Source organism: Electrona antarctica, assembly GCF_951216825.1.
Source record: "Electrona antarctica genome assembly, chromosome: 21".
In the NCBI taxonomy this organism is placed as follows: Eukaryota; Metazoa; Chordata; class Actinopteri; order Myctophiformes; family Myctophidae; genus Electrona; species Electrona antarctica.
The window spans coordinates 37,992,980-38,065,068 of NC_136802.1; the positions used below are offsets into that span (position 1 = coordinate 37,992,980).

Genomic DNA, 72,089 nt, shown 5'->3' on the forward strand with positions numbered 1-72,089 from the left:
AAAACATTCTGCGGCACTGGCACCCTTTGAGAACCACTGCACTAGAGGAAAGGTCATGGGATCAGTCTTCTACAGAACAGTGAACATCCAATCTTTATTTCAGACTAATAGGTCCATAACAGCTAAAAACAATACAGGGGACAATTCAACAGGAATTAAAACATACAAAAATCTAAAATCAAAAACATACAGACACTCTCCAATGTCTCCAGAAATAGGAAGAGTACCTGATGCTGCTCTTCTTAGGCATGGTCAAAGTCATTATGATTTCATTTTTTGAGACATTCAACCTCATCATAAAACATTAGATTGAACAGCATCCAGAGTGGGAACACCACTGTTTACAGGCAGTTGGCTGGCACTTGTCGGGGAGCAGCCTAACTTTATGGGAGCAGCGGCGATAGTGCTGACGGTGAGCTGAACGCACACGTGTTCATTCACTGGGCACGCAAACACAAAAAAAGTGCCGTTCTTGATTGAGTTATGCGCACGCGAAACACGCATGGGGCCTTTTGATTGGTGTAGCTCCAGGGCCCTCGGAGGGGTTGATTCGGCACTGTAACCAGGTCATCGGCATACATTTGATTGTTAAGGAATAAGGACCATCATACAACCACATTTTAAGATTTGTTGAGTAGTGAGAGCAGTGAGCAGGTGGGGGGAAATCTAGAGAGGTCTACAGTAGATATGCCCTGGAAAGGAAAGGAATGAAGGTTAGCTGCAGCAAGACAGAATACATGTGTGTGAATGAGAGGAACCCAAGTGGAACAGTGAGGTCACAGGGAGTAGACATGAAGAAGGTGGAGGACTTTAAGTACTTAGGGGCAACATTTCAGAGCAATGGAGAGTGTGGAAAAGAGGTGAAGAAACGAGTGCAAGCAGGTTGGAATGCAGGGTGGAGAAAAGTGTCAGGTGTGATTTCAATAATGAAATGGAAGGTGTACAAGATAGTGGTGAGACCGGCTATGTTGTATCGTTTAGAGACAGTCGCACTGAGGAAAAGACATGTAGCAGAGCTGGAGGTAGCAGAGAGTAAAATGTTGAGGTTCTTGCTGGGATTAACAAGGATGGGCTAAGATTAGGAATGAGTACATCAGAGGGACAGCGCATGTCAGATGTTTTGGAGATAAAGCCAGAGAGGACTGAGATGGTTTGGACACGTACACAGGGGAGGGTTAGTGATGTCGGTAGAAGGATGTTGAGGTTGGAACTGCCTGACAGGAGGCCTAGAGGAAGAAGGAAGTTAGTTGGTGTGAGAGAAGAGGAGGCAGAGCACAGGGTGAGATGGAGGCAGATGATTAGCTCCGGCGACCCCTGAAGGGAAAAGCCGAAAGGAAAAGAAAAGAGTTCGTCCATATACAGATTAAAAAGCACAGGTGATAAATCCCACCATGTTTGACCCCGTTAGTTATTAAAAAGGGCCCCGATATAGTATCACCCCATCTGAGCTCCATAATAGCAACTCCTACTCTTGACACGAGACAGAATATTTGACCTTGCAACCCAGATAGCATTGTATTAGAAGTTTCGGCATCCCGGTTAAGTTCGTATCGGACACCACTGCAGCGGGTCTTAATGAGACAACCAGCACTGGTTCGAGTCTTATACCATCTGACTTGCATGGTTTTGATGGGAGTACCAGAAATGTAAAACACGTATTAAGTGGGAAGGAACCCCTCTCTCTCGTAGCTTAGCACAGGGGTTCTCAACCCGTGGGTCGCGACCCCTCGGGGGGTCGCTAAATTATTTTAGGGGGTCCCCAAATTATTATTATTATTTTTTTTAAATGTCAGGATTTTTCAAAAATAGCAGACCTACAAGCTCATAGCGCGCCACTCGGTGGCGCGCTATGAGCTTGTAGATCTGCTATTTTTCAATAGCTAAATTATAACAATGCTTAAAACACCAAAAGGGGTTCCCGCCCAAAATGGTTTAAGGTTATTGTAGCAGTCAATTTATATTGGGGGTCGGGAGGGGGCGGGGCGGGGGTCCCGAGACATTGCCAAAGCATTTCCGGGGGTCCCCGGACAAAAACATTGAGAACCCCTGGCTTAGCAAACTGTTTACCATGGATAATGCGGTCGAAGGCTCGATAGGCATTCAGTATAGTAACTAGTAAGCATGTGAACTTGGTGGAGTTATGCTTGCTTTACTTGCTAGCCTCTTTTAGAGCATATATATCACATGTCTGTGTCATGCACGCATGTTTGTGTACAGTATGTTATTCTTTTTGCAATTAATGAACAGGTTTTCTGCACATTTAGGGATGAACGCAGTGCTCTTTACATTGTATGAGCACTGGGCCTTTAGTCAGGGTTCTGTGGGTGTGTCTGGGTGTGTGCCATTCCTGCCCATCAACAGCCATTCCTGGGAGAAATGATCTTGCAGTGTACTTTCGTGTACAGTATGTTACCATTGGAATTAATAAACGGGTTGCTGCACATTAAAGCAGTGCTCTTTACATTATCTGGAATGCATCCTTCTAACAATTCAGGTCTTACCGGTAACGGTAAAAGGGCTCAAAGGGCACCTACGGACGGCTGCAATTCGAAACTGGCCCCCGTAAAAAATCTGAATCCCCCACCAACCCCCCCCCCCCCCCCCTTTTTTCCCCTCACTGTATATGTCTCTTTTCCCTTTTTACCTCTATGATGAATTCCTGTTCTGTTCTTTGACTATATAGAAGTGTCTATTTGTACGTCTCTAAATGTTTTGATGAATTGAACATGGTGGACCCTCTTGTAAACAAGTGTAATGCTTAATTGGGTCGTCCACTCACAGTTAACAGTCTTTGTATTGAGTTTGTGCTTGAAATGTACTGTAATTCTGCAAACTGTTAATAAATATTTCCATCAATCAATCAATCAATGCATGTTTCAAGGTATTGCATGACAATGAGAATGCTCTAACTGTTAGAGCATTTTCATTGTCATGCAATACCTTGAGAGTATACTTGTTAGTGTCTAACAAGTACCGTCATTGAGGAAAACTGAAGGCTACATTCGCCTTGGTTAATTATAATCGTCGTTTATAAAAGAGGACTTTGGCTTGCCCAGTTGTGGTGGTCCTTGTCTGAAAATAAACCCAAAAGGAACTTTATTTGGATGAGTTTCAAAGATGAATAGGCTGTGTTAAGGACAAAAAGCATCACAGAATAAGCGTGTAATGGAGCCGTGATTTGCACACAAACTCATTCGAGATGAGTATTATGATGAGAGGTGATCTTATTAATATCTTATATAAAAGTATACTTTATAGAATGTGTCATTAGAGCCTATTTGCATCATCTGCTATTTGAAATGTGGGTTATTCGATCGGAAAATCCACCCCTTCATGCGCTATTATCTCTCTCTCTCTCTTTCCACCTGCGCTGTGCTGACATATGACATACTGGTAATCAGATAGACAACTTGTGACTTTGACAGACACACACACACACACACACACACACACACACACACACACACACACACACACACACACACACACACACACACACACACACACACACACACACACACACACACACACACACACACACACACACACACACACACACACACACACACACACACACACACACACACACACACACACACACACACACACACACACAATGCTGTGCGTATCATTTGTTATGCATTCTGCCTTCTGTGCGCCCTTGCCTGTGCATATCAGAGCGGCCTCCTGCTGCCATTTGTCCCAAAGTGACAAATAATTGCTGCTATTTGTTTCAAGAAAAGCTTTATACCCTGTTATAACATACAGTATATATATAACGATGTAACGTGACATAGCTCTGTTTAGAAAATGCTGTACCCCCTCCAACTGTATACTTTCCCCATTTGCAACTGTTTTTATTGTATTGTACTTTGCTTTGGCAATGTAAACGTTTGTTTTCTCATGCTCCTTTGAATTGAACTGAATTGAATTGAATTGAATTGAATTGAATTGAATTGAATTGAATTGAATTGAACTGGCCATTATTGGTAGAGTTTATAAATTACTTCAATACCATTTATGGGGCTTGCCTTTCAATACAATAACCGTTCGACCCAAAAGCCTGCATCGCATGTCTGCGTTTAATTTTCAATGCTAAACACCCAATCTATACATAGCTATAACATCTGATAACTCACTTTCTGATAATGTCACACAACAGACAACACAATACAACACAACTCACAAATACTTACATTTAAAACACACAAAGATGCATGGCGGAAGTGACCAGGCCAATGTTGTCCACATCAAATCTCAAACTGAACTATCTATTCAATAGAGTAGCTCTGACAATAGATCCTATATTGTCTATTCGGCAGCACAGGAAGCTAATCTTACCCAGTATATTTGAATGAGTGGATATCAATCAGTCCCTGAAGTCAACTTGTAGTGGAAAGCTGCAGCTCAACTTTCTGCTCTGGATAACAAGATCCAGAGCACACTTCTCTCCATCTCTCTCTCTCTCTCTCTCTCTCCCCATGAATATTTCATTGTATTAAGGCCACACACGTGGGTGTGTGTATTATTCAGCGGCGGTGGTATGGCTGTCTGGATGAAAGCAGAGAAGGAGGCACGTGTCTCGCGAGCTTAAACGCCTGATTTATGCTCTGTTGTGCCGACCTGCAAGCTCCCGACCCCGTCGCAGCCCGCCGTGTTGGGAGCCTGTACTGTAGATGGGCTATTTTTGGTGGCGCAACACAGGCAGTCCGGCACTCGACTCCTGTTTGGAAAGGAGTTGTGTGAACAGGTTCAACAAGAGTTGAACTGTGGTGGGTGTTTGCTGCTAAATATTTAATTTGATGTGATTCCGCTAAGTGTATCTTTGGATGATCAAATCTGTCCCTCATTCAGGCTTGGAACATGGAATCACGAGTCCTGATTGTGAGGACAAAATGACAAGTCTAAAAGCGGCAAATCCGTAAACGTTATATCCTCGATCCCCTGGTCTCATGCAGGAGAGCAAATGTTAATGTTTACACCTCATTCAACCCAGATCTGATTTTTGAGTGGCACTCCCTTACGGAGCTATGTGTGTGGGTGGGTGGGTGGCTGGGTGCGTCCGAGCACGAAAACAGCATGGTTGTTTTTCAACACCTGTGCGCAACCTAACACACACACACAAACACACACGCACATATTAACTGTATATATATGGTGATTTCAGGTGTGCCAGTACAGTACAGTGACAGTACAGTACAGTAGAGGGTACAGTAGAGGGACCCTCACACGGTCATTTCTTAACCGTTTCGGACGCGGGGCGGCTCGCCGGAATCGGGCCGGCACCCTGGGTGCGTTCCTGTGGGTCAGTACAGTGACAGTACAGTACAGTAGAGGGTACAGTAGAGGGACCCCCACAAGGTAACTGTCATTTCTCAACCGTTTCGGACGCGGGGTGGCTCGCCGGAATCGGGCCGGCACCCTGGGTGCGTTCCTGTGGGTCAGTACAGTGACAGTACAGTACAGTAGAGGGTACAGTAGAGGGACCCCCACAAGGTAACTGTCATTTCTCAACCGTTTCGGACGCGGGGTGGCTCGCCGGAATCGGGCCCCCCCCCCACACACACATGTAGTTGCACCACTCACTTCACACGGGTGTGATTTTAAACACACACACACACACACACACACACACACACACACACACACACACACACACACACACACACACACACACACACACACACACACACACACACACACACACACACACACACACACACACACACACACACACACACACACACACACACAGCTGATCAGCAAAGTATTCACAATATTAGCTGCAGACGGACGAACAGATGGACAGACATGGCTGAAATCATAATTTCCCTCTTGCCTTCAGCCTGGCTGTCTGCTGCTGTAGCTTGAGTGGCTAGGGTTGCTATGGTAATTAATTACAGTAGTACTGGGAGGTGGAGGTCTGGAGCCACACACACGCACGCACACGCACACACAGAGTTATGGAAGATACTAGAAATCAACAGGCATCTGGTTCCCTAATCGGTTCCTTGATCTGCTTGACGGATTGGCCAATCACCATCTTTTGTCATCCTGTTACTACGGATTGGCCTATCACCATCTTTGTTTATCCTGTTACTATGCTGCTGCACTGTACGTAACGATGAAAATCCAAATTCCTTTTGGGAAATGTAGAATGTCTGATGTTAATGATAATATCACAACTAACATTTTCCAGAAAACTCTTAGGATTTAGAACAGTGGTTCTCAAAAATAGCAGCTACAATCTCCCAGTGCGTCACTTCGTGCTGCACTGCAAGCTTGTACAACTGCTGTTTTTGACAATTTTTCAAAAATCTTGAAAGTCTTTGAAAATGTCACTTTATTCAAACATTTATAATAACTTTTTAACACAAATATTTTCTTCTGGGGGTCCCTGGCACAAAACATTTTCCGATGGTGGTTTGCAGCCAAATGCATATCATTTTGGGCACTACTATAGGCTGCGGCTGGCTGATTTATTTCCAAGGGGCAGTAACAGGAAAAAAGTCACACTTTGATTGGTGGGCTCTGATTGGTCACCCACAACTCTGGGGTGAGCTAAATGTAATTAAAATGTAGGAGTACCAGACCAATCTAATCTCACCGGAGATTTCTTTGAGTGGTGCAACCACTCCCTTACGGAGCTATGTGTGTGGCTGGGTGGGTGGGTAGCTGGCTGGCTGGCTGGGTGGGTGGGTGCGTCTGAGCACGAAAACAGCATGGTTGTTTTTCACCACCTGTGCAACCTAACACACACACAAACACACACGCACATATTAACTGTATATAATATGTATAGATTTCGGGTGTACCAGTACAGTACAGTGACAGTACAGTACAGTAGAGGGTACAGTAGAGGGACCCTCACACGGTAACTGCTTTAGCATAACATAATAAAGCTCATAGCGTGCCACCGAGTGGCGCGCTACGAGCTTGTAGGTCTGCTATTTTTGAAAAATCGAAGAACGACTGACATAGAAACATAGCTTTTTCAGAAAACTGTCAGGATGTAGAAGACATTTTTAGAATCTGATCTCAGGTCAAAATGGGTTAAAGGACAACAACCTGATCCTGTGTTTATATTAGCTGTATTAACGTTGATCCCAGGTTTGTCTATTGGTTTTCATGCACAGATTAAATTCCATTCTAATCTCCTGCGAATGCCACGGCACATTACCAACCACACAGAGCATTTCTCAAGCAGTTGGTGCCGGGCCAAAACGAATATATGTTTGAGCACAACACAGCTATGTACTAAGTATGAAATAATTGGTTAATCGACTCATCAAAAAACTGCTTCACGATTATTCCTATAATCAAGATCAATAGAATAAATCGCTAAATTAACAATCCATAGTTGCAGCTAAACCTAAGCCACAGTGTAAAGTATTTTTCCATCAATTAGGCCTACACACATCCCATGAACATGAAGCCTTGAATTCATAGAGATTTCTTTGTTTTAGTCACATTCCTAAGCCAATAAATTGATGACGGGCAGAGTGACTCAAAGAGTCTCCTACTGAGACTGCTATTAACCCATGACCCAATTATCACCTTATTGGCTTAGGAATGCAAAAAGAATAATGTAATTGATAGAAAATAAGTCCTTTTTTGGAGGGTGAACTACTCCTTTAAAGGGACACTTCACCCTTTTTGCAAAAATATATATGTTAATGATGTTTAGAAGATTTAGAACACTTTCCTGGGGGTCTTTATGTGTGTAATATGTGGTTTTAGATATTTTAGATTTTAGCAGTGAGCCTAGTGTCTCTGATGTCATCGAAAGTGGGCTCACTTCCTTCCTGGACTAGAATTCCCATAATGCTTTGGTGCACTGCTCCTCCTTGTGGATAGGGGGCTGTCTTACTGAGACAACATGTAGTCCAGGAAGTAAGTGAGCCCAGTGTCCATGACATCAGAGACACTGGGTTCACTGCTAACATCTAAAATATCTAAAACCACATATTACACACAAAAAGACACCCAGGAAAGTGTTCTAAATCTTCTAAACGTCTTTAACATAAATATTTTTGCAAAAAGGGTGAAGTTTCCCTTTAAGTGTTTAATAACCTACCAGCTGCGATCCTCCACAGACACATAACAAATCTAAAGAGGTTTGATTCATTGTCCGTAATACCACGCCGTCAGCATCAATATGCCCCGACTAGCTCATTAAACAAAAGGCAATATATTTACGGGGACATTAAAGTGTTGCCTGTGTGCACAGGGGATGCCTCATAACACGGTTATCATGGAGGGATGTGCTGTTTAGACGCATCTTCATAACATCCGATCAAACTTTATGCCTCCCTGAAGCCATGTCGGTTTCAGAACAGCGGTGGAAAGTAACTAAGTATATGTAGCCTACTCAAGTGCTGTACTTAACCCATTTAGGCCTGACGTCGAAATACATAAAAAGTCCTCTGAAAGAATATATATATATATTCAAAGATTTGTGCCACATTTTCACGATTTTTCAAAAATAGCACACACACCTACAAGCTCGTAGCGCGCTATGAGCTTGTAGGTCTGCTATTTTTCAATAGCTAAATAATGCTTATAGTTAAAACACCAAAACGGGTTCTCGCCCAGAATGGGTTAAATACGATTGAGGAATTTGTACTTTACTTGAGTATTTCCAATTTCTACTCCACTACATCTCAGAGGCAAATGTTGTACTTTTACTCCACTATATTTATTTGAAAACTTTAGTGACTAATTACTTTGTTGATTTTGATTATTATTATGATTATGATTACATAACATACATTAGCCCTATATATATATATATACACATTTCGGCCATCTACAAGCTGACAATGCATTGTGAGTTTGTAGATCTTATATTTTCAAAATATTTTTTCATACATTTGAAAACTTGAAATGGGACATTCCGCATACTTTTACTTTTGGTACATTTTGATACTTTTGTACTTTTACTCAAGTATTGCGTTTACTTGTAACAGAGTATTTCTACATTGCAGTATTGGTACTTTCCCCACCACAGCTTTCATAACAGCAGCACAGACCGGCACGGGTCAAACGCAAGGGGCCAGTGAGGCTATTCAACGTTGAAGCTCTCCTCCCTAGTGGTAGGAGGAGGGACTACAGGCGGACCCGTGGATTCATGACCGGGAAACCCCGTGCAGCTGGGCTTTAACATTGAGCGCTCGGTTGCACTTCCGCATTTGACCACCAAAATGTGGTGGTCAAATGCGGAAGTAGACGTTCTGAGACGGTACTTCCGGCAGTCTTCCGGGTGCTTCAAAACGCCACTGAGCAACTTCCACTCACATGAATAGCTGGGGGGGCGGAGCTTCGCGCCAGATCAGTCTCTATCCTTTTATATACTCTATGGTCAAACGCTGATATATTTTGCAGTTGTGGGCAACATAACAGGACTCATGGCTACAGAGGTGTGTATTTATAAACCACTGCGGTTCCCAAACACTGGGTGCTGCTGGGTCCCTTTATCTTTTGGGGGTTTCAGTCTTGAAAAGGTAAGAACCCGAAAAGAAGTTCCCGTCCTTAATGGCTTTTATACTACCATTTAGCATTTTTCTTAAACAAATGTAGATTTTCATGTCTACATGGATGTAAATAAATATATAGAACAACTAGAACTGCACTCTGTCGAGTGCCTACTTGCTTGTTGCGCACTAGTAGGCCATAAATGGCCTACTAGTGCGCAAGCAGAGCGCGCAAGTACTGTCGTAGCTATTTGCTACGTACCTACTTTTTGCACGTAAAAGTAGTATTATGAAGTATATCGTAATAAAGATGTGGATTAAAGGACCCAATGCCTTCGATGGTGATGTATATCTCGATCAGTGTCGGGTGGATTAAAGGAAATGCCTCTATGTATATGTATATGTAATTTGTAAGTTGATTAGTGGTATACTGTGGTTACTTTTGATGCGTATGCACCGTCCCAGCATATGACGTCAGGGTATAACTAGCTCTCAATGATGACTAGCTCTCAATGATGACGTAATAAAGATGTGGATTAAAGGTCCCAATGCCAGACTATATGTCGATCAGTGTCGGGTGGATTAAAGGAAATGCCTCTATGTATATGTAATTTGTAAGTTGATTAGCGGTATACTGTGGTTACTTTGCGTATGCCCCGTTTGATGCGTATGTATCGTAGCAGCATATGACGTCAGGGTATAACTGGTACAACTAGCTCTCAATGATGACGTAATAAATATGTGGATTAAAGGACCCAATGCCAGGGTGTAATTGGGTTTTCGATGGTGACGTAATGACGATATGTTTTAGTGTCGGGAGGATTAAAGGTAATGCCCCTATGTATACATGTATGTAATCTGACACCACTGCCATATCAAGCACAAGTAGTCATTACGTCATACGCTGGCACGGCGCATACACATCAAACGGAGCACTGTGTGTGTGTGTGTGTGTGTGTGTGTGTGCGTGTGTCTGTGTGTCGTCTGCGCACAGTGCCGCGCACGTGCGTGCATGCATGTGTCTCTCTCTATTAATTGTGTCACAATAAAATACAAAGTAGACAACAGGCAGCAGGCTGGTAGATTAGGTTAGTTTAGTATAAAGAAACATGTCACTATAAAACACACATTTATATCAGTCTCCAATGCAAATAACACCGAGTTATTTGCGTTACACATTATGTTGTCTTTGGCCACTGCTCTGGCAGCCTGACTTGACCGTGTCAGTTTAATGGGTGTTAATGGGTCATCTATGTTCAGTGCACTAATGCAGATGAGGATCAAGCAAACGAGATTAGATTAGTTGGCCTATACGTCCCTGGCTGTATGGGCTACGGTGTGTGTGTGTGTGTGTGTGTGTGTGTGTGTGTGTGTGTGTGTGTGTGTGTGTGTGTGTGTGTGTGTGTGTGTGTGTGTGTGCCATAAGCTGCACTGTCTAGTGCGGAGCCGCGGATGAGAGCAACAGTTGGGTCACTTAACCAGGGCTGAATACTATAGTGTATTTTCTGTTTTGGGGTTATTGTGGGGAAGAAAAGCTTGTCGTTCTGCTATTTTCAGCTAAAGCTTTTGAACGCATGTACTACACCAATATTTTATATATATATATATATATATATATATATATCTTCAATATTTATTAAATATTTTCAACAATAGCAGATGTACAAGTCTGTAGATCTGCTACTGCTACTTTTGAATAGCCAACATATAAAAACAGAATAGATGCACAAGCCCCAAGCTTGTACTGTACTGTACATCTGCTATTGTATACTATAGCCAACATACAAGCCCCCAGATTGTATGTCTGCTATTTTCTCCACAGAAGAGGGGCGCCATGGTTCTTGTGATTATCCATCCATGACCATGATGATGCATGCATGGACAGAAACATAACATTACAGGGCAAAATGCAACAGAACATCTCAAATCACGTTACAAATAAGTCACAAAATAAGTGTAAAAAAACGAGAAACTACTGCAGACTGTGCATGTGTTGTGAATTGTGATACTTGTGCACAAATGCTTTAAAGTTTCCACACAGACACACACAATAATAATAATAATAATACTACAAATAATAATAATGGAACAGTTTTTACATTGAGAGGACTGCTGGACCGTATCACATGGTGAATGAATGATGTCTGTTTCCCTAAAACTGTGCCTTCTTTTTCCTTCTTTCTACCAAGTGTATTATTAGTCAGTGGCTTTGGCTTGCCATGGAGCCATGAATTACGACTCTGTTAGGAATCTGACGTGCGTCCCAGAGTGCTGCGGGCAGGACGCGTTCACTTCACGGCACCAAGGGCGGCAGCGTTCCTTCCCGGCCAACAACTCTCAACCACACCGCTCTTCATAAACAAAAACAACCTCACAGGACCCTTCTTTAAAAGCATACATATCGGACTCACCTCGTGGTTTTAGTTCAGAGATCGATCTTTGGAGAACTTCGTCTTGCAGCGCCGGCTGCAGCCAGAGAGTTGTTGTGTTTTTTGCTGGCTTTATAAGGAGCCAACACGCGTTTTTACCCATCCATCGTCTCGTGGTTCTTCGAGTCCCTCGATGCCGATAACAAGGTCCTAGTTGACCAAAAACGTGAAGGTCCAACCCGGCGGAGAATGTCTGTGAAAGTTTGTATATCCAGACGAAAGAAAAGCGTACATTCCTCGTAAACTTTAGACTGTCTGCTAGTTACTTATTAGGCCTACATTGTTATACATTAATTATTAGGCTACTATGGGGTAAGGTATTCAAGTGCAGAGCTGTCTATCTCTATCTGCTTGATAATACAATCCCTCATCCTCTCTCTCTCTCTCTCTCTCTCCCTCATATAAAGCCTACCTTCCCCCCCTTCTCTCTCTCTCTCTTTCTCTTCTCTGTCAAACACGCCAGACAGACAGACCATGGTTGGTCCATGTGATGATTTTGCAGTAAAAAAAAAAGTAACCTCTTCTAATTGTAATTAAAGCCCAGTTATGAATGCTTTAATTGTTATAAAATATTAGGCTATATTTAATATGAAAACAAAATACAACTCGGGTCAGAGTGGCAAGTTCAATTCCAAAGGCTAGTACAACAATTATAATTCATTGGAAGCTGAATTGATTTCTTTCTCAGATGCGTCTCCTCCCCCCATCCGTCCATCCATCCCTCCATCTGTTGTGTGCAGTGGTACAATATTCCTGCAGCCACATGGGGGACTTGGAACAAACGCTTTATTCATGGTAGCCTCCTCCCTCCCTTCCTCCCCTCAATCTGAGCCCCCAGTAGCAGACAGTCAGCAGCAGTGAAGAATGAACGCTCCACTCCCTCCAGGGACCTGCGGGAATCCAACAGAACTGCTGCTGCTGTTACACAGACATGTGTTACCCTATCGAATTCTGGGACCGCAAAGTTAAGTGTGTTATGTTTGACAACGGTAAAGGTCCTTAAAGGACCACTTAACCACTTTTTAACCTTAGCCTACCACCATTTTTTGAGGGGCGCACCGCTAGCCCCTCCTATGCCCAACTTTGTGTGTGCGCGTGTGCAGAGCCTGTCTAGGCTCTGCGCGTGTGTACCCCATAGCCATGATTTGACTGGGCCATGGAATTGAGGATAACAATCACTCCCATGTGAAGTGAGGGGCGCATCATCGTACATCATTACCGACTTCTTACTGACAGTTGAAAGCCTCACATCACACACACACAACATATCAATGTTTGTGTTACGCAATGTTTGCGTTTACACTATAACATTGTCCATTCATTGTCAATGTTTGTGTAGGACAAAGTTTATGGACCATATGCAGACCGTGGCCATCTTACCATATAAGTTAATGGCAAGGTGCTAACAAGGTGCAACTTCCCATTGACAGCCCATTCATCCACATAGAAAGGTCCTATAGCTGATTGTATTAAACAACGTCAAACTCACCAACATTGCAGCTGTACGAAAAGCTTGAATTATTCTCTTTCTATCCTCAAAGTGTTTGTTTCATAAAAATCCACTTTAGACATGTTATGAGTTACTTTCTGTCCGTGCAGGTGATTATTTTTCTAAGTGTTGCAGTTTGGAAGTGCTCGTTAGATGTCACTCAACAGCCCTGCGTACCACCTGTTTTGAATTTGCACATAATGCAGGAGGCAGCAGGACATTGCTTTACTGAAAACGAGTGCTTCCAAACTCTGATGGCAAGATGGCTGCAGTCTGCAAATGGTCAATGGAGGACACACACTAAAAGCTGGACATAGGAGGGCCCCTCAAAAATTGAGGACACGAAAAGTGATTGGCCGGAATGTGATGATGTATGTGCAGGGACGGATTAACCCCCACAAGGGCCCCTGGGCCAGTATTTTTTTGGGGGGCCACCCCATAGAAATTCAGTTTTTTTTTAAATCATCTTTTTTTTACCTAAATTGAATACAATCAACAGCGTGACGAAAAAGCGTGACAAAGATACAAAGATACAATCAACAGCCAATTAAGGTCCCCAGGGGCCCTTTGCAAGGCCTCAAACCCAGTACTGCACAGTCCAGTTTCCCTGAAGGGCCCCTGAGAGCCAAGGGCCCCTGGGCTGCGGCCCCAACAGCCCAATGGCTAATTTGGCCTTATCATCATACACTGTATGGCATACAGTGTATGCAATGATAATAGCACCCCTCACTTCACACAAGTGTGATTTTCTTTCGAATCAATTTTTTTTCCTAAAGTTCACAAACTCGCCCACCACTGACATCATCGTTAGGCAGATATCTTTAAAACAAGATTTTTTTTATTTTTTTAGATTTGTATTATCGTGAGAACGATGGCATCCATTATCGCATTGCAACTTCTCAGGAATGGAATATAGAAAGCCTGCAGTTAGCTTGGATTCCCCATCTAGGTGGACGGGTTTCTAAACTCCCCACAGCCCTCCCATGAGACACAGACTTTTTGATTGATTGATTGAAAAATGTATTAACAGTTTGCAGAATTACAGTACATTTCAAGCACAAACTCAATACAAAGGCTGTTAACTGTGAGTGGACGACCCAATTAAGCATTACACTTGTTTCCAATAGGGTCCACAATGTTCAATTCATCAAAAACATTTAGAGACAAATAGACACTTCTATATAGACAAAGGACAGAACAGGAATTCATCATAAAGGAGGTAAAAAGGGAAAAGAAACATATACAGTGAGGGAAAAAAAGGGGTGGGCGCGGTGGGGGGGGATTCACGTTCAGCTCCGTTAATTTGTTTGTTTTCCTTGGAGGAGCTGCGTTGGGTAGAAAACATTAGTGGGGACCAATTAATATGAAGATAGGTTGAAAACGAAAAGTGGTGTAGGCTAACACTTTTGACAGTATGAATTCAGGATGTATGTAACAGTTAATCAAACTAATCAATTCTCCATCAAAATCTTTTTTGTGTGCTTAATGGTACACCTCAGTAATGGCCGCACCCAGGCAACCCTCTGTGAATCTGTCTATAGGCCTACCTTCAGGATGCTCTGCATGATGCTCTGTCACGGATGCAGACAGAGTGGTTGAACCCAAGTGCAAAGTCACAACAAACACGAGTAGAATTAAAGTATTTAATAAAGAATTAGGCAGGTCTTACACAGAAGATGCAGGTCTGGAATATCAGGCAATTGCGAATGACATAAAAGTCAACACGTGGAACAAGCAGGACATCAATGACACCGAGTTATGAAGTGACAATGAGTGTTTGCACTGATGAGGGAGTTGAAGACAGGTGTGTAAGTGTGCTGGAATGGGATATGGGAGTGGCCAGGGTGGAGTCTGAGGGAGAGACAGACTGTGACATGCTCAGTGACATCATAGAAGGTATAGACTTAGACCATATACGTAAATGTATTTTGGTGACAACATTTAAATATAGTGAATGTAATAGTATTCCTGGCCAGGAGGCTTCTAGAGCTTTGTGAATAGAGCGTCACAGTCCCGCCCCCTTTCATGACGACGCCAGGCCCAGGAAATAATTCCCAATGCATTTTTTCCCATAGACATTTCAAAACATATTTAATTAAAGACCTTATAAGCGTCGTACAAACCCAACTCGAGTTGTGACAAATCATGACAACAAACACAATATTTTGGACCAAACAAATAATTACAAAGCAGAAAAACAACAAAAAAAGTGTAACCTGCCGTTTTCTTCTTCTTTCTAATTATTTGTTCGGCCCGATAAAATGTGTTTGTTGTCATGATTTGTCACGACAAGAGTTGGCTTTGTACGAGGCTTAAAAGGTCTTTAAATAAATACTTTTTGAAATGTCTATGAGGAAAATGAACGGATAATCATTTCCTGGGCCCTGGTAGGGGGCGGGACTGCGACGCTCTATAGTATCCATGAGAGGTCCCCTAGCAGTTAGGGCACCTCAAGGGTCAGTGATTGGTGTCCAATTCATACACTTTCTCAATGAACAGCAATTATCTCCACGGTCCACCAGCAAGAATCGGGTTCTTTGGAACCAGTCACCACGAGCCAATTGATAAGGGTTCTGTTTCCTTCGAACAGAAACGATAGTCATGCACATCCAATCCCATTTTAGTCCAGGTGCAAACAAATGACTCCGGTAGTTGAGAGAAAAGAGACAAGTAGAAAAGAAAAGAAAATAAGGGTGTGTGTGTGTGGACCCTTTTGAGTACTAAACAGTTTCCTGTCATTGTGGCCTCTAATTTGCATATTTAGGAGTAGGCTTTGCACTAATTACATCTAAAATAAACTAAAAACACATTGTCTGACCCTCAGAACATATAGACACTGTATTTGTCAGTTTGTATTTGTCATGTCATTACAGTTATTGAAGAAATAGTTAAAAATTGTCAAAAATTTTGTTAGGCAAATTAGATGCTCAAAACAAGAAATATTGCTTGGGAACCATGTTTTTCAGATTCAGCACCCTTGAATTATGTAAAACAGCCTGGTTCCCCACTTTTATCCCAAAATGCCTATAACCTCCTTATAGAAGGCCTGTATTCTGAATAATTGATATATGCAAATGCAAAAGTGGGCCTGGCAGTTTTTCCACTAAGGAGTGGTTGTAGTGAAACATGAATGCTATAGCAATCAACACAGAATCATGAAAAAAACCTATTTTGACCCCTCAAAAGTTACTCAAGTCCAATTTAAGCATATCGGTATCCCGAATTTGAGCTGTTTTTTATGAGGTTTCATAAATATGATAGGGCCTTAATATTAAAGAAGAGTAGGCCTATAGCCTACCTCAAATTGCCATGTATTGTTGTAGCCTACTTTAATATAATTTGATGAGACATATTTTTATGGAATGTATTATATTGGGTAAAATATACTGGGGGGGGGGGGGGTGTTCTAGGGTTAATGCTACAACTAACAATAACCTCACAACTAAGTGCATGGTTTCTGGAGTGGTGTTCAGTTTCTCCTCACTCCATAGTTGTGGTTTTGCCTGCAGATCCCGGCTCTGTTTTGTTTGGATTCCTCCCATTATTTTGATACCACACACACACACGCACGCACGCGCACACACACACACACACACACACACACACACACACACACACACACACACACACACACACACACACACACACACACACACACACACACACACACACACACACACACACACACACACACACACACACACACGGTCAGTCGGTCATCGGAAACACCTTCATTCAACCGTGTGACCTATAAACAATTCCAATATTATTCTGCTATACAGGCTGTTGACTAGTAACCTTACACCATTAGGCTACAGTTTGACCTTCAGGGGCTTTGTTTTGTTAGATTCTTTCTATTCTTGGTAGTGATTTTAGACTGTCTCTAATAAGACTGAACTACTGCTGCAAGCACCAAAATGTAAAAGCAAATAAGGCAGCTGAAGGAACGCTATAACGTGCCGATGAAGCGACAACTTTACGTGCTGGCTTAATATAATTGATGTAAATGTTTTTGTAAATCTCTATGGGAAAAATGAATGGCCGATTTTTCAGTGGGTCAGTGGGTTTTCAGTATGCTCTATACTAGCCTTATATGTTTGAAGGTACTAGTGCTTCCCAACCCTTTCTGGATCAGGGCCCACTTGGACGCGTCATGGTCACGTCATGGTCCAAACCATGACTTGTGTTTATATTCAAGGTGTTGTCTCTGCCGGGCCAAAGGTGTGGCCCAGGAGACTATGTTTTGCACTCTTTGCATCCGTCCGTCGGTCCATCCATCTGTCCAACACATAACATAATTGTATGACATACAGTATGTCTATTGAAATGACACCGTCAGTTATGTAACATAAGAGTATAAAATGACTGATTTCTGATTGTTGAATTGTTAACATAGGCACATTGTTTAGTCCACAAGACCAATGTGACTTTAGGCCAAAACATGGCCCAATTAAGTCACACTCTTGAGATTGGGAACATCATGATCCGTTTCAATTAGGACTAATGCCGTTTTACCAGGCATGGCCACTGGCCATTGGCCAGTGTCTTGAAGAGCTGACTTTAATAGTCAAAATATAATTTTCCTCAAAAAACGAGGCTTATTTTAAGAAGGTGACGACATGCAAAATACAATACAAATGCCATGCACCATAATGTCAGCAATATTATGAATAACAAAAACTATGTTAAAGTGTTTTTATGTATACAATGTATAATAATACCTTACAAGACCTTTAAAGGCTTCATCTAATTTATGGCACAGTGGTGACATCTTGTGTTGAATTCTCATCACTACATCTTCACATGACTAGTGTCTATGCTTTTAACTAGCACATTTGAAGCCATAAACCAGGTGGTCTGAATGTAAACAAACGTGTAGAACGGGCGGTATTTGCGGTCTGTATTTACACATCAAATAAAGCGACCAGAACATTAGGCTAAAACTCAATAACAATATAATATGAAGTGTTCTGTTCTTCCAGAAATAAGGTATGAACAATAGATTTTTGTCCAGTGTCCACTTTAGTCCACTGTAGTCTGGAAATGGCTTTTTGAAGTTTTTTGACCTCTGACCTGGTGCCAATTTTTGTTTTACACCTCTGCTGCTTAGCGGACAGTGTGGTGTTGTAGAGGAGGTCTCCCCGGACGCGTGCGTATGTCACACTAGTCGAAACATAGCAGGGATTTTTGTCCAGCGTCCACTTTATAAAATCCATGCTCTCCAGTGAATAGCATTTATCCATTTAGATAACTTTTTAATGACTTATCTTTACACAGAAACATTACTTATTACTTATTTTTACACAGAAACATAATTTGTGTCCTATAGCATCGTTTAAATGCTTAATTAATCGTTTTAATGTGCAAATTAATCTTTTTTTCAATACTCTAGAGGGTACTCTTATTTTGAAGAGATCGTCCACCGGAAGTCTTATATTTGCTAGCTTAGATTTGCCAAAAAAACAGTGCCTGAACAATACTGCTCCAATGAGTTTCACAATACTTTTAACCACTCTAACCATATTTTATACTTTGGCTATTGAAAAAAAAATTAATTCCCGCACATCGTCTTCACTTACAGCAGTATAGGCTAGTTTGTTTTGGTCTAAACAACCATCATCATCAGGTATCTATACTTTGGATATTCAAAAATAGCAGATATACAAGCTTGCAGCGTGGCACATAGGCCTACCTCTGCTATTGTTGATCATTTTGTTTTAATATATATACACGCACGCACCGACGCACGCACGCACGCACGCACGCACGCACGCACGCACACACACACACACACACACACACACACACACACACACACACACACACACACACACACACACACATACATACAGCCTTATCTATAGGGACATCATAGAGCATCATAAAATAGGTAAGGTTAAGCAATTAATATAGGAATGAGAACGAGTACACCAGAGCAGTTGGTGTCCTGAGAGACAACTATAGAGAAAGTTAGTACTTCCTGTGGGGGACTGCCCATAGATCCGAAGTCCCGTTAGTCCGAACATGCATGAAGGTTGGCGAACATGCACTGCTCCCGTGCTTGCGGTTATTGTTTAGATTAGGGTTAGAGATAGGGATAGTAATTTCGGTTCTGTGCACCCAATTCCCAGTACAGAGGCACATTCTATACCCTAAAAAATATATATTTTTCCACCCTTCATCCCTATTTTGGGGTTACACACGGCATTTCGAAGCCCGCTATTCCGACGCATCGCCATTCCAACTCGTCGCATTACTAACCATAACCCTAACCCTAACCGCATGCGGAAGCCAAATAGTTGGAAGGGCAGTGTGTCTGAATGCCACTCTGTCCCCCTGTTTAGGGCATGTCATTTTATGCAACACGTTGTATTGCAATTTGCTGTGAGCTTGTAGATCAACAATCCTTAAAACATTCATGAGAGTAGGAAATAGGGCTTTAGTGGTTACATTTTTATTCGGCATTAGTACATACAAATAGATTTACATAGTGATCACAGTGATAAAATGTGTTATATAGAGGCTATTTTGCACATACAGGTGTGGGTTTAGATTTTGTGCTGACATCACATTTGAGCAAGTTGCTATGGCAAAATCTAGCCCAATGAGTGTTTTTGTGCAAAACTAATGCTTGGAATGGCTTCAACATCATGAAAACCCCCTAGTTTGATATGTCACATGCTACTTAAAGCATAAGGAAATTTAGAATATATTGCCTTAAAATAGGATGTCAATGGTGGCCATACTGTACAGGCCATTTTCAACACTTTCCCCTCAGACAATTCCAGGCAACTTTTTTGAGTGGTGTAAACCACTCCTACAACTGGCTTTGTTAGTCTGTGCAGAAAAAATGAGCATGGTTGCTACGGTCACCCAGTTCACCCGGGTGTGATTTCATTACGTCAGACATTATTGAGTGGTGTAAACCACTCCTACAACTGGCTTTGTTAGTCTGTCTGTGCAGAAAAAATGAGCATGGTTGCTACGGTCACCCAGTTCACCCGGGTGTGATTTCATTACGTCAGACCACAGCTGATCAGGCTATATAAGACCTTACACCACTCAGTTCACACGGGTGTGATTTTTTTTGAGTTATTCAGGATATATTGAAGATGCAAAATCAGCAGAGTTTGTTTTTTTTGCAATTAGATTGAGGTTGACCCTGTATTTTCCATAGATGTCCTGTACTATGTGGACTCGTTCTCTGGTGTCCTCACCATGGTCTCCACATGGACGGGTCTTCCACCTGAGACGGTGCTGGTGCTACCGGAGAGCCAGGGGTGGAGGCACGGCGAGGAGGGCTGAAACAGGGGCTGTATGACGAGACGGGAGGCCCGAGCATGCTCCCATCTCCGACCCCACACACCTTCGCCTCCCCGGAGGACGGTCCCTCCGTCGCCGGGCCGGCATCGGGCAGCAACAGCGCCGGGCTTTGTGGGCAGCATCGGTCGTGCATCTCCAGGCGCCTGGGCCTGAAGGGGCTGCGGGTTTCAGGGGAGAGAGGAGAGCTGGGCGGGGAGGAGGAGGAGGAGGAGGAGGAGTAGGAGAGCTGCAGGCCCGGATGTGGGGGGCTCCCGCTGTGGTGGTGACGTCGGTCGCTGATCGTGCTACCGCTGCAATGTCCGTTCGGGCTCCAGTCGCTTCTCTGCCCACTGAGATGCTCGCGTTCCGGGCTGCTGCCTGGGCTAGCAGCGCCGGCCGCGCCGGCCGCACTGACGTGAGGCAGGGACTTGAGCAGGTGGTTGAGGAGGCCTGCTCCCAGGGTCTTGTCCATCCCCGGGCAGCTGAGCAGGAGGTTGTGCACCTCGTGCATGCACTGGATGTAGCCGGTGCCGTAGCGCTGGCGGGACTCGAAGCCAGCGGCGACGTTGGCGGTGGTGCCGTCAACACTGGCTGTGCCTGTGTCGAAGGATATACACAACAAAATCATATTGTTAATACAACATGACTCATGGTCAACATCGAGTACTACAATTATGCAAGTAAATGTCAGAAGATTAGGGGCTGTGTCCACAAATGCCTGAGCATAGTGCACTGCAACGCTCTCAACATCCGGTCATTTACAACCCAACGTTGAATGGTTACCACAATTAGAGATGTACCGGTCCGATACCATTACTCTCTGGGTTCCTTGAGGGCGTCCCAAATTGACCTTTACAGGTAAGTAACTCAAAGTACAGTACAGTACAACTAAAAATGTAGTGCAGCTACTGTACAAGTTAGTAAAATCATAATGTTTATACATTGTACAGTAAGAGCATAAAACAGTTGTCAACTGAAGCATTCAAATGACAAAATAATTGATGACTATTAATGACATCGTCATGTGATAAATTACATGGTATCGGATTGGCATAGAGTAGACTGACAAACTCGCCGATACCGATACCAGCATTTTAGGCAGTATCAACAGCTGTTCTGATACTGGTATTTGAACAACTCTAGTTCTAGGTCTGAACATTTGCAGACATCAATAAACGCTGCGTGTGTGAGCGCTCTGGACATGATATCCAAAGCGTTGCACTGAGCATAAAACACATTTTTTCCTTTTTATTATTAATGTCTTTACCCCACCCCTTTTTTCTACTCCTCTCATCATTATGATGTGATATTTCCCCACAATTGCCAAGTTCTTGTGATTATAAAATGTCCTAGTGAGCGCTTTACAACACTAAAGTGCTTTATATTAAGTGCTCTCTATGGCCCCTTAAGGATGGCAGGTTGCAGTGGGTCTTTTTGTGATGCAGAGTGCAGACCCCCTACAGGGTCCGCCATGACTCACTCATTAATGGACCCCCACTGGGTCTATCATGAGTCAATCATTGGCAAGTTGGCAACGCATGGAAGTCAGGTCTGCATCAAGGGGGATGGGGCGGTTAACTTAGCCCTCTCTCCAAAAGATATAATAATTTAAATGAATCACTATTGTGATTCATTACTAATTTGGGCACTATTGTGCCCAAATTTGGGGAATTTGGGCACATTTGGGCAAGTGGCTATGGCCGTTTTTATCCCAAGGAGTGTTTTTTGTGCAAAACTAATGCTTGAAATGGATTCAGAATCATGAAAACCCCCTAGTTTGACATGGCACATGCTACATAAAGCATAATGAAAATTTGAAAATCTTGCCTTATAGGATGTTAATGGTATGGCCACATATAAACCCCTATTAAAAAGTTGGTCAATGCCGACAGCCGGTCAGCAAGTGGATTCATGAATGTATGTATATAGGCTCTTATATTATAGACAATATTTTAGGCCAATAAAAAAGACTATATACCAAATTTCCCACTTTAAACAAAAGAAGCCTGTCGGCTGCCGGACTATACTATCTCTCTCCCTCTCTCTTTCTCCTTCTACAGGTTCCCACAAGGGGGTGAGTCCTTGAGTGCTGCGAGACGATCGGCATTCGGCACATGGCCTCCTCCCCAAAGACTCCAGGGGCGGCGACCAACAACCCCCCCCCCCCCCCCTCCCGGAACCTACGCCCCCATTCCATTTATCCCTTTATTGTCAATAAATCTCTTAAACTTCCTCAATGGTGTGTTTCTTCCGACTAGTAAAGCACACCCTCTTGTGTAACATTGCTTAAATAAAGTGTTGCAAACTGACCTGCACCAAGGCCCTTCTGTAGACCCTCCATGTGTTGAACAGTCACCTCCAGCACATCAGCCTTCTCCAGTTTAGATTGCTGCAAACGTCAAAAACAAAAAGAAAAGAAAAAAGGTCAACATACAGCAGACAGAACTGCAGAATGTCCACCTGTGGTGGTGGTGTTACAATTACTGAGTGTTGATTTATGAGTACTATGTGCTAATTATTTGAGTTAGTGGGGTCTGGGAACCCCCATGGGTCCTTTGGGGGGGGGGGGGGGGGGGTTCCAGGGGTCCCCAGCTAAAGTAGTTAACATAGAATCAACGATCATTTTAAACACTTTATCCATTTATATGTTGGCTATTCAAAAAGCTGTGCTGCGAGCACATCTTGGGCCCTATTTTTGCATTGCCACCTTAGCCCTTATGCCCCTATCATTTTGATCGTCTCTTCTGGGGATCCCTGGCACAAAACATTTTAAGGTGGGGGTCCGCGGCCAAATACATATACATTTGGGGGTCCTTGACATGAACATTTTGAGAAACACTGCACAGGTATTATTATGGAGGGGTGTGTGTGTGTGTGTGCGTGCGTGCGTGCACTCACATCCAAGTTGTATGCGTCCACCATGATGCCCTTCAGCTGTTCCAGGCTGCAGTTGATGCGCTCTCGCCTCCTCTTCTCTATCAGGGGCTTCCGCAGCTGTCAATCACAAGGTTTATAACGTATTATATAAGTGCTGGTTATAATGCATTAGAAGCTGAGTAGATCAGCACATTACTAACTTAGTTAGTTATAAAGTGTATTTGTTATAAGTGATGCATAATTATGAACATTTATAACAAGAGTTATGAAGTATGAGTTAAGTGCATTATACATCTGATTATAATGCACTATAGACACAACTTTTAGGAAAGTGTTCCACTGAGTTTATAATTCATTATAATTATATAGTAAGGTTAATGGGTTATAATAGGCCTACTTCATAAACCTTGTTATAAGTCGTTATGCATAATTATAAATATAAACATTAAAAACAAGTGTTATAATGCCTTAAGTGCATTATAACGCATTATAGATCTAACCCTATAAGTCTTGTCTACAATAAGTATTGAGTTACATTTTTTACTTGAATAACCTATTATGCAAGTTTGACAGTCAAGTATCTGCCTCAAAATACAGCACACACTACAACAACAACAACAACAGTAGGCTACACTAAACGTTTTTCTTTGGCTTGTAATGATAGAACCTCTACCACCACCATGATTTATAATATTATTAAGACTTATGGCACAAGATATTTCACAGCTCGATCAGTGTCCAAGAGAATAAACATGCACCCCCTTTTCCCTTGATAAACACAGACCCCAAACAACACAAATAGCCTACACAGTAGGCCTACACAGACAGAACACATTCAAAACACCGAAGCTAAAACAAAACATGTACCACCTATCTTAAAGGTCATATAGCTTTGTATACACTTGTCAAATGGTGCTAAATACAGTAATTAAGTATAGGCCTAGGACTACTTCAAACGTGTAGACATTAGACACTAAGGCTACTTATCATTATTATTACTTTTCACCACTGTGTGAAGAACTATTTGGCTGTCATTATGTTTGTCACTGTATTTAGCATACAGTGAAAACCCTGGAATTAGATTACATGGACCCCAAATCAGTTATTTCCCTCCCATTAAGTCTTTGTGCACCGCCACCTGTTGATGCAAGCCATCTAAGCCATCGTACATTGAAGTGATAAAACAATTGGGTGAGAAATCACTGGTCACTTGTAGATTATTATTAGTAGGCCTAATATGATTATTTTGCAAGTAACGCCGTACAATGAGGCTTAAATAAATCCTACCTTTCTGTCGTGCTTGGCATTGCTGGAGTATTCTTTCTCTGGGCAGTTGTTGTTGCTGGATGCCGTCATGTTTCAACCACCAAACGTGTGCTTCCCCTCAAAGACAGCCTTTATATTGCTCTGGCTTTCTGCAGCCTCGACTCCAGGTCGTAGGCTATTCACTATTCAGGGAACTTTGTGTTTAGTTAGTTGCTGACTGTGGTCAAGAAGAAGCATGCACTGTGTCTCTGTCTGTCTGCGCTTCTTGTTACGCATCGAGGCCTTGCCCCCCCGCCCCCCCCCCGGCCCCCCAGCCCGGATCATAGTGACATTCATTATAGGCTATTATTACCATGACAATATGTGGATGCTGTGACCGGTCCCACGTAGGCTACTGGCCATGGGTGAGGCGGCTCGGTGCTGCCAGATTGTGCGAGAGAAGCAAGCCTGATTCCTGAAGCGACTTGGCTATAATGAGCACTTTAAACCGGTAGCAGCTATTTGAAAATAGCCGACATATAAGCTCACAACGCATCAAAAAAAACAATCTTGAAGGAAAAAAAATAAACTATAGATAAAGTGCCCCTCTGGGCACAGGTCTCCACCAGGGCAGATCAGGTTGTGGCCTCCTGGTGGCGCTATAATAGACCATTGTGAAAATGGTGCCATTTATTGACATTTTAGAATCCCCCCCCAAAAAAACAAACCCCGCCGCAACTACCAATATCCTACAAGTATAGCCACAGAAAAACAAGCAAAGTCGCTTATAATATGCAGACATGGCAACACCGGTGAGGCTCGACCACAGGGTTCGACTCTGCAAATTACCAGCTAGCCTACTAAAGATTACAATTATAAGTGACCATAAATAAAAGAAAATCCGTTGGGAAAAATAGCTCATTCATATAGTCTTCATCAATGTATAACAAAATGATAGGACATTTAAACGAATTAGTATTAATAATTAATTACTAATCTGTCACATCATAGGGCCAACTTTGGGTGGCACAACCAATAGAGGGCACTAAAGCAATAATAGCGAGCATGCGTGCATCTAGGCTGCATGTCAAAGAAATAGCATCAGATAATAATGACCCAAGAGAAATATTTAGCCTACAATAAATTAAATTACATTAAAATCAAGAAAATACCCCACAACTAGCACTAAACTATAGCTAATAATACGAGTACAGATAGTCACCTAATTAAATATAGACCTAGAAACGGCAGAAAATCGATTATTTATTCCTGAAGTGGCACTGATCTGAAACGGTTACTCTATCCTTTAAGACAGTTGTCAAGGAAAAGGGGCTCCCATATATTAGTTAGTCTACTAATATCTACTGATAGCTGTGCATGCAACTAATAGCCTACTATTTTTTATTCTGATATGGGCCTGCCCTATATGTCGACTATGGATTCACATAAGAGGGTGTTTCTCTGCAGTTGTATATGCCTACTATGAAAAGGTCTAATATTAGCCGTTTAAAAGTGCTAGTAGGCGGTGGATGGTAGGGGGCTATTTGACGCGGTCAGTCGGGCTAATGTTAATGCCTTGTTGTTCAGAGTCAGACCATGATAAAAGTGACCACTCCCAGCGGACCCTCTCCCCAGCTCGACACAAAGGAGAGGCATTGGAGAGGAAGAGGCTCAACAATGGCTAAAAGAGAATCCCAAAACATTTTTCCCTTTCACCATCCCTGCGGGGGTCCATCCATGGAGCATTATCTCCATGCATCTATCTCCCTGCCCCCTTCCTTTCCTCCACCTCCCTGATTCACGTCTTTATCTTGGAAATGGGCAGTGGGCACACTTCACAGCTAGGGTCTCCTCTCCTGGGCTTTGTGTTGTTATAATAAATACGAATTAAATTAAGCTTAACAACTTTCACTCAATCACGCTGACATTGGGCATTATAGGCGAAATGTGTCAAACAAAAAAATAAAATAATCTGCAAGCCTAAAATGCAATCTTGATATGTCGTGGTAAGCTTGCAAGTTGGTTATTTTACATAGCCTAACCGTTGCATGACAAAGTAAATGGGGTTTAAATTTAATAATAATCAGTTGAGAAATGACACCATTAACACAATCTTTACACGGCCGGCACTGAGGGATAGGTAATGTTCTGTCGAGGAAAACCTTATCGTCACAAACTCCATACCCATTTTCTGTTGGTTTCTATCCAAACTAGTTAGGCCTATAACTATGAAAAACAAAAACACACGAACAGTAAGATTTGGATCACATAGGGTCTGGGTCCCTGGAATAGATAACCTAAATTAGCGTTTGGTTTCTACAATATCAGCGTAATGGGGTAGGCTATACATAATCAATTTAATAATAATTTTCTTTCAAAAACGTTTAAGGCTTAGAATGACAATTTGATTTATGATGTAGCCTATGCATAATAGCGCTATTTGTGCTATGCACACTCACTGGAGAACTCTTATGTAAACAAGTCTTAGTGCTTTTTCTGGCTTTATCCTCTTCAGATTTTATATTGACCTGCACTTTCCTTGAACTGTCTCTCGATCTGTACCCATTCTGAAAACTGTTAATACAATCAACCAACCAATCATTCCCTTGTTCTGCCAGAAGATGGTGCCAGATCATCTTTGACTTCATCATCTCATGAATTGGTTGTCAACTGTGAATTTGGATGTTAATAATTAACTTGCTGTTAAAATAAGTTATGATGAGAATGAAAGGGGCACCCATTTCAAACGAAGTCCGAACACCTAACCATCTATAACATAATGACTAAACTGAACCATCTCGAAACTGACCCCTAAACTGGGGATACATGATGGGGGTACACATCTTGACAACACCATAATTAGACCATTCATCAGACTAATTCATCTCATGCATGTAAATGTGATAAGCGTCAGTTATATTCATAACCTGCTAGTGAACTGTGAAGGCAGAACAATTAACCCTGGTCACCATGCAGAATCAGGACAGGAAAACCAAGCTGGACATCATTGGGGGTCCCCCACGAGTTTGTACTTGGCACACTCCTTTCCGCCCCTCCAAATCAAATCTCTTTGCCAAAAATAGCCAGTCAACAAGCTCCATAAGGATGCTAGGGTTCATGAAATATACAGATCAATGATAATGACATGGTAGAATTAAGCTATAACATATAATTGAGATTCTAGATCTGCTATTTTTGGAAAATCAATTTGTGGAGTAAGGGCGTACCAAATGTACTCTTTACAGATCAGTTTTATAGAGGCTTTAAGACAAGTGATACTGAATTTGCAGCTCAACAAAAACACATTCATCCTTGTGTATGACAGAGGACTATTTCACAGTAAATTAAAAATTCTGCAGAATATTGTTAATTCTTATCACATAAAAGGAGTAATAACTATTATCGTCCCTTCCCTAGAGAGGACACCAAGGCATCCCTGTTCAAGTAGAATCACAGCTTATAGCTGTGATTACAGCTTGATAATTGATCATGCTTCAGTAGGAGTTGCTCATGGACAAACACCTCCATGTTTGCCACAGACAGAGAATAGATGGGTGTAACACTGCCAGTTGCAGTAATCTTGGTCCAATGTTTTGACTTTATTTTAGCATAAAAATGAATTAAATGAATCACAAAACAAAAATAAAAAAGAGGGGGCTGCAGTATACAGTACACCACAACTAATGAAAATATATCATATAATTTGTATACAGAAATGTCATTATGTCCTGAATATCAGATGTTTTACAAACTTATTTTAAATACTGTACATTTCATGAAATAAGGCATAAGAGGAAATTAAAAGTTCTCTCAATGTCAAATTATTATTAATGAAGAACCAGGCATTTTTATGCATCAGCATTTTTAACAATTAAAACGTACTAAACTCCAAACTCAGCAGCTCTGACTGAAAACTTAAACTATAGTAAAAATAAGTAGAAAGATCATACAGCTTCTTCCTCCTTGATGTCCACACATCCAATGACTCCAAGCTGCTCATCGGAGCCTGTAAGAGAGTAGAACAAATTGAATGGCAAAGATAAGTGCCCCGCTGTTTATAAACCAACACGCAGTTTGGGCTTGTTTTTACAGGCTGCTGCTCTGTTGGGGTGCATACTTAGTTTAGACTAGTCATTGGTTAGACATGGGTTAAGGTTAGGTTTAGGTGTGCTGCCCCGTGGGAGGTTAGGTTTAGGGTGAGGGTTTGAGATAGGTTGTAGTTGTAGTTGTAGTTGCTGTCGGGGGCTCTCGCTGATCAGCCTGCGTCAGGGCCCAGTGACATCTAGTTACGCCCCTGGGTTTGGGCCTTAGCCATTCAGAATACAAATATACAATAATGGGCACAAGGCAATGGAGATAATGGAGACATGGCCAGAATTACGAGCACCTACATCATATGTCAAACTCAAGGCCCGGGGGCCAAATCAGGCCCGTGAATGAATTATCTCTGGCTCACGGGATGATATTTTATTACTATTAGAACTGGCCCGCTGGAAGTTACCACCATAGTACTACTACAAGTCTCAAAATGCACTGCGAGTACATTGGCGTATATCAAGGGCCCGCGAGTGCAAGTCTGCATCTTCACTATTCATCAGCAGCTACCCCTCTCCCCAAACATGGCTAAACAAAAGGTGTACTCTGAAAACAGGGGGTTTCAAGCCAGGTGGGAGGCAGAGTACATGTTCATGTTTCAGTTGAATGGACTCAGGAAAAGTTGCAGATAGAACCATAAGAAATTAATGCAACTGACTTGATTTACGTTCTCATTTTACTATATGCAAGCAGTGTGAGGATCATAGAGGAGAGCTTTAATAATGCATTTTCAATTTCCAATGAATGCAGTTTGATTTTTGCATTTGTCTTGCTATATTAGATTTTTTTAAGGAAAATTACATTTTTGCTGTTTGCAACAGATGTTTGCAAACAACTTAATTCATTTAATGATTAATGCAATGATGGGCTTTGTTAGGTCCAGGTCCAATATGTGCAATCATTTCAATGCGTTTAAAATAAACATTGAACCAGTCCGACCCCCGACTTAGAAAATTGTTCTTTTTAAGTCCTTTACAAAACAAGTCGTCAGAGATTAGAATCCAGGATCAAATTCTCTCCTCCCGTGCTCGGCTCGCCCTGTTCGCGTATGACTGCTGTCTTTGATCCGGTCGAAACACCGGAGCTCCGCTGCCTGGAGCACAACCTCGACCTCAACGTTTGATAGTTACTATAAAATAGTGGAAATAGTGGGGCAGAGTGCCGTGTTTGCTTCCGTTGTTACAATACTGTCCCGTTGTGGGTGGGTGTGTGTGTACACACGGACGGTGACGGTAACAAACACCACACACAAAGCTCCCCAGCGGCTCATGCTGCCCACAGAGAACGACAGGAAAATGATTACATGCTGGATAGAATCTGACGGCTTGTTTGTAAATGACACGTTCAGTTTTAGGGGTAAATGTGCCCTGAAGTTGCGAAATATGTATATTCTTTTTACACCTGTGACAGCTACTTACTTTAAATTTTTGTTTTCGGAAGTCGCATTGTTGATGCAGTCAGCTTTCTGTGGTTGTTTCAGAAAACAATGATATGCAAGCTCGACTCCACCCCTCCCCGCACCATGCCCCCGTAATACAAATAAATATATATGAAACAATATAAATATGAATTAGAAATGATTACGTCACCCCGCACCCCTCGTACAGGGTGATGCAATATGTAATGAGTGGCGCCTATCCAGAAACCGGGAGTACACCAAAATAGCTACAAAAAACAGTCCACAATCCACAAGCCTATGAGCAAATTGCATCATATCATTGCTCCCTATCACAAGTGACAGATTTATACTTATTTAGACCCAAAAAAGAGACTAGACATTTGCCGGGGACCCAAACTATTGAAAATAGCTGATCTAAAGGCTCGCAACACAGTGCCTTATTTATATTTATGGAAATAAATATACAGTACATTTATGTTGAAACACACACCACCAATAACTCACATTTAGGGTAAATTTTGTACCCAAGCCCAGATAGCACTAATGTTTACATACGTTATGGTCATAATATCTATGACTTATTAACTCATTAACATCAATCCAACACACAGACCAACATTGACACACACACACACACACACACACACACACACACACACACACACACACACACACACACACACACACACACACACACACACACACACACACACACACACAGAATGATACTTACGGAGGTTCTGGAGGTCTTCAGGTTCCTCCCGTTTAATAGAGATGGTCCTGGATGGGTCACAGCTGTAAGGCGTCTCTCCAGTGTGAATTATGTGGTGCGTTTTGAGATCCCGCTTTAGAGCAAACCTTTCCCCACACTGGTCACAGCTGTAGGGCATTTTGCTGGAGTGTATTCTCTTGTGCTGGTTGAGGATAGACTTTTGAGAGAAGGTTTTGTCACACTGGTCACAGCTGAATGCCCTCACTCTAGTGTGAGTTACCTGGTGTAGTCTGAGGTGTTCCGATCTGCGGAACGTTTTCCCACATGTGTCACAGTAGTAGGGGTTTTCTCCGGTGTGAATTCTCTGATGCACTTTGAGAGCATACGCTGTAGTGAATTTTGTCCCACACTGGACACAGCAATAAGGCTTCTCTCCAGTGTGAACTCTGTGGTGTTTCTTGAGAGCACCGATTTGACTGAACCTTGACCCACAAAGGTCACAACAGTAAGGCTTCTCTCCTGTGTGAATTCTTTGGTGAACTTTTAGCCCAGTGTAGGTATGGAAGCTTTTCCCACACTGGTCACAGCAGCAAGGCCTCTCTCCAGTGTGAAATCTCTGGTGTATTTTGATATCAGACGCTGTTCTGAATGTTTTCCAACACGTGACACAGGAGTAAGGCTTCTCTCCAGTGTGAGTTCTCTTGTGTTGTTGGAGACCACGCCTGTCATTGAACCCTTTTCCACATTGGTCGCAGCTGTAACGTTTCTCTCCAGTGTGAATTTTCTTATGTGTATTGAGGTGAGTCTGTTGTCTGAAGCTTTTACCACATTGGTCGCAACGGAAAGGCTTTTCTCCCGTGTGCATTCTCTGGTGTGCTGTGAGAGTAGACTTTTGTGTAAACCTTTTACCACATTGGTGACAGCTGTAAGGTTTCTCACTGGTGTGCATTCGCTGGTGTAATTGGAGATGATGGGATCTATTGAAGCTTTTCCCACATTGGTCACAGTAGTAAGGCCTTTCTCCACTATGAATTCTCTGGTGTGTTTTTAATAGACCATTTACAGCAAACCTTTTCCCACACTGGTCACAGCAGTAAGGCTTCTCTCCAGTATGGCAAAGCGCATGTCTTTTCAAATGTGCAGTCTGAGTAAAACACTTACCACATAATTCACAGCTGAATGGCTTCTCTCCAGCATGAATTTGTTTGTGTGTTAACAGGCTAGATTGCATAGTGAAGATTTTGCCACATTGTTCACAGGAGTAAGGTTTCTGATTTGTGTGAATTCGCTGGTGTACTTTGAGAAAATAATACGAAGTGAAGCTTTGTCCACACTGGTCACAGCAGAACCCCTTTGTTTTAATGGAGGACAGGCCAGGAGAGGCATCTGAAATAAAAAAACAACAAAAATAAAAGAGCCATACCAGATTTATATATTAATCAGCCTTTAACACATTCAGACCGTACGACCTGTGGAAACGTCATAGCTAATCCAACCGATGGATTGCGTCTTTTTCATGGATATAAAAAATATTCAGATTTCTTCTTTTTTTGGGGGGGGGGGGGGGGGGGTTGGCCTATTCTTCTGCAATGTACTACTTGCTTTTGCATGCGCGCTGCCGTTCACTTCCCTGTTTACCGCTCAGAAAGAAAGGCTCGCTGCACATAATCTAGGGAGCTCTCCGTGGTTTTGACCAGATGGCTATACTTCTGTCTTCATTTCTGACTTCAACATGCCTCTCGCCCGGAACATTAACGCTTCTAGAGAGACTTTATCGTAATCATAGTAAGGTAAGCAAGCAACATTATGCATCCCGGTTTTTGTACGGAACGGAAGGGGGGGGGGCTTTCAGAATAAAAGCTGCCATATCTGCCCGGCACCCTGAGCTCCTATTTTGAAAGAAATCCCGGTGCCGATTGTGTTAAATTCAGAGACTTCATTACAACAAAAGTGACTGGAACAAACTTCATCATATTCGGTCAATAACATCTTTTCAACCGTTTAAAACTTTGCTGTCCTCTCACTTTGAGAGTTCCTGTTCATGCTTTCACTAACTATCAGTAGGCCTATCGTACAGTAACAGATCTACGCATCGTTTCATGTATGTGCTTTGTGTATTGTGCTTTTCAAACAAGCCCAAATTGGTTAAATCAATTAATTACCAGCTGCATTATTATTATCTGTGGGTCTGCAGCTGATGTTATGCCACTTTTTAGCTGCGCTCCGCTGTTATGCTCAAATCAGAACTGCTCGACTAGCCATGCTGTGCAGACGATGGGATGTTATGGGTTGTTGCCAGTGGTGGCAACTGTCGTGACAGAAATAAGCTAAGCAGCCTCCAAAAATTGCATTACATGGGGGTACAGTAGCCAATGCATGTCAAACTGGGCATCCTTCAAATTAAAATGATGAGAATCACTGCTAGAGCCCTGCCATCATGCATATTCAAGGGCTTTTGGCACTCAGAGTGTACACATAGGCCCTCATTTATCAACCGTGCGTACGGCAAAATATGGGTGTACGCCGAAATTACCGCAATTCGGCATTTACGATTTGCGCCAAAGCATGAATTTGAACTTGAGCCAGGACAAAAATCACGTCTGGTCAGGAGCTGTCGTACGCTTTGTCCTCACGTGTTTTTCTGTCGTAGAACAGCGGAGCAGCATTGTCTGAACTGCTGACACGCTGTCACAGGCATCTAAACATATGTGACTAGATTTGATCGAAGGACTGCCATTGGATTTTTTTGAATTTTCGTTTTTTCATGTCATATGAAAGCAGGGAATCATAGCTTCAAATTGACATATTGGTTGTTCAGTTTGACCCACCTGTTTTGGAGATATGGCTTATAGAAAAATGTCTTGCAGGAGTAGTGGAAAAAAGACCAAGCAGAGAAAATGGACTTCTAAGCTTTAGTTCAGTGATCTGTGACTTTAGGGGGCGCTGTTTTCCCTTCATTCCTCCATTAGTCAACCAGCAGTGTTGCCATGTCTGCTTATTATAATTAGTTGGCCTTGTTTCTAAAGAAAAATAATGCATAGGCCTACTGTACCAATTTTATAATAATTTATAACTTGTTAATAAAAATGTATTTGACAAAAATAAAGTGTAGTTGATTATTTGGGCTTGTTTTTAAAGTGTAGTTGATTATGGACACATCATTAAAAAAACAGTAACCAACAGACAACAGGACAGTTTGCTCTCAAACCCTCCCAGCACAAATTGTGCCCTCTTGGCTCTTCTCTTAATCTGTTTCATTAGCCTGTTATTATTATTATTCATCTGCAGACCCCCATCTGTAAATAATTTATGCCAGACACAAGATTTGTGTTTGTATGCATGTAGATCGGCTATTTTCGCTGATTTTGGGCTTGTTTTCATATACCGGGTTGCTTATTTCTCTCGCAGAAACTGGCAACACCGCAATGATAGCCGTTAGCTACATTTAGCTAATATATTGATATCAATCGTGTAGCTAAAACAAGTACATTATCGTGCTATATTACATATCGATGCGATCTGCGTTATTATGACCTTAATTTTCATGGCAGGTACATTCCAAAGCAACTAATAATAACCACGTTATGGTGACATAATGTTACAATGTTTACAATACATTCATTCGAGTCTTCTTCTTCTACTATTAAAAATAGGAAGCCATTTCCGCATTTTCCATTGTTGTGGTCAGCAGTGCCCCCAGCTGGAACATTAGCATGAATTAGCTTTAGGCGGACCAAAATGAACACACTTTTTACAACATATCGTTGTTAATACTTCTTTCTGTGCTATTTCTGTTAGCCAGTTAGTAAAAGACTAGTATTATCTTCCAAAACGATTGTGTACAAAAAGGCGGATTTTAGCGGAATTTGCATACTTTAGCAGGAAAGCTGTGTGTGTAGTTAGCATTGGTTAACCCAATGGTTATAACATTAGACATAGTGACATGTTTAAGCATTTATTTCATATTTATATGTCGATATCAGCTCTGACATTTATTTCAGACCTGCTCTAACATGACATGAATAATAATATAGCTTCAGATTATTTTAGACAGAAAAATAAAAAAGGACAAAATAAATAGTTTTTCAGCTGTCCTCGACAGTTGCCACCCCCGCGATGGCAGTCTCTATATCGCGTGTGGTCACATATGTTTTCACTCCTAAAATGTTAATATAATACTATGTATATACATGTAAGAAAAAGAAAAAGAGAGATTTCCAACTTTACAAGTAATTAAAATCGCGCAATTAAAAACAATATAACATGTTTACAATGTATTAGTTTGTGCTTAATCAAACAGTGCTTTACTGGCCTTGTTATGCGAGCGCACTTGTGAGATGATTTGGGAGCACATCGCATGCGGCATGAGCGTGACAGATCACTGTGATATTATTTTAAAAAAAAAGGCACATGGACTGCACGCCTTTATTTCCAAGTGACAATGACAATCATACAGCTTGCCTATTTGCAATTGTAGCAGGCTATAGGCGTAAGGGGCTTAATCATTCACCATTTAAATAAGCGCTTTGACAGTTCAGATAAAAGCGAGATCATTTTCGGGGATCGGGAGGACGGGGCCGCGGCGTGTGTCGCCAGCCCAGCACATAACAGCACACATGCAAACCTTCATCCATATGTTTATGATTCGTTCATCAATGATCAAATCACTCCATAAACGTTGATTATGACTGCCTTGACGACATGGTAGCCTATCTCTCATGCAGGCATCACTCACCCACAGGACTTATCACAGCAGTGCGCAGTCTCACTGATCGCCTTCGCCGTGCACTGCGCACGAATGGGTAAAATTATTATAGGCCTACAAACGTATTCCATTCATGGCGATGCGATGTGTCATGTAGCCTTGAGGTGCGTGCATGCGTGCGTGGACATGAAAGAAAGGCAAGCGAGGTGAGAGGGAAACAGACAGGGTATGAGGCCTACAGCTTTATTTAATTCATGCAGGTGTTCGTTCTTTATTTATTGAAGATACAACACACCAGTTAGTTGGGCTTGCAAGTTGCGCGTGCGTGCGTCTGTGTGTGTGTGTGTGTGTGTGTGTGTGTGTATGAGAGAGGGGGGTGAGGCGGGCAGCAAGTTTTTCCTGTATCCATGGTTTCCAGGTCGTATTGCAGTTGTTCATGTCGCAAAAACGAGGGCGAGGCTTGATTTCACAGGGCGTGCCAGATTGATTTCAGCCGTCACATTTATTACTGCTAGGAATGAAATTAGGAAGGATCAGCTGTCTGCGATCACTTTATAAATGCCGACCCGACGTGGGTGTACTACGAATCCTACACTCGAATTTGGGGCAGAATTTACACTCAATTGATAAATGAGGGCCATAGAGTGTACAATTGGAACCAAATGGACCATAACGGGTCCATTTGTACTCTCAGAGTTAAGTTGAACTTGATTTTTATAAATAAGTTAAATAAATTGAGCTCCCACATATAAATGGCACTAAATGGGGGTCAGTAGCCTATGCATGTCAAACTGGGCATCCTTCAAATTAAAAGATGAGAATCTCTGCCATATCTTTTCAAATGGGGTCTTGCCCTGAAAATGAATTTATTCATTCACAATTTATTTATTCACTCTCAAGAGGAGTGTACCACTGGTTGAGAACCTGTTCTACATCTAATCTAAGCTTAATTAATGAATGGAAAATAGCCCTTGAGGAAAATTAATTGGGGAACCCTGCCTTATAAGATTACCTCAACACGTGCCTTATTATATTCTTGTCAAATGGAAAAATGTGACGTTTTGTCCTGAGACTGTTGTGTTGAACATTTAGGCTTGTATGAATTGAATGAAAAACATTGCATCGTTTATTTCAACGATGCAATTTTTATAGTAATCAAGTCGATTATAGCAGTGCGTGACTGCCCCGAGGGCGAGGCTATATTCATAGAATTAACAGACGAGATGACACTCGTCTTTCTGCTGCTATGCCCTTGTCTCCCAGTCAATAAAGTAATCGTTCATTGTACTGCATGTGTTCATTTTAGGTTTGTTCTTGACTCGTTTCGGACACTATAAGATACTTATGAAATGCATAAGATCACTGAGATCCACAACCATATCAGACGTGTGCGTGTTATTTTGAGGGGAGCAGAACAACATGGCATGCCAGGCACAGAGGGACAATCTGGGTGAAACATGACATTACAATAGGGAAAGGGGCCATGTTGGGGCGATAGACTGTAATAGCAGTCTATGATATTAAATAAATGTTACAGTCGTCATCTCGACCAATAATGCGACTGCATGTGCATGGCCACGTTAAAATCAAACTGTAAAACAGAGTACCCCGTTTTTTTGGGGGAAAGTAAACCGGGGTTTAAAATGTTGGAAACCGCCCAACCTTACTACATACCCAATAGACTTACATGTTTACAGTGAACATAAAACAGTACAATACCTATTCTGTGTAACTTGACCACTGGTCTCAACATGGCGGACTGCATCACTGCTACAACTCTGTTCTTCACACACTGATGGAAAACTGGAGGATGGGTGTTGTTAGTCCTGGGGCCAAATGTACCATGAATAGCTCCGGATCTAGAAACAAAATAATTAAATAAAAACAGCCCTGAATCAATTCATCCGTCATTACAATCATGTGTAAAACTAAAAACCTGGTTGATAGTGGTGACCGAAAACAGTTTTGAGTCCTCCTCACTAGCCAAATTCCAGGGGCAGAGGCACCCCGTTTAAATTATTTTGGGGGTCACAAACTGAAAAGGTTGAGAACCACTGAGCTAAGCTACTGAAGCAACATATTTAACAGCTCTATTATACAGGCCAATGAGAAATACAGCATCTATTCTACAGTAATAGGCTATACAACATGACATGTAGCGAGTGAGTGAGGAATTGGAATGTGGCCGTCAGTCCAGCCGACTCGATTCCTCCAGACTGGCATTAGCCATTATTTGCAACTCTAGATATTTTTATAATGGGATGAATCTAGAGTTGCAATACCCTCCATTGACTCCCCACTCATCCAAATTGCTTTTGCGATCTGCTTGTATTAAACGACGTTAAACTCACCTTGTCGAAGTCACTGAACGACCATGCGTACAACCCGTTTCAAATTTGCACATAATGCAGGAGGCAGCAGCGTGACCCGTTAACAAAAACGAGTGTTTCCAAACTCCAACACTTAGGAAAAGAATCACCTGCACAGAATATCTTGACAGAAAGTAGCTCATAACATGTGGATTTTTATGAAACAAACGCTTAGTCTGTTAGATTGAAAGAGGATAATTCAAGCTTTCCCTACAGCTGCAATGTTAGTGAGTTTAACATTGTTTAATACAAGCATATTGCAAAAGCAATTTGGATGAATGGGGAGTCAATGGAGGGTATTGCAACTCTAGATTCATCCCATTATAATAATATCTAGAGTTGAACATTGCAGCTGGCATATAATCCTCTCCTCATCGCCGGAGGCAGGAGGATGCAACTGAGGATGCTATTATTAAATTAAATGTCTAAAATACACATTAACATGAATCCAACGAATATGAAAGTCTAATCTGCAACACAACGTTATACAATATGCTTACATTTTCTCTTTTAGTCTTGCTATTAAAGGGGTCCAGTCCATGTGGCTTAAAAAACGTTGAAATCCCTCTCCTGTCATCAGATTCATAACAGCTCACATATCTATCTCCCTCTCTTTTGAGTTTTGACGTGTGTGTGTGTGTGTGTGTGTGTGTGTGTGTGTGTGTGTGGACCTCACGAACACGTGCCTCAGCATGGTTGTATGCATAGATATATATCTATGGTTGTATGTAGCAGGAGCGGTAGCCATGGTTCACACGAGCGTCATGGCGCAACTGCCTCCTGTTTTACGCGATCGCTACATTTACAGTCCAAACGTGTGTATAAACATTCCGATTTAAAATATAAAGTACTCGCCACATGTGCCACGGGTGTTAGAAATTTGCTGGTACAGCGATTAGCATTGCTGCATCCCGCGTTGTTTAATAACAAGCATTTTTATCCGAGCTGTTTTTTTACCATAGGCTTTCAACTACGCGCCCCTATCGGTCGGGAGGAGTGTGGCACTCGGTGTGTTCGATATAGGCACGCTGACCGCACTGCCAATACAGACTAATAGGCGAGTGCGCTCCCGGTGTGCAACATTGTATTTCCCAAACGAACCCCGTTTGAGAAAAGTAGCCGGGGCGCTCGGATAAAAATGCTTTTTATTAAACAACACGGGATGCAGCAATGCTAATTGCTGTACCAGCACATTTCTAACACCCGTGGCACATGTGGCGAGTAATCGGAATGTTTATATATATGTTTGGACTGTAAATGTAGCGATTGAGTAAAACAGGCTGCAGTTGCGCCATGACTGTCATGATAATCATCATGACAGTCATGTTTCAGGGCTACAGGAGCGGGTGCGTGTAAGAGCGCGTGCGACACAATACGCCCAAACATAAACATAAACAAACAACCATAATAACTGTAAATTGTACAACCACCATACACCTATCAACAACCATGTACAAGAATGCACAAAACTCATTCAGAAGGTAAACATACCGCTACACTTTTCTTGGCTGCAGCAAACAAACTCCTTCCGCTTCAGGTCGTGTAACCACTAACGGTGCACCCCTTGCAACATACGCTATAAAAGCAGTTCCGTGCACTTCTTCTTCTTCTTCTTCTTCTTCTTCTTCTTGTGGTTTCCGGCAGACTGGATGCCTTCTGGCACATTGCTGCCCTCCGCAGGTTGGGATTATTCTGGGTTCCTGCCATGCAATGGCAGGAACAGTGCTGTTGACCATGTTGTTACATGGTCCATATAACATGTGTACACCAACAGACAATGCCAATATGCTATATTAATATTAGAACGTTTTAAAGACAGATTAATTATTGACGACAATGCAACCAAGTTGTGCAGGGTGCAACGTCACTGAAAACGTTCATAATAGCAAATTAGCAATTACAATAATTTAAGTGCTGAAATCGTGAAATGGAGGATGTAAGAACACACTTTTGTTGCATTAGAGCAGGGTAAGTTTTGCGCCAAGGTCTTGTGTTTATATTCCTCTTACATAGGCTGTAGGCTATGTTATTGTCGCAGCAACAACACACGTTGGTCGGTCTGATAGAGGGGGCCTTCCTGAGCGAGGGGGCTTCTGACGGCGTCGCTTACTCGCTTCCCCTCTGTCGGAGGAGGAAGCGACGTGCAGCCGTCGGGAACCCCCCCAAGCCGACTGACCCCCCCCCCCCCTTGCTGCTAGTATCAGGCTGCTACAGAAACTCTCAGACGAGAAGACCAAAAACACTAGCGGGGGTTCCTGTGTTGCGTTATATTTTTCGACAGAAGCAACAGTTGTACCTATAGTCTCGTACCGGGCCCTGCAAGCTTCGGGCCCTGGCGTTTAAGCTCCACCTAGTTCCATTGTTAGTCCGGCTCTGACTGCGCCCCTCCCCCTCATACAACACAAGTGTTGTGTCTGACCATGTGACTCCCATTGGAAATGCATTGGGGCAAGCTGTGTCACACCCTTTGTATACAGCAAGCACAGAGCAATCTGCAGCGACCGTGTGAGTGAGGCCTTACTCTGTTAGACTGGAAGCAGGAGGGAGACATCACAAGCTCCCAGGTAGAAGGATACCTGAATGTGGCATGGGGGACGCACATGCAGGTCTTCACAGATGGGTCTAAGGACCCAGCAGGTCTTCACAGATGGGTCTAAGGACCCAGATAGCCAAAGGGCAGGGTGTGGAATCTACCTGGTGGGGCTTCAAGTCCAGCAAGGCTTGCGAGTCACAGACGGAGCATCTGTTTTTGCCACAGAGCTAATGGCAATCATTTGGGCACACTGGTGGATTGAACAAGTTAAACCAAGCAAAGTTATAATCTGCTCTGACTCAGCTGCCGCCCTGATGGCCTTGAGGAGTGGGACATCTAGAGCCAGAGCCGACCTGGTGAACGAGGCCATGATAAGCATGTATAGGATACAGAAAGTGGGGGTTGATATAGGTTTCCTTTGGGTCCCAGGGCATGCAGGGGTAGAGGGGAACGAAATAGCTGATAAATTGGCCAGAATGTCACTCAAGAGGCAGCACATAGATGTGGGCATCCTGCGGGGCAAACCTGAGTTTTACTGTGCCATAAAGGAGGGGCTTGAGAATCAGTGGCAAGAGGAGTGGAATAATGAAGAGAGAGGGAGGCTGTATTTCTCAGCGCAGGCATCTGTCAAAAGGAGGAGCGTGTGTACGGGAGGTGACAGAAGAGACTCTGTCAAACTGACTCGGCTAAGACTTGGGCACTGTGGGCTAGCCAGTTGCCTGAGAATAGTGGGAAAACACCCGGACGGCCTGTGTGAATGTGGAAGAGCAGAGACTGTTGTCCACGCCCTATTTGAGTGTGAGAGATACAGGGCAGAAAGAGCTCAGCTATGTGAGGAACTAGCCAATATCGGGATACCCTCTGTGGAGTACAAGACCCTGTTCAGCCGGGGAAAGGAGCATCATGCTGTGGAGAGGAGTGTCCTGGCCTTCCTCCACAATACAGACCTCTATAAGAGGATATAGAGCACTGAGCGGAGTATCATCCTGAACGGTGGAGGGCAGTAATACACGAAAGCGTCTACACTGCCGGAAATCCCAACAGAAGAAGAAGAAGAAGAAGAAGATCAGAATGAACTAGCGTTTGTTCTCGTCACCTGTCAACTGAATGCGAGCGTCACTTGCCACCACCCATGCGTGCAAACCAACTTTACAAGGTATGTTACAAAAAGGCTTAAACAGTGCAGGTTATGTTTAAATGTGTTTTATTCAGAGTGTAGAGATTTACTGGTGTTACTGTGATTTTAGAAACGTGGTGCTGTGCTGTTATGTACAGACTACACATGGATCCAGAGCACACTATTAGCAGAACAGAGGTATGAGTCTCACACTAATTAGTAGGGGGCATTATCGTCGGGAACGTTACGCGGTGGAAACAAGCATGACATTAGGTACAGATGTCCCTTGGGTCAAACTAAAACATCCCAGAAGGGGTGCCCAAAAAAATCTTAAACAGGAAGTGAGTTATTAACAAAATTCAAAATGGCCGTCTAAACTGTTGACAGTTGACTCAAAAGACACCAAAACAATCTCCAAAAAACATAAAATTTGGTACACACGTCCCTTGGGTCATCCTAAGACATCCTAGAAGAGGTGTCCAAAAACATCTTAAACAGGAAGTGAATTATTGACAAAATTGAAAATCGCCGCCTACAGTGTTGGTAATTGACTGAAAAGCCTATATAATCTCATAGAAGTATACAATTTGGCACATATGTCCCTTGGGTTATCCTAATACGTCCAAGAAGGGGTGCCCAAAAAAATCTTAAACAGGAAGTGTTGCCACGGAAACGGTTGACAGCGTGATGTCAGGCCATGACGTCACGTCACTCTATATAGTATGGCGAGCAGAGCAGTAGAGCAGAATTAGTATATCATTAAGACTATAATAAAGGAGGTATCTAGAGATAGGCTTTAGACTCAAATGTGACCAACCCCGTTCCCTCCCCAGTTCCTAAGAAGACATACAGATCCCTAGGCCATAAGGCCTCCCTGAACGCCAACCCTCATAGACTCCCCTGACCGTCCCCTATACGTACAGGAGATCTCGATTACAGGAAGTGAATTATTGACAAAATTGCTCCTAGTTTAGGGATAAGGGTTAAGGGGTGGCGCATAGCCCATAATACGCCAGGTTATGCATTCTGCAGTTGTCAACAGTTTAAACAACCATTTAGAATTTATTCTAATTTCTTCAACACCTTTAGAAATAATAGGTAAAAAAGCCTTTAATGTGTAAAAAGTTTGGGCATCCCTTCTAAGATGGTGAGATATACGTGTACAAGATGTGTTGCTTGTATGCAGAGAGTAAAATAACAATATGCAGAGTAAGATAAAGATGCTGAGTAAAATAAATAAAGATATGCAGTTAGATGAATAAAGAAGATTCAAAGAGTATTTAGAATTAGCAGTTAGAATTTCTTCAACATGGTCCCTTCCTAAAAAGTTAAACAAACACAAACAAACAAATAATCCCTTTTAGGTACATTTTAAGCGGTCATTTTAAATGTAGTCAATAACTGTTTGCTGTTTCAGATTATTTGGGGCATCCCTTCTAGGATGTTATAGGATAACCCAAGGGACATGTGTGCCACATTGTATGCTTATGGAGATTCTTTAGTTGTCTTTTGAAACAGACAACACTGTAGGTGGCCATTTTCAATTTAGTCAATAACGACATATGTGCCGAATTGTATGCTTCTATGAGATTCTATAAGATTTTGAGTCAATAACCAACACTGTTTCGACGGCCATTTTCAATTTTGTCAATAATTCACTTCCTGTTTAAGATTTATTTTTGCACCCCTTCTAGGATGTCTTAGGATGACCCAAGGGACATATGTGTCGAATTGTATGCTTCTATGAGAATCTATAAGCTTTTTGAGTCAATCACCAATAACACTGTTCAATTTTGTCAATAATTCACTTCCTGATCAAGATTATTTTTGGCACCCCTTCTAGGATGTCTGGGTGACCCATGAGGAAGCGTTGACCTTTACTGAATTGCTTCAGTTTCAGTTCATTTGACCACCTAACTTCAGATTTGGGCACAATTACACCATTGCTTCAGTTTCAGTTCACTTGACAACCTTTGGGCAACTTTGGGCACTTTGACATGTAGGCTGACCCAAAGTTGAAACAGTTGCCAGGGGGACATCTTTGGGCCTGGGGTCCTCATCGTTGGATATGTTGTTCCCACAACCAAGAAGAGTATTTTACCCTTTACTGGAGGTCCTAGGCCCTAAAATGACCCCATGAGGAAGCGTTGACCTTTACTGAATTGCTTCAGTTTCAGGTAATTTGACCACCTAACTTCAGATTTGGGCACCCTAACATGTGGTCTTTAAGTGGTGGGCCTGGGGTCATCTTAGTGGCTAGGAGGTCCAGTGAAAGGCCTACATACTCTCCCAAGATGGAGGAACAACATTTTACAATCTGGGAACCCTAGGCCTTTGTATGGCTACAGGGCGACTGGTTCAATCCTACCCTAAATCTAGGCTTAAGACGTGACACCTCAAAGTGGGGTACATTGCATCCACTGGTCAATTCAAGGGCCTACCACTCCACTCTCTTGATATATTCTTTCCCAACTCTTGGAGAGTATGTAGGCCTTTCCCTGGACCTTCTAGCCCCTAGGATGACCCGAGGCCCACCACTTAAAAACACATGCTACGGTGCCCAAATCTGAATTTAGGTGCTCAAATTAACTCAAACTGAACAATTCAGTAAAGGTCAACACTTCCTCCTGGGGTCATTTTAGGGGCTGGGACCTCCAGTAAAATGCCTAAATACTCTCCAAGAGTTGGGGAACAATATATCAAGAGAGTGGAGTGGTAGGCCCTTGGATTGACCCAGGACCAGTGATTTAATGTACCCCACTGAAAAATAGCAGATCTACAAGCTCGTAGCGTGGCACTCGGTGCCGCACTACGAGCTTGTAGATCTGCCCAAAGTTGAAGGGCTTCAACCTTGGGTACTGGGTAGCTGAAGTTGAAGCTTTCAACTTCAGCTATCCAGTGCCCAAAGTTGAAGGGCGCTTCAACCTTGGGTACTGGGTAGCTGAAGTTCTGCCCTTCAACTTTGGGCACTTTTACATGTAGGCTGACCCAAAGTTGAAACAGTTGCCAGGGGGACATCTTGAAGGAAGGTGGTTCAAATGAACTGAAACTGAGGCAGAGTGCCCAAAGTTGAAAGAAGATGGTCAAATGATCTGAAGTTTAAGCTTTGCCCCTGGGGGCCCCTAAGGGCCCAGAAGGCCCAAAGAAGGACACAGTGCTCTATTGGGATGTGGGAACAACATATTGAAAGTTTGGATCACAGATCTGTCAGGAAATAAATATGATCCTAATGGCCCAAAGAATGGGGACTTATAGCCTGAAACACCATCTGTGAATCTTGGGCTGATTAAAGACGTTTTGTTTCCCCTGACAGATCTGCGCTAGAGTTCTCAATCTCTGCCCGAACCCGGCCCGGCCCGACCCGGCCCGACATTTTCGGGTAGGGCCGGTTCCCAAAATGCACGATAATTAGTCGGGCCGGGCCGAGCCTCGGGCTCTGTGATTTTCCGTGATTTCTTTTTTTTTTAAATGTTATTATAACAAAAATAACAATTCTGTTGTTTGTGTAACATATTTATTTAATATGAAGAGGGCTGAGCTGGTGAATGTTGGCGATTAACTTTTACAGTTTAGGGCGGCTATTATATATATGTGACTGAAGGAGGAGGAGGCGATGATCAGCAGCAGTGCACCAAAGTGACAGAATAGAACGGTGGTTGTTGAACTTGCTACCGCTGGCTGGCCTCTGGTCTGCCAACCAAATGAGCTGCTTACTGCTCAGCATCAACTATATAACTTAAGTTAACTTGCCATATGCTTAAATGTTTTATAAGACCATCGATTCATCCGCAATAGCTCGTTTTGGAAACGTCGGGGCTTAACGAGACACTGCTGTCTCGTTGAACCCAGCTGGGTGAATAAGCTAAATTAGGCTACCTAATCAACGTCACCACGGTAAATGCTCCATATAACTATGAAAGCGCCTGCACACAACGTAATATAGTTACATGATGACCAAGCAATGTTACAGTCACACTGTAGGCTACAGCTATTTGGTTTACACATCGTATCGCAGCGCGCTGTACAGCTATTTAATTTCCCCATCGTAGCGCAGCGCGCCTCGTTGTGTGCCCACTGCCCAAAATAAAAGATCTGCAAGCTGTCGACAGACTCGACACGCCATCGAGCGGCATGCTGATGGTTTGTATGTCTGTTCTTTTGGTTAGGCAACGCACATTACGCGTGGTATGTGGGTTTGAGAGGCAATGATTAATGTAAACTATACAGTAACGGGACTGTTGCACAACGGTGAATGATGAAAAAGTTGCACTTTGTTAACGGGACAGTTAACTGCGTCACTTCAGAGGATCGCTGCTACTTTGATTCAGAAGATGTTTACTCACCCCTGGAAATTGCTGGAAACCATTAGAATGTTGGAAATAGAACATTATCAGCCAATTAACGTGAGTTACATAAATCCTTTATTTCGGTGACTAGACTATTAGTGCGTTCTCTGACACGGTCGTCTCAATAATCCACGGCGCCGCGGCCATATAGTGGCATTTTTCTTTTTCCTTTTTTTCACTCGGGCTTTTTCGGGTTTTCGGGCCTGACATTATGGTAATTGTTAGGGTCGGGCCGGGCCTCGGGCCGACCCAGTTAGGGTAGGGTAGGGCCGGGCCTTAATTTTCAGGCCCGATGAGAACTCTAATCTGCGCTCCAATCTTTCAATATATTGTTCCCACATCTCAATAGAGCACTGTGTCCTTTTTTGGGCCTTCTGGGTCCTTAGGGGCCCCCAGGGGCAAAGCTTCAAATTCAGTTCATTTGAGCATCAACCTTAAATTTTGGGCACTCTTACACTATTGCTTCAGTGTCAGTTCATTTGACCACCTTCTTTCAACTGTGGGCACGCTTACACTATTGCTTCAGTGTCAGTTCAATTGACCACCTTCTTTCAACTTTGGGCACTCTTACACTATTGCTTCAGTGTCGGTTCATTTGACCACCTTCTTTCAACTTTGGGCACATGGACCACACAGCTTCAACTTCAGGCATCCGGGCCTTACCGGCTTCAGATTTGGGCAAGAGGAAGTGGGCGGAGTTATATTCAACTTCAGGCATCCGGGCCTTACCGGCTTCAGATTTGGGCAAGAGGAAGTGGGCGGAGTTATATGAGAACCCTTCAACTTTGGGCACTAGGACCATACAGCTTCAGATTCAGGTATCCGGGCCTTGGTTTAGGCACTGGGCAGGGCTTCTGGTGGGGCTTCGGGCACCGGGCGGTGCCACGGGTATATCTTTATTTACCACAGGTATATCTTATTTACCATGGTTATTGGACGCTAACAGACAACCTTTCCATCCTTGCTGCTTGATGATCTGCTGCTTCCGTTGCCCTTGCAATTTCTTGTAGAGTAGCAAGAGTCAAATCCTTTTCGCGCAGCAGCCGCCTCCGCAACGCATTGGAATTGCACCTGTCAATCACTTGATCCCGTACAAAATCATCTCGGCTGTTACCGAATTCACACGTAGCGGCCAACTTCTTTAATCTGCACACGAAACTGTCCACCGCTTCTCCTTGTGAGTGTTCTGCTTGCCTGAACATGTGTCTCTCGTAGGGAATATTCTTCTGCGGTGTGAAGTGTGCATCCAGCTTGTCCACGGCCAGATCATAATTACTGTCGTCTCCCGTACCATCCAACGTGGAGAAAATGTCCTGTACATCTGAGCCAGCTAAATGCAACAGAAATGCTCTCTTCCTTGTCGCAGCAGTTATTCCCGCTGCCGTGACATAAAGCTTGAATCCTTTTATCCATTTCTCCCACCGAACTCCAACGTTGGCTGGGTCAGTGAGGACATCAAAGGGTGGAACCGCAGGCAAACTCAGAGACATTGTTTCTCACGAGTTTAACTTTCTTGCTTTTCGCAAAACTCTTGTAGACTAATCCATTTTCTTGTTAAAAAGTCCACAACGAGCAGGATATTTTCCTCGTCGCCAAATGTAGTGTCGTATATTCACATTTAAGTATTAACACACACCGGACACAGGGCTGCCTTGTAGTCTTTACTCGTTCACTTCAATGAATACAATCCAGTCACGTTGCATGTAATCACCACCACTTAATCACATATATATGACCCACCTGTCTCTAACATCCTGGTACCCTATGCAATACCAGTGGCTGGACACTACAGTGGTGCAATGGTTAGCACTTTGGACTTTGAATCCAGAGATCCGAGTTCAAGTCTCGGCAGAACCTTCACCTGAGGAACATGTCTGTTCTTAGGACATAAACCTTTTCAAACATTTCATCAGAGTTGTCCAGAAGATGGGGCAATACCCGATTGAACAGAATCAGGGTTCCATGGTGTAAAGGTTAGCACTCAGCACTCTGAATCCTGCGATTCGAGTTCAAATCTCGGTGGAACCTTTACTGTACCTGCAATCCTGCACATATAGGCCCTCATTTATCAATTGAGTGTAAATTCTGCTCCAAATTTGAGTGTAGTTTTCGTAGTACACCCACGTCGAGTCGGCATTTATAAAGTGATCGCAAACAGCTGATCCTTCATAATTTCATTCCTAGCAGTAATAAATGTGACGGCTGAAATCAATCTGGCACGCCCTATGAAATCAAGCCTCGCCCTCGTTTTTGCGACATGAACAACTGCAATACGACCTGGAAACCATGGTTACAGGAAAAATAAAGTTCCCCTCTCATACACACAAACACACACACACACACACACGCACACACACACACACACACACACACACACACACACACACAGAGACGCACGCGCAACTTGCAACTTGTTGTATCTTAAATAAATAAACCTGTCTGTTTCTCCTCAGCTTCGCTTCCCCCCTGCCCGCCTCACTCCCCCCGCACGCACGCACGCACGCACATATCGCAATTTGCAAGCAACTGTCACTGTGTGTTGTTAGTTGTATATTAAATTATTAAAGTATTTTTAATTTAATATACAACAAGATATATTAGTGAACGAAAACCTGAACCTGTGAACCATGAATTAAATAACAAATAGGCACACACACGCTGCTGTTTTGCATAGGTGCTCCTCCTGTCCTGTCTGTCTCTCTCTATCACTGTGGTCCGTCCGTGACACCGTGATCAACTGACCAGCACGTTCGACAGTCTATTTAAATTGCCTCGCAGTCGCTGCAGTGGTTGGGCTGTCAACTGTCAAATCAATTATATGAATATTGCAGCCAAAACCGTAGCCTCATGTGGCATGCACTGGACACCACTGTCCAGGCTGCAGGCTGGGTTAGCCTATACTATCTCTGATGCGTTCCCACTTGCGCTGGCATGGCACATTTGGCATTCGAGCGACGCGTCGGGTTTATTAAATGAGGAGGAGATTGCACATACTGTAACTCCAGAAAGACATCGGTCTGCTGTAGATTAGGCTACAGTAGGCTACCCATGTTGGGACTCTCCGCAGCTCGTCCCGTCCAGAGAAGGCTCTGGTCCCGTCATGGAAATATTTCAGCACAGACAGCCCAAATCCTCGCATGTATGCGCTCATCATGCAAAACACTGTTTAAATGGCTTACGCATCTAACTTGCAACATTGTTTTTAATTGCTTGTGAAATTGGAAATCTCCTACCAATTTCATAAGACAAAAAGACACATTGTTGATGTATTCCTTTACTTTTTCCTTTTTTATATGTAGCCCATACCTATAGTTTTATATAAACATTTTAGGAGTGATTACATATGTTTCGATGCCTGTGACAGCCTCTCAGCTGGTCAAACAATGCTGCTCCGCTGTTCTACGACAGAAAAACAGGTGAGGACAGAGCGTACGACAGCTCCCGACCAGACGTGATTTTTGTCCTGGCACAAGTTAAATTTCATGCTTTGGCGGAAATGGTAAATGCCGAAAATTGCGGTAATTTCGGCATGCACCCATATTTTGGCGTACGCACGGTTGATAAATGAGGGCCATAGAACGTTTCTGTAATCAGTCTTGTGCAGATTCCCACTGATTAACAATCTTGTTATAAGCCACAAGTCCTTCTGTTCCTGCGAGACGACAGTTTGTAACATCACAGGCAATTGATTTCTTCCAGTCGCTTATCAAAGTGCTCCAGAAAATGAGAACACCCATCTGAGCAGAAATTAGAGTTCCATGTTGTAACGGTTAGCACTCAGGACTCTTAATCCTGCGATCCGAGTTCAGATCTCGGTGGAACCTTAACCTGAGGCTGCCATTGATTAACATTGTTGTTGTAAGCGACATGCACTACACATCCTGTGAGAGTAGCGTTACTGGCAATCATTTTGATGTTAATGAAAAGCACATCCTTTGTTTATTAAATAAATTGTTTTTTGACATATTCTGGCTACTTCACCGTCATCAGAGTTTTCCCGAAAAAGGAACCACATCCTCACTCTGTATTAAATGCGGTTCTGTGGTGCAATGGTTAGCACTTTGGACTTTGAATCCAGAGATCCGAGTTCAAGTCTCGGCAGAACCTTCACCTGAGGAACATGTCTGTTCTTAGGATATGAACCTTTTCAAACATTTCATCAGAGTTGTCCAGAAGATGGGGCAACACCCGCTTTAACCGAACCAGGGTTCCATGGTGTACGGTTAGCACTCAGGACTCTGAATCCTGCGATCCGAGTTCAAATCTCGGTGGAACCTTAACCTGAGGCACATGTGTGCACACTGTCATTCATTAAAGATGTTGTTTTAACCGACATGCCGTTTTAGTCCTGTGAGAGTAACATTACTGGCAATCATTCTGATGTTCATGAAAAACACAGAAGCACATCCTGTTTATTAAATTAAATCCAGAGTTTTCCAGAAGATGGGGCAACACCCGATTTAACACAACCAGGGTTCCATGGTGTAACGGTTAGCACTCAGGACTCTGAATCCTGCGATCCGAATTCAAATCTCGGTGGAACCTTAACCTGACGCACATGTGTGCACACTGTCATTCATTAAAGATTAAAGATAAAGATGTTGTTGTAAGCGACATGCCGTTTCAGTCCTGTAAGAATAACATTACTGGCAATCATTCTGATGTTCATGAAAACACAGAAGCACATCCTTTGTTTATTAAAATAAATCCAGAGTTGTCCAGAAGATGGGGCAACACCCGATTTAACACAACCAGGGTTCCATGGTGTAACGGTTAGCACTCAGGACTCTGAATCTTGCGATCCGAGTTCAAATCTCGGTGGAACCTTAACCTGACGCACATGTGTGCACACTGTCATTCATTAAAGATTAAAGATAAAGATGTTGTTGTAAGCGACATGCCGTTCCAGTCCTGTGAGAGAAACATTACTGGCAATCATTCTGATGTTCATGAAAAACACAGAAGCACATCCTTTGTTTATTAAAATAAATCCAGAGTGTAACGGTTAGCACTCAGGACTCTGAATCTTGCGATCCGAGTTCAAATCTCGGTGGAACCTTAACCTGACACACATGTGTGCACACTGTCATTCATTAAATATTAAAGATAAATATGTTGTTGTAAGCGACATGCCGTTTCAGTCCTGTAAGAATAACATTACTGGCAATCATTCTGATGTTCATGAAAAACACAGAACCACATCCTTTGTTTATTAAATTAATTTGTTTTTGACATATTCTGGCTACTTCACCGTCATCAGAGTTTTCCAGAAAAAGGAACCACATCCTGACTCTGTGTTAAATGCGGTTCTGTGGTGCAATGGTTAGCACTTTGGACTTTGAATCCAGAGATCCGAGTTCAAGTCTCGGCAGAACCTTCACCTGAGGAACATGTCTGTTCTTAGCATATGAACCTTTTCAAACATTTCATCAGAGTTGTCCAGAAGATGGGGCAACACCCGCTTTAGCAGAACCAGGCTTCCATGGTGTAACGGTTAGCACTCAGGACTCTGAATCCTGCGATCCGAGTTCAAATCTCGGTGGAACCTTAACCTGACGCACATGTGTGCACACTGTCATTCATTAAAGATTAAAGATAAAGATGTTGTTGTAAGCGACATGCCGTTTCAGTCCTGTAAGAATAACATTACTGGCAATCATTCTGATGTTCATGAAAAACACAGAAGCACATCCTTTGTTTATTAAATTAATTTGTTTTTGACATATTCTGGCTACTTCACCGTCATCAGAGTTTTCCAGAAAAAGGAACCACATCCTCACCCTGTATTAAATGTGGTTCTGTGGTGCAATGGTTAGCACTTTGGACTTTGAATCCAGAGATCCGAGTTCAAGTCTCGGCAGAACCTTCACCTGAGGAACATGTCTGTTCTTAGGATATGAACCTTTTCAAACATTTCATCAGAGTTGTCCAGAAGATGGGGCAACACCCGCTTTAGCAGAACCAGGGTTCCATGGTGTAACGGTTAGCACTCAGAACTCTGAATCCTGCGATCCGAGTTCAAATCTCTGTGGAACCTTAACCAGAGGCACATGTGTGCACACTGTCATTCATTAAAGATGTTGTTGTAACCGACATGCCGTTTTAGTCCTGTGAGAGTAACATTACTGGCAATCATTCTGATGTTCATGAAAAACACAGAAGCACATCCTGTTTATTAAAATAAATCCAGAGTTGTCCAGAAGATGGGGCAACACCCGATTTAACACAACCAGGGTTCCATGGTGTAACGGTTAGCACTCAGGACTCTGAATCCTGCGATCCGAGTTCAAATCTCGGTGGAACCTTAACCTGACATACATGTGTGCACACTGTCATTCATTAAAGATTAAAGATAAAGATGTTGTTGGAAGCGACATGCCGTTTCAGTCCTGTGAGAGTAACATTACTGGCAATCATTCTGATGTTCATGAAAAACACAGAAGCACATCCTTTGTTTATTAAATTAAATCCAGAGTTTTCCAGAAGATGGGGCAACACCCGATTTAACACAACCACGGTTCCATGGTGTAACGGTTAGCACTCAGGACTCTGAATCTTGCGATCCGAGTTCAAATCTCGGTGGAACCTTAACCTGACGCACATGTGTGCACACTGTCATTCATTAAAGATTAAAGAAAAACACAGAAGCACATCCTTTGTTTATTAAATTAATTTGTTTTTGACATATTCTGGCTACTTCACCGTCATCAGAGTTTTCCAGAAAAAGGAACCACATCCTGACTCTGTATTAAATGCGGTTCTGTGGTGCAATGGTTAGCACTTTGGACTTTGAATCCAGAGATCCGAGTTCAAGTCTCGGCAGAACCTTCACCTGAGGAACATGTCTGTTCTTAGGATATGAACCTTTTCAAACATTTCATCAGAGTTGTCCAGAAGATGGGGCAACACCCGCTTTAGCAGAACCAGGGTTCCATGGTGTAACGGTTAGCACTCAGGACTCTGAATCCTGCGATCCGAGTTCAAATCTCGGTGGAACCTTAACCTGACGCACATGTGTGCACAATGTCATTCATTAAAGATTAAAGATAAAGATGTTGTTGTAAGCGACATGCCGTTTCAGTCCTGTAAGAATAACATTACTGGCAATCATTCTGATGTTCATGAAAAACACAGAAGCACATCCTTTGTTTATTAAATTAATTTGTTTTTGACATATTCTGGCTACTTCACCGTCATCAGAGTTTTCCAGAAAAAGGAACCACATCCTCACTCTGTATTAAATGTGGTTCTGTGGTGCAATGGTTAGCACTTTGGACTTTGAATCCAGAGATCCGAGTTCAAGTCTCGGCAGAACCTTCACCTGAGGAACATGTCTGTTCTTAGGATATGAACCTTTTCAAACATTTCATCAGAGTTGTCCAGAAGATGGGGCAACACCCGCTTTAGCAGAACCAGGGTTCCATGGTGTAACGGTTAGCACTCAGAACTCTGAATCCTGCGATCCGAGTTCAAATCTCTGTGGAACCTTAACCAGAGGCACATGTGTGCACACTGTCATTCATTAAAGATGTTGTTGTAACCGACATGCCGTTTTAGTCCTGTGAGAGTAACATTACTGGCAATCATTCTGATGTTCATGAAAAACACAGAAGCACATCCTGTTTATTAAAATAAATCCAGAGTTGTCCAGAAGATGGGGCAACACCCGATTTAACACAACCAGGGTTCCATGGTGTAACGGTTAGCACTCAGGACTCTGAATCCTGCCATCCGAGTTCAAATCTCGGTGGAACCTTAACCTGACGTACATGTGTGCACACTGTCATTCATTAAAGATTAACGATAAAGATGTTGTTGTAAGCGACATGCCGTTTCAGTCCTGTGAGAGTAACATTACTGGCAATCATTCTGATGTTCATGAAAAACACAGAAGCACATCCTTTGTTTATTAAATTAAATCCAGAGTTTTCCAGAAGATGGGGCAACACCCGATTTAACACAACCAGGGTTCCATGGTGTAACGGTTAGCACTCAGGACTCTGAATCCTGGTATCCGAGTTCAAATCTCGGTGGAACCTTAACCTGACGTACATGTGTGCACACTGTCATTCATTAAAGATTAACGATAAAGATGTTGTTGTAAGCGACATGCCGTTTCAGTCCTGTGAGAGTAACATTACTGGCAATCATTCTGATGTTCATGAAAACACAGAAGCACATCCTTTGTTTATTAAAATAAATCCAGAGTTGTCCAGAAGATGTGGCAACACCCGATTTAACACAACCAGGGTTCCATGGTGTAACGGTTAGCACTCAGGACTCTGAATCCTGCGATCCGAGTTCAAATCTCGGTGGAACCTTAACCTGAGGCACATGTGTGGACACTGTCATTCATTAAAGATGTTGTTGTAACCGACATGCCGTTTTAGTCCTGTGAGAGTAACATTACTGGCAAACATTCTGATGTTCATGAAAAACACAGAAGCACATCCTTTGTTTATTGAATTAAATCCAGAGTTTTCCAGAAGATGGGGCAACACCCGATTTAACACAACCAGGGTTCCATGGTGTAACGGTTAGCACTCAGGACTCTGAATCCTGCGATCCGAGTTCAAATCTCGGTAGAACCTTAACCTGACACACATGTGTGCACACTGTCATTCATTAAAGATTAAAGATAAAGATGTTGTTGTAAGCGACATGCTGTTTCAGTCCTGTAAGAATAACATTACTGGCAATCATTCTGATGTTCATGAAAAACACAGCAGCACATCCTTTGTTTATTAAATTAATTTGTTTTTGACATATTCTGGCTACTTCACCGTCATCAGAGTTTTCCCGAAAAAGGAACCACATCCTCACTCTGTATTAAATGCGGTTCTGTGGTGCAATGGTTAGCACTTTGGACTTTGAATCCAGAGATCCGAGTTCAAGTCTCGGAAGAACCTTCACCTGAGGAACATGTCTGTTCTTAGGATATGAACCTTTTCAAACATTTCATCAGAGTTGTCCAGAAGATGGGGCAACACCCGCTTTAACAGAACCAGGGTTCCATGGTGTAACGGTTAGCACTCAGAACTCTGAATCCTGTGATCCGAGTTCAAATCTCTGTGGAACCTTAACCTGAGGCACATGTGTGCACACTGTCATTCATTAAAGATGTTGTTGTAACCGACATGCCGTTTTAGTCCTGTGAGAGTAACATTACTGGCAATCATTCTGATGTTCATGAAAAACACAGAAGCACATCCTGTTTATTAAAATAAATCCAGAGTTGTCCAGAAGATGGGGCAACACCCGATTTAACACAACCAGGGTTCCATGGTATAACGGTTAGCACTCAGGACTCTGAATCCTGCGATCCGAGTTCAAATCTCGGTGCAACCTTAACCTGACGCACATGTGTGCACACTGTCATTCATTAAAGATTAAAGATAAAGATGTTGTTGTAAGCGACATGCCGTTTCAGTCCTGTGAGAGTAACATTACTGGCAATCATTCTGATGTTCATGAAAAACACAGAAGCACATCCTTTGTTTATTAAATTAAATCCAGAGTTTTCCAGAAGATGGGGCAACACCCGATTTAACACAACCAGGGTTCCATGGTGTAACGGTTAGCACTCAGAACTCTGAATCCTGCGATCCGAGTTCTAATCTCGGTGGAACCTTAACTTGACGCACATGTGTGCACACTGTCATTCATTAAAGATTAAAGATAAAGATGTTGTTGTAAGCGACATGCCGTTCCAGTCCTGTGAGAGTGACATTACTGGCAATCATTCTGATGTTCATGAAAACACAGAAGCACATCCTTTGTTTATTAAAATAAATCCAGAGTTATCCAGAAGATGGGGCAACACCCGATTTAACACAACCAGGGTTCCATGGTGTAACGGTTAGCACTCAGGACTCTGAATCCTGCGATCCGAGTTCAAATCTCTGTGGAACCTTAATCTGAGGCACATGTGTGCTCACTGTCATTCATTAAAGATTAAAGATAAAGATGTTGTTGTAAGCGACATGCCGTTCCAGTCCTGTGAGAGTAACATTACTGGCAATCATTCTGATGTTCATGAAAACACAGAAGCACCTCCTTTTTTTATTAAAATAAATCCAGAGTTGTCCAGAAGATGGGGCAACACCCGATTCAACACAACCAGGGTTCCATCGTGTAACGGTTAGCACTCAGGACTCTGAATCCTGCGATTCGAGTTCAAATCTCGGTGGAACCTTAACCTGACGCACATGTGTGCACACTGTCATTCATTAAAGATAAAGATGTTGTTGTAAGCGACATGCCGTTCCAGTCCTGTGAGAGTGACATTACTGGCAATCATTCTGATGTTCATGAAAACACAGAAGCACATCCTTTGTTTATTAAAATAAATCCAGAGTTGTCCAGAAGATGGGGCAACACCCGATTTAACACAACCAGGGTTCCATGGTGTAACGGTTAGCACTCAGGACTCTGAATCCTGCGATCCGAGTTCAAATCTCGGTGGAACCTTAACCTGAGGCACATGTGTGCACACTGTCATTCATTAAAGATGTTGTTGTAACCGACATGCCGTTTTAGTCCTGTGAGAGTAACATTACTGGCAAACATTCTGATGTTCATGAAAAACACAGAAGCACATCCTGTTTATTGAATTAAATCCAGAGTTTTCCAGAAGATGGGGCAACACCCGATTTAACACAACCAGGGTTCCATGGTGTAACGGTTAGCACTCAGGACTCTGAATCCTGCGATCCGAGTTCAAATCTCGGTGGAACCTTAACCTGACGCACATGTGTGCACACTGTCATTCATTAAAGATTAAAGATAAAGATGTTGTTGTAAGCGACATGCCGTTCCAGTCCTGTGAGAGTAACATTCTGATGTTCATGAAAAACACAGAAGCACATCCTTTGTTTATTAAATTAATTTGTTTTTGACATATTCTGGCTACTTCACCGTCATCAGAGTTTTAACCTGACGCACATGTGTGCACACTGTCATTCATTAAAGATAAAGATAAAGATGTTGTTGTAAGCGACATGCTGTTTCAGTCCTGTAAGAATAACATTACTGGCAATCATTCTGATGTTCATGAAAAACACAGAAGCACATCCTTTGTTTATTAAATTAATTTGTTTTTGACATATTCTGGCTACTTCACCGTCATCAGAGTTTTCCCGAAAAAGGAACCACATCCTCACTCTGTATTAAATGCGGTTCTGTGGTGCAATGGTTAGCACTTTGGACTTTGAATCCAGAGATCCGAGTTCAAGTCTCGGCAGAACCTTCACCAGAGGAACATGTCTGTTCTTAGCATATGAACCTTTTCAAACATTTCATCAGAGTTGTCCAGAAGATGGGGCAACACCCGCTTTAGCAGAACCAGGGTTCCATGGTGTAACGGTTAGCACTCAGGACTCTGAATCCTGCGATCCGAGTTCAAATCTCGGTGGAACCTTAACCTGAGGCACATGTGTGCACACTGGCATTCATTAAAGATGTTGTTGTAACCGACATGCCATTTTAGTCCTGTGAGAGTAACATTACTGGCAATCATTCTGATGTTCATGAAAAACACAGAAGCACATCCTGTTTATTAAATTAAATCCAGAGTTTTCCAGAAGATGGGGCAACACCCGCTTTAGCAGAACCAGGGTTCCATGGTGTAACGGTTAGCACTCAGGACTCTGAATCCTGCGATCCGAGTTCAAATCTCGGTGGAACCTTAACCTGAGGCACATGTGTGCACACTGTCATTCATTAAAGATGTTGTTGTAACCGACATGCCGTTTTAGTCCTGTGAGAGTAACATTACTAGCAATCATTCTGATGTTCATGAAAAACACAGAAGCACATCCTGTTTAATAAATTAAATCCAGAGTTTTCCAGAAGATGGGGCAACACCCGATTTAACACAACCAGGGTTCCATTGGGTAACGGTTAGCACTCAGGACTCTGAATCCTGCGATCCGAGTTCAAATCTCGGTGGAACCTTAACCTGACGCAGATGTGTGCACACTGTCATTCATTAAAGATTAAAGATAAAGATGTTGTTGTAAGCGACATGCCGTTCCAGTCCTGTGAGAGTAACATTACTGGCAATCATTCTGATGTTCATGAAAACACAGAAGCACATCCTTTGTTTATTAAAATAAATCCAGAGTTGTCCAGAAGATGGGGCAACACCCGATTTAACAGAACCAGGGTTCCATGGTGTAACGGTTAGCACTCAGGACTCTGAATCCTGCGATCCGAGTTCAAATCTGGGTGGAACCTTAACCTGACGCACATGTGTGCACACTGTCATTCATTAAAGATTAAAGATAAAGATGTTGTTGTAAGCGACATGCCGTTTCAGTCCTGTAAGAATGATGTTCATGAAAAACACAGAAGCACATCCTTTGTTTATTAAATTAATTTGTTTTTGACATATTCTGGCTACTTCACCGTCATCAGAGTTTTCCCTAAAAAGCAACCACATCCTCACTCTGTATTAAATGCGGTTCTGTGGTGCAATGGTTAGCACTTTGGACTTTGAATCCAGAGATCCGAGTTCAAGTCTCGGCAGAACCTTCACCTGAGGAACATGTCTGTTCTTAGGATATGAACCTTTTCTAACATTTCTTCAGAGTTTTCCAGAAGATGGGGCAACACCCGATTTAACACAACCAGGGTTCCATGGTATAACGGTTAGCACTCAGGACTCTGAATCCTGCGATCCGAGTTCAAATCTCGGTGGAACCTTTACCTGACGCACATGTGTGCACACTGTCATTCATTAAAGATTAAAGATAAAGATGTTGTAAGCGACATGCCGTTCCAGTCCTGTGAGAGTAACATTACTGGCAATCATTCTGATGTTCATGAAAACACAGAAGCACCTCCTTTGTTTATTAAAATAAATCCAGAGTTGTCCAGAAGATGGGGCAACACCCGATTTAATACAACCAGGGTTCCATCGTGTAACGGTTAGCACTCAGGACTCTGAATCCTGCGATCCGAGTTCAAATCTCGGTGGAACCTTAACCTGACACACATGTGTGCACACTGTCATTCATTAAAGATTAAAGATAAAGATGTTGTTGTAAGCGACATGCTGTTTCAGTCCTGTAAGAATAACATTACTGGCAATCATTCTGATGTTCATGAAAAACACAGCAGCACATCCTTTGTTTATTAAATTAATTTGTTTTTGACATATTCTGGCTACTTCACCGTCATCAGAGTTTTCCCGAAAAAGGAACCACATCCTCACTCTGTATTAAATGCGGTTCTGTGGTGCAATGGTTAGCACTTTGGACTTTGAATCCAGAGATCCGAGTTCAAGTCTCGGAAGAACCTTCACCTGAGGAACATGTCTGTTCTTAGGATATGAACCTTTTCAAACATTTCATCAGAGTTGTCCAGAAGATGGGGCAACACCCGCTTTAACAGAACCAGGGTTCCATGGTGTAACGGTTAGCACTCAGAACTCTGAATCCTGTGATCCGAGTTCAAATCTCTGTGGAACCTTAACCTGAGGCACATGTGTGCACACTGTCATTCATTAAAGATGTTGTTGTAACCGACATGCCGTTTTAGTCCTGTGAGAGTAACATTACTGGCAATCATTCTGATGTTCATGAAAAACACAGAAGCACATCCTGTTTATTAAAATAAATCCAGAGTTGTCCAGAAGATGGGGCAACACCCGATTTAACACAACCAGGGTTCCATGGTATAACGGTTAGCACTCAGGACTCTGAATCCTGCGATCCGAGTTCAAATCTCGGTGGAACCTTAACCTGACGCACATGTGTGCACACTGTCATTCATTAAAGATTAAAGATAAAGATGTTGTTGTAAGCGACATGCCGTTTCAGTCCTGTGAGAGTAACATTACTGGCAATCATTCTGATGTTCATGAAAAACACAGAAGCACATCCTTTGTTTATTAAATTAAATCCAGAGTTTTCCAGAAGATGGGGCAACACCCGATTTAACACAACCAGGGTTCCATGGTGTAACGGTTAGCACTCAGGACTCTGAATCCTGCGATCCGAGTTCTAATCTCGGTGGAACCTTAACTTGACGCACATGTGTGCACACTGTCATTCATTAAAGATTAAAGTTTAAGATGTTGTTGTAAGCGACATGCCGTTCCAGTCCTGTGAGAGTGACATTACTGGCAATCATTCTGATGTTCATGAAAACACAGAAGCACATCCTTTGTTTATTAAAATAAATCCAGAGTTGTCCAGAAGATGGGGCAACACCCGATTTAACACAACCAGGGTTCCATGGTGTAACGGTTAGCACTCAGGACTCTGAATCCTGCGATCCGAGTTCAAATCTCTGTGGAACCTTAATCTGAGGCACATGTGTGCTCACTGTCATTCATTAAAGATGTTGTTGTAACCGACATGCCGTTTTAGTCCTGTGAGAGTAACATTACTGGCAATCATTCTGATGTTCATGAAAAACACAGAAGCACATCCTGTTTATTAAAATAAATCCAGAGTTGTCCAGAAGATGGGGCAACACCCGATTTAACACAACCAGGGTTCCATGGTGTAACGGTTAGCACTCAGGACTCTGAATCCTGCGATCCGAGTTCAAATCTCGGTGGAACCTTAACCTGACGCACATGTGTGCACACTGTCATTCATTAAAGATTAAAGATAAAGATGTTGTTGTAAGCGACATGCCGTTCCAGTCCTGTGAGAGTAACATTACTGGCAATCATTCTGATGTTCATGAAAACACAGAAGCACCTCCTTTTTTTATTAAAATAAATCCAGAGTTGTCCAGAAGATGGGGCAACACCCGATTCAACACAACCAGGGTTCCATCGTGTAACGGTTAGCACTCAGGACTCTGAATCCTGCGATTCGAGTTCAAATCTCGGTGGAACCTTAACCTGACGCACATGTGTGCACACTGTCATTCATTAAAGATAAAGATGTTGTTGTAAGCGACATGCCGTTCCAGTCCTGTGAGAGTGACATTACTGGCAATCATTCTGATGTTCATGAAAACACAGAAGCACATCCTTTGTTTATTAAAATAAATCCAGAGTTGTCCAGAAGATGGGGCAACACCCGATTTAACACAACCAGGGTTCCATGGTGTAACGGTTAGCACTCAGGACTCTGAATCCTGCGATCCGAGTTCAAATCTCGGTGGAACCTTAACCTGAGGCACATGTGTGCACACTGTCATTCATTAAAGATGTTGTTGTAACCGACATGCCGTTTTAGTCCTGTGAGAGTAACATTACTGGCAAACATTCTGATGTTCATGAAAAACACAGAAGCACATCCTGTTTATTGAATTAAATCCAGAGTTTTCCAGAAGATGGGGCAACACCCGATTTAACACAACCAGGGTTCCATGGTGTAACGGTTAGCACTCAGGACTCTGAATCCTGCGATCCGAGTTCAAATCTCGGTGGAACCTTAACCTGACGCACATGTGTGCACACTGTCATTCATTAAAGATTAAAGATAAAGATGTTGTTGTAAGCGACATGCCGTTCCAGTCCTGTGAGAGTAACATTCTGATGTTCATGAAAAACACAGAAGCACATCCTTTGTTTATTAAATTAATTTGTTTTTGACATATTCTGGCTACTTCACCGTCATCAGAGTTTTAACCTGACGCACATGTGTGCACACTGTCATTCATTAAAGATAAAGATAAAGATGTTGTTGTAAGCGACATGCTGTTTCAGTCCTGTAAGAATAACATTACTGGCAATCATTCTGATGTTCATGAAAAACACAGAAGCACATCCTTTGTTTATTAAATTAATTTGTTTTTGACATATTCTGGCTACTTCACCGTCATCAGAGTTTTCCCGAAAAAGGAACCACATCCTCACTCTGTATTAAATGCGGTTCTGTGGTGCAATGGTTAGCACTTTGGACTTTGAATCCAGAGATCCGAGTTCAAGTCTCGGCAGAACCTTCACCAGAGGAACATGTCTGTTCTTAGCATATGAACCTTTTCAAACATTTCATCAGAGTTGTCCAGAAGATGGGGCAACACCCGCTTTAGCAGAACCAGGGTTCCATGGTGTAACGGTTAGCACTCAGGACTCTGAATCCTGCGATCCGAGTTCAAATCTCGGTGGAACCTTAACCTGAGGCACATGTGTGCACACTGGCATTCATTAAAGATGTTGTTGTAACCGACATGCCATTTTAGTCCTGTGAGAGTAACATTACTGGCAATCATTCTGATGTTCATGAAAAACACAGAAGCACATCCTGTTTATTAAATTAAATCCAGAGTTTTCCAGAAGATGGGGCAACACCCGCTTTAGCAGAACCAGGGTTCCATGGTGTAACGGTTAGCACTCAGGACTCTGAATCCTGCGATCCGAGTTCAAATCTCGGTGGAACCTTAACCTGAGGCACATGTGTGCACACTGTCATTCATTAAAGATGTTGTTGTAACCGACATGCCGTTTTAGTCCTGTGAGAGTAACATTACTAGCAATCATTCTGATGTTCATGAAAAACACAGAAGCACATCCTGTTTAATAAATTAAATCCAGAGTTTTCCAGAAGATGGGGCAACACCCGATTTAACACAACCAGGGTTCCATTGGGTAACGGTTAGCACTCAGGACTCTGAATCCTGCGATCCGAGTTCAAATCTCGGTGGAACCTTAACCTGACGCAGATGTGTGCACACTGTCATTCATTAAAGATTAAAGATAAAGATGTTGTTGTAAGCGACATGCCGTTCCAGTCCTGTGAGAGTAACATTACTGGCAATCATTCTGATGTTCATGAAAACACAGAAGCACATCCTTTGTTTATTAAAATAAATCCAGAGTTGTCCAGAAGATGGGGCAACACCCGATTTAACAGAACCAGGGTTCCATGGTGTAACGGTTAGCACTCAGGACTCTGAATCCTGCGATCCGAGTTCAAATCTGGGTGGAACCTTAACCTGACGCACATGTGTGCACACTGTCATTCATTAAAGATTAAAGATAAAGATGTTGTTGTAAGCGACATGCCGTTTCAGTCCTGTAAGAATGATGTTCATGAAAAACACAGAAGCACATCCTTTGTTTATTAAATTAATTTGTTTTTGACATATTCTGGCTACTTCACCGTCATCAGAGTTTTCCCTAAAAAGCAACCACATCCTCACTCTGTATTAAATGCGGTTCTGTGGTGCAATGGTTAGCACTTTGGACTTTGAATCCAGAGATCCGAGTTCAAGTCTCGGCAGAACCTTCACCTGAGGAACATGTCTGTTCTTAGGATATGAACCTTTTCTAACATTTCTTCAGAGTTTTCCAGAAGATGGGGCAACACCCGATTTAACACAACCAGGGTTCCATGGTATAACGGTTAGCACTCAGGACTCTGAATCCTGCGATCCGAGTTCAAATCTCGGTGGAACCTTTACCTGACGCACATGTGTGCACACTGTCATTCATTAAAGATTAAAGATAAAGATGTTGTAAGCGACATGCCGTTCCAGTCCTGTGAGAGTAACATTACTGGCAATCATTCTGATGTTCATGAAAACACAGAAGCACCTCCTTTGTTTATTAAAATAAATCCAGAGTTGTCCAGAAGATGGGGCAACACCCGATTTAATACAACCAGGGTTCCATCGTGTAACGGTTAGCACTCAGGACTCTGAATCCTGCGATCCGAGTTCAAATCTCGGTGGAACCTTAACCTGACACACATGTGTGCACACTGTCATTCATTAAAGATTAAAGATAAAGATGTTGTTGTAAGCGACATGCTGTTTCAGTCCTGTAAGAATAACATTACTGGCAATCATTCTGATGTTCATGAAAAACACAGCAGCACATCCTTTGTTTATTAAATTAATTTGTTTTTGACATATTCTGGCTACTTCACCGTCATCAGAGTTTTCCCGAAAAAGGAACCACATCCTCACTCTGTATTAAATGCGGTTCTGTGGTGCAATGGTTAGCACTTTGGACTTTGAATCCAGAGATCCGAGTTCAAGTCTCGGAAGAACCTTCACCTGAGGAACATGTCTGTTCTTAGGATATGAACCTTTTCAAACATTTCATCAGAGTTGTCCAGAAGATGGGGCAACACCCGCTTTAACAGAACCAGGGTTCCATGGTGTAACGGTTAGCACTCAGAACTCTGAATCCTGTGATCCGAGTTCAAATCTCTGTGGAACCTTAACCTGAGGCACATGTGTGCACACTGTCATTCATTAAAGATGTTGTTGTAACCGACATGCCGTTTTAGTCCTGTGAGAGTAACATTACTGGCAATCATTCTGATGTTCATGAAAAACACAGAAGCACATCCTGTTTATTAAAATAAATCCAGAGTTGTCCAGAAGATGGGGCAACACCCGATTTAACACAACCAGGGTTCCATGGTATAACGGTTAGCACTCAGGACTCTGAATCCTGCGATCCGAGTTCAAATCTCGGTGGAACCTTAACCTGACGCACATGTGTGCACACTGTCATTCATTAAAGATTAAAGATAAAGATGTTGTTGTAAGCGACATGCCGTTTCAGTCCTGTGAGAGTAACATTACTGGCAATCATTCTGATGTTCATGAAAAACACAGAAGCACATCCTTTGTTTATTAAATTAAATCCAGAGTTTTCCAGAAGATGGGGCAACACCCGATTTAACACAACCAGGGTTCCATGGTGTAACGGTTAGCACTCAGGACTCTGAATCCTGCGATCCGAGTTCTAATCTCGGTGGAACCTTAACTTGACGCACATGTGTGCACACTGTCATTCATTAAAGATTAAAGTTTAAGATGTTGTTGTAAGCGACATGCCGTTCCAGTCCTGTGAGAGTGACATTACTGGCAATCATTCTGATGTTCATGAAAACACAGAAGCACATCCTTTGTTTATTAAAATAAATCCAGAGTTGTCCAGAAGATGGGGCAACACCCGATTTAACACAACCAGGGTTCCATGGTGTAACGGTTAGCACTCAGGACTCTGAATCCTGCGATCCGAGTTCAAATCTCTGTGGAACCTTAATCTGAGGCACATGTGTGCTCACTGTCATTCATTAAAGATGTTGTTGTAACCGACATGCCGTTTTAGTCCTGTGAGAGTAACATTACTGGCAATCATTCTGATGTTCATGAAAAACACAGAAGCACATCCTGTTTATTAAAATAAATCCAGAGTTGTCCAGAAGATGGGGCAACACCCGATTTAACACAACCAGGGTTCCATGGTGTAACGGTTAGCACTCAGGACTCTGAATCCTGCGATCCGAGTTCAAATCTCGGTGGAACCTTAACCTGACGCACATGTGTGCACACTGTCATTCATTAAAGATTAAAGATAAAGATGTTGTTGTAAGCGACATGCCGTTCCAGTCCTGTGAGAGTAACATTACTGGCAATCATTCTGATGTTCATGAAAACACAGAAGCACCTCCTTTTTTTATTAAAATAAATCCAGAGTTGTCCAGAAGATGGGGCAACACCCGATTCAACACAACCAGGGTTCCATCGTGTAACGGTTAGCACTCAGGACTCTGAATCCTGCGATTCGAGTTCAAATCTCGGTGGAACCTTAACCTGACGCACATGTGTGCACACTGTCATTCATTAAAGATAAAGATGTTGTTGTAAGCGACATGCCGTTCCAGTCCTGTGAGAGTGACATTACTGGCAATCATTCTGATGTTCATGAAAACACAGAAGCACATCCTTTGTTTATTAAAATAAATCCAGAGTTGTCCAGAAGATGGGGCAACACCCGATTTAACACAACCAGGGTTCCATGGTGTAACGGTTAGCACTCAGGACTCTGAATCCTGCGATCCGAGTTCAAATCTCGGTGGAACCTTAACCTGAGGCACATGTGTGCACACTGTCATTCATTAAAGATGTTGTTGTAACCGACATGCCGTTTTAGTCCTGTGAGAGTAACATTACTGGCAAACATTCTGATGTTCATGAAAAACACAGAAGCACATCCTGTTTATTGAATTAAATCCAGAGTTTTCCAGAAGATGGGGCAACACCCGATTTAACACAACCAGGGTTCCATGGTGTAACGGTTAGCACTCAGGACTCTGAATCCTGCGATCCGAGTTCAAATCTCGGTGGAACCTTAACCTGACGCACATGTGTGCACACTGTCATTCATTAAAGATTAAAGATAAAGATGTTGTTGTAAGCGACATGCCGTTCCAGTCCTGTGAGAGTAACATTCTGATGTTCATGAAAAACACAGAAGCACATCCTTTGTTTATTAAATTAATTTGTTTTTGACATATTCTGGCTACTTCACCGTCATCAGAGTTTTAACCTGACGCACATGTGTGCACACTGTCATTCATTAAAGATAAAGATAAAGATGTTGTTGTAAGCGACATGCTGTTTCAGTCCTGTAAGAATAACATTACTGGCAATCATTCTGATGTTCATGAAAAACACAGAAGCACATCCTTTGTTTATTAAATTAATTTGTTTTTGACATATTCTGGCTACTTCACCGTCATCAGAGTTTTCCCGAAAAAGGAACCACATCCTCACTCTGTATTAAATGCAGTTCTGTGGTGCAATGGTTAGCACTTTGGACTTTGAATCCAGAGATCCGAGTTCAAGTCTCGGCAGAACCTTCACCAGAGGAACATGTCTGTTCTTAGCATATGAACCTTTTCAAACATTTCATCAGAGTTGTCCAGAAGATGGGGCAACACCCGCTTTAACAGAACCAGGGTTCCATGGTGTAACGGTTAGCACTCAGGACTCTGAATCCTGCGATCCGAGTTCAAATCTCGGTGGAACCTTAACCTGAGGCACATGTGTGCACACTGGCATTCATTAAAGATGTTGTTGTAACCGACATGCCATTTTAGTCCTGTGAGAGTAACATTACTGGCAATCATTCTGATGTTCATGAAAAACACAGAAGCACATCCTGTTTTTTAAATTAAATCCAGAGTTTTCCAGAAGATGGGGCAACACCCGCTTTAGCAGAACCAGGGTTCCATGGTGTAACGGTTAGCACTCAGGACTCTGAATCCTGCGATCCGAGTTCAAATCTCGGTGGAACCTTAACCTGAGGCACATGTGTGCACACTGTCATTCATTAAAGATGTTGTTGTAACCGACATGCCGTTTTAGTCCTGTGAGAGTAACATTACTAGCAATCATTCTGATGTTCATGAAAAACACAGAAGCACATCCTGTTTAATAAATTAAATCCAGAGTTTTCCAGAAGATGGGGCAACACCCGATTTAACACAACCAGGGTTCCATGGTGTAACGGTTAGCACTCAGGACTCTGAATCCTGCGATCCGAGTTCAAATCTCGGTGGAACCTTAACCTGACGCAGATGTGTGCACACTGTCATTCATTAAAGATTAAAGATAAAGATGTTGTTGTAAGCGACATGCCGTTCCAGTCCTGTGAGAGTAACATTACTGGCAATCATTCTGATGTTCATGAAAACACAGAAGCACATCCTTTGTTTATTAAAATAAATCCAGAGTTGTCCAGAAGATGGGGCAACACCCGATTTAACAGAACCAGGGTTCCATGGTGTAACGGTTAGCACTCAGGACTCTGAATCCTGCGATCCGAGTTCAAATCTCGGTGGAACCTTAACCTGACGCACATGTGTGCACACTGTCATTCATTAAAGATTAAAGATAAAGATGTTGTTGTAAGCGACATGCCGTTTCAGTCCTGTAAGAATGATGTTCATGAAAAACACAGAAGCACATCCTTTGTTTATTAAATTAATTTGTTTTTGACATATTCTGGCTACTTCACCGTCATCAGAGTTTTCCCTAAAAAGGAACCACATCCTCACTCTGTATTAAATGCGGTTCTGTGGTGCAATGGTTAGCACTTTGGACTTTGAATCCAGAGATCCGAGTTCAAGTCTCGGCAGAACCTTCACCTGAGGAACATGTCTGTTCTTAGGATATGAACCTTTTCTAACATTTCTTCAGAGTTTTCCAGAAGATGGGGCAACACCCGCTTTAGCAGAACCAGGGTTCCATGGTGTAACGGTTAGCACTCAGGACTCTGAATCCTGCGATCCGAGTTCAAATCTCGGTGGAACCTTAACCTGACGCACATGTGTGCACACTGTCATTCATTAAAGATTAAAGATAAAGATGTTGTTGTAAGCGACATGCCGTTTCAGTCCTGTAAGAATAACATTACTGGCAATCATTCTGATGTTCATGAAAACACAGAAGCACATCCTTTGTTTATTAAAATAAATCCAGAGTTGTCCAGAAGATGGGGCAACACCCGATTTAACACAACCAGGGTTCCATGGTGTAACGGTTAGCACTCAGGACTCTGAATCTTGCGATCCGAGTTCAAATCTCGGTGGAACCTTAACCTGACGCACATGTGTGCACACTGTCATTCATTGAAGATTAAAGATAAAGATGTTGTTGTAAGCGACATGCCGTTCCAGTCCTGTGAGAGAAACATTACTGGCAATCATTCTGATGTTCATGAAAAACACAGAAGCACATCCTTTGTTTATTAAAATAAATCCAGAGTGTAACGGTTAGCACTCAGGACTCTGAATCTTGCGATCCGAGTTCAAATCTCGGTGGAACCTTAACCTGACACACATGTGTGCACACTGTCATTCATTAAATATTAAAGATAAATATGTTGTTGTAAGCGACATGCCGTTTCAGTCCTGTAAGAATAACATTACTGGCAATCATTCTGATGTTCATGAAAAACACAGAACCACATCCTTTGTTTATTAAATTAATTTGTTTTTGACATATTCTGGCTACTTCACCGTCATCAGAGTTTTCCAGAAAAAGGAACCACATCCTGACTCTGTGTTAAATGCGGTTCTGTGGTGCAATGGTTAGCACTTTGGACTTTGAATCCAGAGATCCGAGTTCAAGTCTCGGCAGAACCTTCACCTGAGGAACATGTCTGTTCTTAGCATATGAACCTTTTCAAACATTTCATCAGAGTTGTCCAGAAGATGGGGCAACACCCGCTTTAGCAGAACCAGGCTTCCATGGTGTAACGGTTAGCACTCAGGACTCTGAATCCTGCGATCCGAGTTCAAATCTCGGTGGAACCTTAACCTGACGCACATGTGTGCACACTGTCATTCATTAAAGATTAAAGATAAAGATGTTGTTGTAAGCGACATGCCGTTTCAGTCCTGTAAGAATAACATTACTGGCAATCATTCTGATGTTCATGAAAAACACAGAAGCACATCCTTTGTTTATTAAATTAATTTGTTTTTGACATATTCTGGCTACTTCACCGTCATCAGAGTTTTCCAGAAAAAGGAACCACATCCTCACCCTGTATTAAATGTGGTTCTGTGGTGCAATGGTTAGCACTTTGGACTTTGAATCCAGAGATCCGAGTTCAAGTCTCGGCAGAACCTTCACCTGAGGAACATGTCTGTTCTTAGGATATGAACCTTTTCAAACATTTCATCAGAGTTGTCCAGAAGATGGGGCAACACCCGCTTTAGCAGAACCAGGGTTCCATGGTGTAACGGTTAGCACTCAGAACTCTGAATCCTGCGATCCGAGTTCAAATCTCTGTGGAACCTTAACCAGAGGCACATGTGTGCACACTGTCATTCATTAAAGATGTTGTTGTAACCGACATGCCGTTTTAGTCCTGTGAGAGTAACATTACTGGCAATCATTCTGATGTTCATGAAAAACACAGAAGCACATCCTGTTTATTAAAATAAATCCAGAGTTGTCCAGAAGATGGGGCAACACCCGATTTAACACAACCAGGGTTCCATGGTGTAACGGTTAGCACTCAGGACTCTGAATCCTGCGATCCGAGTTCAAATCTCGGTGGAACCTTAACCTGACATACATGTGTGCACACTGTCATTCATTAAAGATTAAAGATAAAGATGTTGTTGGAAGCGACATGCCGTTTCAGTCCTGTGAGAGTAACATTACTGGCAATCATTCTGATGTTCATGAAAAACACAGAAGCACATCCTTTGTTTATTAAATTAAATCCAGAGTTTTCCAGAAGATGGGGCAACACCCGATTTAACACAACCACGGTTCCATGGTGTAACGGTTAGCACTCAGGACTCTGAATCTTGCGATCCGAGTTCAAATCTCGGTGGAACCTTAACCTGACGCACATGTGTGCACACTGTCATTCATTAAAGATTAAAGAAAAACACAGAAGCACATCCTTTGTTTATTAAATTAATTTGTTTTTGACATATTCTGGCTACTTCACCGTCATCAGAGTTTTCCAGAAAAAGGAACCACATCCTGACTCTGTATTAAATGCGGTTCTGTGGTGCAATGGTTAGCACTTTGGACTTTGAATCCAGAGATCCGAGTTCAAGTCTCGGCAGAACCTTCACCTGAGGAACATGTCTGTTCTTAGGATATGAACCTTTTCAAACATTTCATCAGAGTTGTCCAGAAGATGGGGCAACACCCGCTTTAGCAGAACCAGGGTTCCATGGTGTAACGGTTAGCACTCAGGACTCTGAATCCTGCGATCCGAGTTCAAATCTCGGTGGAACCTTAACCTGACGCACATGTGTGCACAATGTCATTCATTAAAGATTAAAGATAAAGATGTTGTTGTAAGCGACATGCCGTTTCAGTCCTGTAAGAATAACATTACTGGCAATCATTCTGATGTTCATGAAAAACACAGAAGCACATCCTTTGTTTATTAAATTAATTTGTTTTTGACATATTCTGGCTACTTCACCGTCATCAGAGTTTTCCAGAAAAAGGAACCACATCCTCACTCTGTATTAAATGTGGTTCTGTGGTGCAATGGTTAGCACTTTGGACTTTGAATCCAGAGATCCGAGTTCAAGTCTCGGCAGAACCTTCACCTGAGGAACATGTCTGTTCTTAGGATATGAACCTTTTCAAACATTTCATCAGAGTTGTCCAGAAGATGGGGCAACACCCGCTTTAGCAGAACCAGGGTTCCATGGTGTAACGGTTAGCACTCAGAACTCTGAATCCTGCGATCCGAGTTCAAATCTCTGTGGAACCTTAACCAGAGGCACATGTGTGCACACTGTCATTCATTAAAGATGTTGTTGTAACCGACATGCCGTTTTAGTCCTGTGAGAGTAACATTACTGGCAATCATTCTGATGTTCATGAAAAACACAGAAGCACATCCTGTTTATTAAAATAAATCCAGAGTTGTCCAGAAGATGGGGCAACACCCGATTTAACACAACCAGGGTTCCATGGTGTAACGGTTAGCACTCAGGACTCTGAATCCTGCCATCCGAGTTCAAATCTCGGTGGAACCTTAACCTGACGTACATGTGTGCACACTGTCATTCATTAAAGATTAACGATAAAGATGTTGTTGTAAGCGACATGCCGTTTCAGTCCTGTGAGAGTAACATTACTGGCAATCATTCTGATGTTCATGAAAAACACAGAAGCACATCCTTTGTTTATTAAATTAAATCCAGAGTTTTCCAGAAGATGGGGCAACACCCGATTTAACACAACCAGGGTTCCATGGTGTAACGGTTAGCACTCAGGACTCTGAATCCTGGTATCCGAGTTCAAATCTCGGTGGAACCTTAACCTGACGTACATGTGTGCACACTGTCATTCATTAAAGATTAACGATAAAGATGTTGTTGTAAGCGACATGCCGTTTCAGTCCTGTGAGAGTAACATTACTGGCAATCATTCTGATGTTCATGAAAACACAGAAGCACATCCTTTGTTTATTAAAATAAATCCAGAGTTGTCCAGAAGATGTGGCAACACCCGATTTAACACAACCAGGGTTCCATGGTGTAACGGTTAGCACTCAGGACTCTGAATCCTGCGATCCGAGTTCAAATCTCGGTGGAACCTTAACCTGAGGCACATGTGTGGACACTGTCATTCATTAAAGATGTTGTTGTAACCGACATGCCGTTTTAGTCCTGTGAGAGTAACATTACTGGCAAACATTCTGATGTTCATGAAAAACACAGAAGCACATCCTTTGTTTATTGAATTAAATCCAGAGTTTTCCAGAAGATGGGGCAACACCCGATTTAACACAAC

The 72,089-nt window shown here is 42.6% G+C and overlaps 1 protein-coding gene across 1 annotated transcript; it reads right to left on the reverse strand.

Moving 5' to 3' along the window:
• Nucleotides 1-28,393: 28,393 nt before the first annotated feature.
• On the reverse strand, nucleotides 28,394-39,673 carry LOC306914058 (uncharacterized protein). Its single transcript, XM_079490943.1, has 4 exons — nucleotides 39,587-39,673; nucleotides 37,446-37,585; nucleotides 31,043-32,407; nucleotides 28,394-28,821 (listed from the first exon to the last, which is right to left on the reverse strand). Exons 2-4 carry the CDS (start codon nucleotides 37,489-37,491, stop codon nucleotides 28,760-28,762), a joined length of 1,473 nt encoding a protein of 490 aa, XP_079347069.1. The 5' UTR covers nucleotides 37,492-37,585; nucleotides 39,587-39,673; the 3' UTR covers nucleotides 28,394-28,759.
• Between the last annotated feature and the right edge of the window lie 32,416 nt (nucleotides 39,674-72,089).

What these genes read in the sequence shown, in the direction of transcription:
- LOC306914058 (XM_079490943.1), bottom strand. Translation starts at nt 37,491, where the DNA reads ATGCAGTCCGCCATGTTGAGACCAGTGGTCAAGTTACACAGAATAG. An exon ending in GGTCAAGTTACACAGAATAG is followed by an intron (nt 32,408 to 37,445) that starts GTATTGTACTGT and finishes TTTTTATTTCAG; the next exon opens with ATGCCTCTCCTGGCCTGTCC. An exon ending in TGAAGACCTCCAGAACCTCC is followed by an intron (nt 28,822 to 31,042) that starts GTAAGTATCATT and finishes ACTCTCTTACAG; the next exon opens with GCTCCGATGAGCAGCTTGGA.